This window comes from Salmo salar, chromosome 11 (assembly GCF_965601325.2).
Source record: "Salmo salar chromosome 11, fSalSal1, whole genome shotgun sequence".
In the NCBI taxonomy this organism is placed as follows: Eukaryota; Metazoa; Chordata; class Actinopteri; order Salmoniformes; family Salmonidae; genus Salmo; species Salmo salar.
The window spans coordinates 86,272,201-86,333,148 of NC_138301.1; the positions used below are offsets into that span (position 1 = coordinate 86,272,201).

At 43.7% G+C, this 60,948-nt stretch overlaps 5 protein-coding genes across 6 annotated transcripts; 4 read left to right on the forward strand and 1 right to left on the reverse strand.

The window, feature by feature from the left end:
* Positions 1–30,620: 30,620 nt before the first annotated feature.
* On the forward strand, positions 30,621–33,914 carry wdr45 (WD repeat domain 45). The gene is made up of 11 exons (XM_014128289.3): positions 30,621–30,747; positions 30,977–31,119; positions 31,244–31,318; positions 31,403–31,507; positions 31,813–31,918; positions 32,122–32,216; positions 32,303–32,382; positions 32,590–32,798; positions 32,883–32,984; positions 33,244–33,389; positions 33,591–33,914. Exons 2-11 carry the CDS (start codon positions 31,071–31,073, stop codon positions 33,698–33,700), a joined length of 1,077 nt encoding a protein of 358 aa, XP_013983764.1. The 5' UTR covers positions 30,621–30,747; positions 30,977–31,070; the 3' UTR covers positions 33,701–33,914.
* A 186-nt stretch (positions 33,915–34,100) lies between these two features.
* zgc:100918 (Rab7 domain-containing protein) lies at positions 34,101–41,589 on the forward strand. Of its 2 annotated transcripts, none has more exons than XM_014128290.3 (6): positions 34,101–34,302; positions 36,898–37,017; positions 37,267–37,393; positions 38,127–38,345; positions 39,619–39,747; positions 40,013–41,589. In XM_014128290.3, the coding sequence occupies exons 2-6, from the start codon at positions 36,965–36,967 to the stop codon at positions 40,100–40,102; spliced, it is 618 nt and encodes a 205-aa protein (XP_013983765.1). In that variant the 5' UTR covers positions 34,101–34,302; positions 36,898–36,964; the 3' UTR covers positions 40,103–41,589. The 2 variants fall into 2 exon arrangements, with proteins under 2 accessions (XP_013983765.1, XP_013983766.1); XM_014128291.3 differs by having other exon boundaries at positions 34,113–34,302; positions 36,942–37,017; positions 40,013–40,380.
* A 621-nt stretch (positions 41,590–42,210) lies between these two features.
* Positions 42,211–43,072, reverse strand: lage3 (L antigen family member 3). Its single transcript, NM_001140598.1, has one exon. The coding sequence runs from the start codon at positions 42,692–42,694 to the stop codon at positions 42,443–42,445; it is 252 nt and encodes an 83-aa protein (NP_001134070.1). The 5' UTR covers positions 42,695–43,072; the 3' UTR covers positions 42,211–42,442.
* Positions 43,073–43,338: 266 nt separating this feature from the next.
* On the forward strand, positions 43,339–56,100 carry LOC106563065 (cGMP-dependent protein kinase 1). The gene is made up of 21 exons (XM_045689903.2): positions 43,339–43,756; positions 44,065–44,264; positions 44,534–44,666; positions 44,845–44,911; positions 45,135–45,234; positions 48,057–48,170; positions 49,909–50,014; positions 50,904–50,967; positions 51,647–51,724; positions 51,919–52,013; positions 52,665–52,730; positions 53,029–53,103; positions 53,273–53,369; positions 53,519–53,658; positions 53,752–53,841; positions 54,230–54,371; positions 54,524–54,687; positions 54,824–54,946; positions 55,141–55,203; positions 55,432–55,498; positions 55,587–56,100. The coding sequence occupies exons 2-21, from the start codon at positions 44,069–44,071 to the stop codon at positions 55,683–55,685; spliced, it is 2,079 nt and encodes a 692-aa protein (XP_045545859.1). The 5' UTR covers positions 43,339–43,756; positions 44,065–44,068; the 3' UTR covers positions 55,686–56,100.
* Positions 56,101–56,997: 897 nt separating this feature from the next.
* Positions 56,998–59,934, forward strand: stc1l (stanniocalcin 1, like). The gene is made up of 5 exons (XM_014128284.3): positions 56,998–57,211; positions 57,482–57,624; positions 57,717–57,824; positions 57,988–58,091; positions 58,159–59,934. Exons 1-5 carry the CDS (start codon positions 57,097–57,099, stop codon positions 58,454–58,456), a joined length of 768 nt encoding a protein of 255 aa, XP_013983759.1. The 5' UTR covers positions 56,998–57,096; the 3' UTR covers positions 58,457–59,934.
* Positions 59,935–60,948: the final 1,014 nt, after the last annotated feature.

The following is a 60,948-nucleotide window of genomic DNA, read 5'->3' on the forward strand; positions in this document are numbered from 1 at the left end:
AAGTCTTTCCTTTCAAATGGTATCAAGAATATGCATATCCTTGCTTCAGGTCCTGAGCTACAGGCAGTTAGATTTGGGTATGTCATTTTAGGCGAAAATTGGAAAAAAAAAGGTGTGATCCTTAAGAGGGGGTTAAGTCTACTAGAACATCTATGGCAAGACCTTTTCTAGCAATGATCAACAACCAATTTGACAGAGCTTAAAGAATTCTGAAAAGAACAATGGGAAAATGTTGGCCACAATCCAGGTGTGGAAAGCTCTTAGCGATTTAACCAGAAAAACTCACAGCTGTAATCGCTGCCAAATGTGCTTCTATAAAGTATTGACTCAGGGGTGTGAATAGTTATGCAAATTAGATATTTCTGTATTTCATCGTCAATACATTCGCAAACATTTCTAAAAACATGTTTTCACCATGTCATTGTGGGGTATTGTGTGTAGATGAGTGAGAAAAAAAATATTGCATCCATTTTGAATTCAGACTGTAACACAAAAAAGTGTGGAATAAGTATGAATACTTTCTGAAGGCATTGTATATTATCCATGTCTTTGTTCAGCCTCGAGAAACATAGGATATTATAGTTCACGGTTTCCGCTGGCAGGATAGTCTCAAACAGAGCTCATCCAGTTTATTCTCTAGTGACTGTATGTTCACCAATAGAATGGAGGGTAGAGGCGGTTTATTTACTTGTCGACCTAATCTCGTCAGGGTGCCCGCTCGTATGCCTCTCTTGAGCCGTCTCTTCCTCTTTCGAGTCCCGGGGATTAGAGCCTGATTCAAGATGAGCAGTCCAACCACAGCTGCTGACTCATTGATGTAGAAATCTTCATCCGAATCACGGTTAGTGATCGCGGTTCTCTGCAGCACCCCCTTTCAAAAGGCACATTAGGGAAGCACCTTCTTATGTCTTTTTATGAAGGGAGTGTGTCGCTTACGTCCAGTCTCCATGCCTTTAGCCATGTCCTGGGACCTGTCTATTGTGCTCGAGGCTATTTCACAGCAGCATTTTGAGCCTCTGGAAAGCATGGAGATTAAATATCTCTCCTTTAAAATATCTTTGCTGGTTGCCCTTACCTCTGCAAAGCCAGTGAGTGAGCTGCATGCACTGTCAGTCCACCATTTGTCCACCCACCACCCTTCACTTCCACGGTAAAAGAATGTCTCCACCGTTTGTGTCCAGTATGTGCGTTACACATTTACGTAGCTAAAATGAGAGCATTACGCAAACGCAACCAACTCTTCAATTCTCTTGGGCGCCCCCTGCAAGGATGGGCTCATCTCTCGTCAACAGCTATCCCATTGGATAGTGGAGGCTATTATATTGGCTTACAATAGCAAGGGTTTAGAGCCCCCGGAGGCCCTGTAGGGCTCATTCCACCAGAGGTATGGCTACCTTCTGGGCACTATTCAAAGGCATCTGCTTACAAGAGATTTGTGATGTGATATGTTGGGCTACCCCTCAAACTTTGATGAGGTTTTACCAACTGGATGTTACTGCACCTTTGTTGGCACATACAGTCCTCAGTGTTGGGGTCTCTGAGGGATGATACTGTTGGAAGACTACCCTGGCTTTGGAGAGCGTATCTGTGATACCGGAGTTGGTCATATCCCATAAGTGATACAACGAAACGAGTATTTGAAGGAGAGCTAAAGGTTACTTTTGTAACCCTGGTTCTCTGATCCTGGTTCTCTGCATCTTTCTGTAGGCATTAACTTCGATTTGGCTCATTGGCCAAAGCCTATGGAAATGTATGTTTTCTTGGTATTTTTTGGGGGGACAAATGCTGAAAATAAGGTTTGTGGTAAACATAGGAGGTTTAGGAGATTATCATACGTTTTGAGATCATCTTCATCAGCTCAAATCTATTTTCACCGCATTTCTGTACCTGCAGGGAAGAGAGACATGCTTGAGAATAACCAGTGGGCGGGCGAGTGGATCCTTATAAGGAGGGCGGGGCTCACCTCACTCGCCACTTGGCCTGTCTGTCTCTGACAGATGTTGTGGGATTTATTCTTCCTGTAATGATGCGCCTATCGAAAATCCCATAAGTGATCTCACTCGTATTATCTGAGAACCGGTGGTTACAAAAGTAACCTTGAGTTCATAAGACGGGTGGAAGCAGAGTCTTAATGGGGTCTCTCTCTGTCTCTCTGTCTCTCTGTCTCTCTGTCTCTCTCTCTCTCTCTCTCTCTCTCTGTCTCTCTGTCTCTCTGTCTCTCTGTCTCTCTCTCTCTCTCTCTCTCTCTCTCTCTCTCTCTCTCTCTCTCTCTCTCTCTCTCTCTCTCTCTCTCTCTCTCTCTCTCTCTCTCTCTCTCTCTCTCTCTCTCTCTCTCTCTCTCTCTCTCTCTCTCTCTGTCTCTCTGTCTCTCTGATCATCAGTTTGATCTATAGGTCAGTGTTTCACTGCTCTCCTGTCCTCTTCAACCCCAATGATACTCATACCCTACATGCAAGCACGCACATGTAATGCACATAAACACACACCTTGCTAGCACAGGGGATCTCTGAGGGAGTTCCTGACTCGTTTACATACAGAAGAGGCAGTGATGAAATCCATCCGTTATCTTCATGTGTGTGTGTGTGGTTGGAAAAGTAAATATGCAGAAATAGGCAGTTACAGAGGATGACGTTTAGTGGGAGGGAGGTATGAAGTGTAAGCCAAAGAATAGGAAGGATTATGAGAATGAAAAAGACAAAGGAAGAAAGAGGAAATGGAGAGAGAGCGAGAGAGAAAGGAAAGGAAAGGGGGGATGCCTAGTCAGCTGTACAACTGAATGCATTCAACTGGAGTGTGTCTTCCGCATTTAACCCAACCCCTCTGAATCGGGAGAGAGAGAGAGAGAGAGAAAAAAAGGGGTTCAAACAAGAAAACGGGGTTGGAGTGAGAGAGAAAGTGGTTGGAGTTGATGAGAGAGAGAGAAGAGAGAAAGTGGTTGGAGTTGATGAGAGAGAGAGAGAGAGAGAGAGAGAGAGAGAGAGACTTGGGAGTTGGGTTTATTGTCTTTGCTGGAGTGGTGTGGTTGAGCAGTATAGAACACTGACAGGATACTGGAGGGCAGCTAGGGCCTTCAAACCTCCATTCAGCCTTCACTGAGAGAGCAGAACCACACGCAAACCCACACATAAGCACACGTACACACGCACACACTAGCAAACAATGCCACTACAATAATGTTTACATATCTTTGCATTACTCATCTCATATACATACTGTATTTTATACCATCTATTGCATCTTGCCTATGCCGCTCGGTCATTGCTCATCCATATATTTGTATGTAAAGTATATATTCTTATTCCATTCCTTTACTTAGATTTGTGTGTATTAGGTAGTTATTGTGGAATTGTTAGATTACTTGTTAGATATTGCTGCACTGTTGGTACTAGAGGCACAAGCATTTCGCTACACTCGCAATAACATCTGCTAACCATGTGTATGTGACCAATAAAATGTGATTTGATTTGAAACACACATGCGCACACACCAAAACAAACAAACAACCTGTGACTGTTCTCTCCCTCTCCTATCTCTGTGTCTTTCTCTTTCTGGCTTAATTTGCAACAAATACAAACACTCTATTGTTAATTGTCTCGCTCTACTAACTCAGCTGGTTTGTTTACTGCAAGCTGGGTGTCTGTCTGACAGACATTGTTGCTGTCTCACAGCAATGGTTCCCTTACAAACCCTGTCCTCATTGGCAGACAGTTTCACACTAAACAGGATATCAATTCCACAGCAGCCGGATGTAATCAGTGTTCAGTTCCAGAACCCCAGCTGCTAGAGGTGAAGGATCATGGGTAGAGAGGTCCACTCTGGGATCAAATTGCAGTGTAACGTGTCGGAAAATAATCTTCTCAAAAGATTCTTCCAAATGAGTCGTGATGTCATTACCAATTAACCTTCTGATCGGGCTAATCTGATTAAGGAATGACATGATATGGAATTATGAAAATGGGAGATAATTCTAAGTGGATAAAGCATCATTTCACAATGATCAACAACAGTCAATTCTAAACCACAGTTTTGTTCTGTGTACCCTTGTGCCTCTTAAAAGCTGCTTCACCACACACACACACACACACACACACACACACACACACACACACACACACACACACACACACACACACACACACACACACACACACACACACACACACACACACACACACACACACACACACACACACACACACACACACACACACACTGGTCGAGGTTCTCGTGGTGTCACTGCCAAGTCATCTCTACCGGCGCCGAAGTCTGCTGTTAATGAGTGGGCTGGCGGGACACACAGACTCCGAGGTGACATCCGTGTGTGTTCACGTGTGTAAGTGTGTGTGTCATAATGACTCTATTACAACTAAACATCCTGTATCCTTTGATGATCATTAAAGCACACTCTCTTTTCTATTTCTCTCCATCTAGATAAATGGAACTCAAGTATCTTCAGTGCGTCAGCCTCAGAACCCAATATTAGACCTGGCTTATACAACAATGTGATGTTTCTCTATATCTCAGGCTACCGCTGCTACTCCGAGGTCTTGCTATTGAAGAGCTGGATGTTGCACAATACCCTGACTCACGTCTAAAATAAGTAATCCAACAGGAAACAATCTATACGAGCTACTTCTAAAAGTTGCACCAAAATCCACTGGCCAAGGTCTCGTTAGGTAACCATACGCGTAGGTAGAGGTCAGAATACATTTCTATCCAGTTTCAGGTATATGAGTGGTCTGTAGAGTACAGTGGGTCTATATTTTTCATAATCCATGGAGGACATCTAAATGCATTGAAATTAGAACAAGCATTTCGTCTTCCAGCTTTGAAGTGGCCATGGTGTGAAATGTAGGTGTGGGCAATGTTCCCTCTAAGCTCCCCTTTAGTTAACAATATCAACGTTTCGTTCTACTGTGGGAATTGTGCTCGAATCAGCACTTTCAATGTAACATACCGAAACAAACTATGCAAGACTTAGTATGCAAAACAAACTTTGCAGACTCAGACAAGGAGACAGGGATAAGGTAGCTAAGGTATTTATTTAAAGGGGGGGAGGGGGTGCAGGCCAGGGGAAGCTCGGGCAGGTAGCAAGGAACCAGGAGCTGAAGCTGGGGCAAGGGGAGTAGGGGCAGGGTAAGCAGGCCTGGAGCGGAATCCAAGGAAGCAGTAGAGCGGGGGTCCAGGGCAGGGAAGCAGGACTGACGAGATGAGGGACTGGAGACAGGGACCAGAGTGAGAGCGGATGGAACTGTAGCGGAGAGACAAGCAGTGTCAGGCTAGGGAAAAACAGGCACAACAGGATAACAAGATCTATGCAGAAACAACTGGCGAGAACCGCGGACTGCCTGCACAGAGGCAACGAACTAGCAGCGTGGAAGTGGCAGGGCTGAGTATTTGTAGAGGCCTTGATTATGAAACAGGTTGCAGCTGGTGAGGATTTGCTCCACCTCCAGCACACCTGTCTCCACTCACACAATCACACACACACACAGAGACAGAGGGAGAGAGCAGTGGGGGAGTGGTGGCAGGTTAGGGAGAAACAGGATGAGAAGTAGAGGGTGTGGCAGGGGCAGATGTAACATGTACTGTGTTTACAACACGAGTGGTCGAGAGTAGATGTGGTTGTCCGGAGCTGCATCGAGCCATCTGTCTACATTTGTTCATATTCTTTGCTAGTTAGTGAGTTATTAGCCCAGTGAGAGCTAATTTCCAATTAACAATGGGAGAGTGGTTCCTTCCTACAAGAGCACACAATGTGTGCATGTCTAGGCCTTTGACAAGCAAGTCAGATAAAGAGCTTTTTTTATGTCTTAAAGTGTTTTAGACTGTCTTGAATAAGCTATGAAGCCAATAGGCAGAGGGTAGCATAATTTGTCTGAGCTGTCATCAAGGCAAAAGGTGGCTACTTTGAAGAATCTCAAATATAAAATATATGTTTCATACTTTTTGGGTTACTACATGATTCCATATGTGTTATTTCATAGTGTTGATGTCTTCATTATTATTATACAATGTAGAAAATAGTAAAAATAAAGAAAACACCTGGAATGAGTAGGTGTGTCCAAACTTTTGACTGGTACTGTATGGATCCTATTTAACTATTGCTGTACATATACTATTCTTCAGATATACTACATAGTCCATCCACATACTGTCCATATTGTCTATACATCCCATCAGTTAGATATATACAGTACCAGTCAAAGGTTTGGACACACCTACTCATTCCAGGGTTTTTCTTTATTTTGACAATTTTCTACATTGTAGAACAATAGTGTAGACATCAGCACCATGAAATAACACATATTGAATCATGTAGTAACCAGAAAAGTGTTAAACAAATCAAAATATATTTGAGATTCTTCAAAATAGCCACTCTTTGCCTTGATAGCAGCTTTGCACACTCTTGGCATTCTCTCAACCAGCTTAATGAGGTAGTCACCTGGAATGCATTCCAATTAACAGGTGTGCCTTCTTAAAAGTTAATTTGTGTAATTTCTTTCCTTATTAATGCATTTGAGCCAATCAGTTGTGTTGTGACAAGGTAGGGGTGGTATACAGAAGATAGCTCTATTTGGTAAAATACCAAGTCCATATTATGGCAAGAACAGCTCAAATAAGCAAAGAGAAATGACAGTCCATCATTACTTTAAGACATGAAGGTCAGTCAATGCGAGAAATGTCAAGAACTTTGAAAGTTTCTTCAAGTGCAGTCTCAAAAACCATCAAGCGCTATGATGAAACTGGCTCTCATGAGGACCGTCACAAGAAAGGAAGACCCAGCGTCATCTCTGCTGGATAAGTTCATTAGTGTTAACTGCACCTCAGATTGCAGCCCAAATAAATGCTTCACGGAGTTCAAGTAACAGACACATCTCAACATCAACTGTTCAATGGAGACTGTGTAAAATCAGGCCTTCATGATCGAATTTCTGCAAAGAAATGACTACTGAAGGACACCAATAAGAGGAAGAGACTTGCTTGGGCCAAGAAACACGAGCAATGGACATTAGAACAGTGGAAATCTGTCCTTTGGTCTGATTAGTCCAAATTTGAGATTTTTGGTTCCAACCGCCGTACTGTATATGTACCCCAAAACATAATATGGGGGATTGAAAATGATAGAGACAATTACATCTGCAATATTAAAGCCCTGCAAGTTTTTTCCAAAAGTCTCATGGAATGTAGGCCTACATTGAACACCACACGTGTTCTGCTACTGTAGGCTAAGAACAGCTAATTCCATGTTAATAATATTATAATTTTTTGATGGTAGAACAATCGGTTAGGCCTACATTATGATCAAATTGCCACAGTAGCCTACTGTTAAAACTGTAACTTAAAGCGGTACTGCCTCATTGTTCACAGTAAACGAGCATCGAAATTTGAGCCGAATTTTCATAACATTCATGTTTGCGCTCTGCAGACCTAAAATTTGCTCAGTGCAAATATTTGAGGGAACATTGGGTATGAGGATTTGATAATTAGATGCCCTACGTTTAAAATATGACTGTAATGTGCTTTTATCTTTTATTGTCATTGCGACATTGATTGTGTATTCATCTTGATAAGACGTTTTCAGCAGCATTCAAGCGCACGGATGCACACATTTGTTTTACTATCCTTTTGGGCACCAAGCAACTGATTCCCATTCCCAAAATTGTATTTTCCCTAACCCTTAACCTAACCAGAGCTATAAGCTTAACCCTAACATTAACCCCAAACCTTAACCGTAAATGTACCCCTAACCCTAAACCTAACTTAAGCGTAAAATAGCCTTTTTCCCTATGGGGACCACTTCCCAGAATTTTCCTTGTTTTATAATCATTATGAAACCCTTGGATCCCCACAAGGATAGCAAACCCAAAGACACACACACACCACACACACACACACACACACACACACACACACACACACACACACACACCACACACACACACACACACACACACACACACACACACACACACACACACCACACACACACACACACACACAGACACACACTCCCAGAGGACATCATTCACATCTTAATTAGCAGGTAATGGGACTGAGGGTGATATACTGGGCGTGTGTGTGTGTGTGTGTGTGTGTGTGTGTGTGTGTGTGTGTGTGTGTGTGTGTGTGTGTGTGTGTGTGTGTGTGTGTGTGTGTGTGTGTGTGTGTGTGTGTGTGTGTGTGTGTGTGTGTGTGTGAGTGATGTCCTAGGGGGAAGTATTCTACCTAACTGCCTTTCCACCAGCTCCCCATCCCACATACATTTTCCTCCCCAGGGGAACAGGAATATCGATTTGTGGTTCCCAGGACATCAATCTCGTTTGGAGGAGATGAACAAGATTAGAGAGAGATGAAAAGCAGGGGAGGGAGGTGTTAGTGTGCGTGTGTGTGTGTGTGTGTGTGTGTGTGTGTGTGTGTGTGTGTGTGTGTGTGTGTGTGTGTGTGTGTGTGTGTGTGTGTGTGTGTGTGTGTGTGTGTGTGTGTGTGTGTGTGTGTGTGTGTGTGTGTGTGTCAAATCAAAGTTTAAGGGTCACGTATACAGTTTAGCAGATTTATAGCAGGTGCAGTGAAATGCTTGTGTTACCAGCGCCTAACAGTATAGCAAACTGTCAAACAAGAACACAAATGATAATAAAAAACAAGAAATCACGAATGTCAGAATGAATCCAACGAACACGGATTCAGTAATCTAAATGCAATCTTTTAGCATATACACCAAAAAGATATACTTCGAATGATATGAGCGGTAGATAAATTAGAGTGAGCTATGTCGAGAATCCAGTGTATAAATAAACAGTGTAACAAAATGCAATAGAAAGTAGTAGATACAGTGCATTCGGAAAGTATTCAGACCCCTTAATTTTTTTCCACATTTGGATACATTACAGCCTTATACTAAAATTGACACAATTGCTTTTTTTCCCTCATCAATCTACACACAATACCCCATAATGCAAAGCGAAAACAGGTTTTTAGAAATTCTTGCAAATGTGTAGAAGTATCGAGAGAAAGATGAATGGCGCAAAGTACAGAGAGATCCTTGATGAAAATCTTCTCCAGAGTACTCAGGACCTTAGACTAGGGCGAAGGTTCACCTTCCAACAGAACAAAGACCCTAAGCACACAGCCAAGACAACGCAGGAGTGGCTTCGGGACAAGTCTCTGAATGTCTTTGAGTGGCCCAGCCAGAGCCCGGTCTTGAACCCAATCAAACATCTCTGGAGAGGCCTGAAAATAGCTGTGCAGCGACACTCCCCATCCAATCTGACAGAGCTTGAGAGGATCTGCAGAGAATAATAGGAGAAACTCCCCACTTCAAATCAAATGTTATTTGTCACAGGTGTAGACATTACGGTGAAATGCTTACAAGCATTTAACCAACAATGCCGTTTTAATAAAAATAAGCGTTAAGTAAAAAATTGAGAAGTAAACAATTAAATTAAAATAAAATATCAAATAATTAAAGAGCAGCAGTAGAACAGCAGTACGAGTGTGCCAAGCTTGTAGCGTCATACCCAAGAAGACTCAAAGCTGATATCGCTGCCAAAGGTGCTTCAACAAAGTACAGAGTAAAGGGTCTGAATACTTATGTAAATGTGATATTTTCATTTTTTATATTTTTTTAAATGTGCAAAAATGTCTAAAAACCTGTTTTTGCTTTGTCATTATGGGGTATTTGTAACGCCCTGGCCATAGAGAGGGGTTTTTTGTTCTTTATTTTGGTTAGGCCAGGGTGTTACATTGGATGGGCGTTCTATGTTCGTTTTCTAGGTTTTTTGTATTTCTTTGTTTTGGGCCGTTTGTTGCTCCCAATCAGGCACAGCTGAAGTTCGTTGTTGCTGATTGGGAGTCACACATAAGGAGCATGTTTTTCCTTTGGGTTTTGTGGGTAATTGTTTCTGTTGAGTGTTTTGCACCTGACAGGGCTGTTTGGCTGTCAGTTTTCTTGTTTTTGTATAGTGTTCACGTTGTTCAATTAAAATCATGATGAACACTAACTCCGCTGCGCCTTGGTCTACTCTCTCTCCCGACAGCCGTTACAGTATTGTGTGTTGATTTAACATTTAATCAATTTTAGAATAAGGCTGTAACGTAACAAAATGTGTAAAAAGTCAAGGGGTCTGAATACTTTCCGAATGCGCTGCATATTAGAATGAGTTATGTGAAGAATATTGTATGAATACACGGCGTCTAAAGCAGTATAAAAGAAACGGTCCAGTGTTTAATGTCTCTATATACTGTACATGGGATAGCAGCATTCTCTGTGTGCGAGTTTGTCTATGTGCGTGTGTTTGTGAGTATGGAGATATGCGTGTGTGTGAGTGTATATGTGATTACACGTGTCTGCATGTGTATGAGGTGTGTGTGTGCTTACAGTATGTGTGAGTGTATCTTTGTCTCTTACTACAGTAGATTGCGCGATCGCTGTTCAACAGTCTGATGGTCTGGAAATAGAAACAGTTTTTCAGCCTTTCATTCCTTTGATGCACCTTTACTGTCTCTGTCTGCTAGATGGTAGCAGAGTGAACAGACCGTGACTCAGATGGCTGAGGTCCTTGATGATCTTTGACACAGAGTGCTGTAAATGTCCTGGAGGGCAGGCAGCGTTTAGCCTCTGGGGAGCCATTCAGTTGAGGGCGGTGCAGTTACCATGCCAGGGCTTGATGCAGCCCGACAGAATGCTCTCAATGGTGCATCTGTAGAAGTTTGTGAGGGTCTTGAGGGCCATGCTGAATTTCTTCAGTGCTTGAGGTTGTAGAGGCGCTGTTGTTGTGTGTGTACTGTTGTTGTGTGTGTGCTTGTGTTTGTGTATGCATGTTTTTGTGTGTGTTTGTGCGTGTGTGTGTGTGTGTGTGTGTGTGTGTGTGTGTGTGTGTGTGTGTGTGTGTGTGTGTGTGTGTGTGTGTGTGTGTGTGTGTGTGTGTGTGTGTGTGTTTGTGTGTGTGTGTGTGTGTGTTGTTCTTCAATACCGGAGAGCTGCAGATTGTGTTTTACAGTTTTTTCCAACTGTTTACACACAAAATCTTTTCATGTCACACAATTTTTGAAACCTCTCACTCAATGTGCAAAACTACACACCAAATATCCAAAACCATAAGCTATTTCTCAGCCTTTGACTCAGTTGTCAATTGCATAAAACACTTTTTTCAAAACACTACACACAATTCTCTACCTAAAACACAAAAATCTAACAGGAAGTGACTTGCTTTCCTTTTCCAAACACAACCAATCAAAATGCTACACTTATTCACCAGGTCACACACACACTCCTCACATGTGCAAACACTAATTGCTTAACTGATCACTAACCAATCACTGCTTTACTGTAGTATAGGCCTATAAATAGGTCAAAGGTCAGATTACCTGTTTTGAACAATGGATGCCAACAATGGACAGAGATTTAGAGGAGTAGGAGGGAGAGGCAGGGGACAACAACGAGGACAAATTCGAGGAAGAGGACGAGGGCAAAGAAGAGAAGGAAGGAGCGCCATCTCTGATGAGATTAGGGCAACACTTGTTGATCATGTGATCAACCATGGTTTGACCATGAGAGAGGCTGGACTGAGAGTCCAGCCCAACTTGAGTCGATTTACAGTGGCGTCCATAATTCGAACCTTCAGAAATGAGAACAGGTATGCAACTATCTAATGACTATTTTAGCATTACAGTAATGTACTGTAAAATACGTATGACTGAATAGTATTGCATAAACATTTAACTCTAAGCCATCCATTTACTGCACTGCATTGAATGAATGAGGTTGGTTATCATGCTGTACTACCATTTTTTTGTACATTGTTTACAGTGCCTATGCTGAACACATACCGTGTTTGAATTCTGTACAGAGTGGAAAGGCAAAGACATCATGGAGGACGAGGACGCTTGTTTACACCGGCCATATGCTCACTTTTCTGGATGCAATTTACACAATGCTTGTCCCTGATCCAGATCAGGAGCCTGCTAGATTTGTGGTTTTATGGGACAATGTTAGTTTTCACCGGGCTGTTCTGGTCCAAAACTGGTTTGCCACCCATCCACAATTTGTAGTTTTGTACCTACCCCCATATTCACCTTTTCTAAATCCCATAGAGGAATTCTTCTCAGCCTGGCGCTGGAAAGTGTATGTTCGCCAACCCAATGACCGCATGCCGCTTCTCCAGGCAATGGAGGACGCATGTGGGGACATAGAGGTTGCCTCTGTCCAAGGTTGGATACGCCATGCTAGGAGATACTTCCCTCGATGTTTGGCAAGAGAAAACGTATCTTGTGATGTGGACGAAGTATTGTGGCCAGTCCCAGCCTGGAGAAGAAATTAAGCGTAGCTTAGCACTGGTGACTGCCCCCCCCCCTACCAATTCCTGGACTGCCCCCCCGGGACCCCACACACACAATTGTGTTCTTTACTGTATTCAGAAAGAATATATAAAGAATATACTTTTGGTTTACATATGTTTATGGTTTTGTTGTATGCTACTATATACAACAGTAATGTTTGGCCTAATAAATATTTTATGTTTCCACATTGCATTGGTGTTTACAGCGTACTTGTTACCCCTCTCAGCAGATTACTTTCACTGTAGAACATTGTATTGAAATGTAGATATAAGCCTATGAAAGAGCTTTAGATTTAGAACAACAGTGTTTACATGGTATATCCAAAAATGTACTATTATGAAAGCAGTGTTTACCATTTAATGCAAATGCTTCATTCTGACATGTTTATGGCATTTTGAATGCAGTGTTACATTTTGAAGGAGATGTGAGGCATTTTGCATTTTGTGTGCAGTTTTGGGAATTGTGTGTAGAGTTAAAAAAAAAAGGAGACAGTTTTGAAAACGTGTGTAAGCAGTTGGAAAAAACGGTAATATCAGCCCAGCACAGTCACCTTATTACACTTTGTATTTATTATGAATCCCCAGCTGGGCTGGAACTAAAGCCTGCATATCCTGAAGACTTACGTGCTGGATAGATTTCTTTTCGGCTCCCTCTTGAGCCACCCACGGCCCTCCTACAACGCAGCACAGGAGCAGAACCATCTGTGTGGTGTGTGTGTGTGTGCATTTGTGCAAGCAAATGTGCGTATGGCTGAAAGACGTAATCCATTAAAAGCCGCAGTTATACACAATACCACAGCCAAGCAATACCACAGCTACTGTGTAACCTCATCAATATCATAATATAAGATGGCGCCGTACTGTATGGCAGCCGTCTTGAGAGCTCCGACTCAACTTTGCTATTTTGGGATAATTTTGGCGTTTATCTCTACTTCTTTTGCACTACATGTATTTGCTATCATTTCTTATGATCGACAAAAACTTTAAAACATCAGATTGGCAGTTACTAACCTACATTTCAGCTGCAACTTCGACCCATCCGCCCTGGGCTCTTTATTTACCTCTGATCCAATCTTTGGGCTAGCCAAGAGGAATCGCTGGTGAAAAAGATGCAAAATATTGGGTGTTCTGTTGATACTAAGGCGAAGGGAATACCGGCAACCACTTCCCTCCATTCTATTGGCCAATGTACAGTCACTTAATAAGATGGATGGCCTCCCATCGCAGATTTGCTACCAACAGGACTCTCGTAACAGCAACATTCTCTGTTATTCTGAAACATGGCTTTCAGACAAGATACCCCCCATGGCTATCCAATTCGATGGATTCTCCATTCACTGAGCGGACAGGACATCGGATTCAAGGAAATCCAGAGGGGTATGGATATGTCTCTTCAACAATGGATGGTGTTCAGACTGAAGCGCAGTGGAAGTCTCTACCTATTGTTCACCTGTCTTGGAATACCTGATGGTCAAATGCCGACCCTTCTACCTCCCGAGAGAGTTTTCATCTGTTATCGTGAATGCTGTATATATTCCACCTCAGGGCACACTATATATTCCACAACAACAACAAGCTTGGCAAATCAGATCATGTCTCTATACTCCTGCTTCCTGTTTATGAACAGAAGCTTAAACATGAAGTACCTGTGACATACTCTATAGAAAAATGGTACTCCGAAACAGAGGCTAAGTTACAGGACTGTTTGTTAGCGCTGACTGGAATATGTTTTGGGGACTAACCACCTCGGGTTTCATCAGGAAAAGCATCGCTGACTTTGTCCCCACAGTGAAGATTCACTGCTTCCCCAATCAAAAGCCCTGGATTAACACTGAGGTACGCGTTAAGCTAAAGGACAGACACACATAGGGCCATTGCAGCCAACTCCGAGGTGACAGCTGCGGACATGAACACATACCAGAACTCCCGCTACGACCTCAGCAGATCCATCAAACGAGTAAAAGGACAATATAGGAACAAGGTGGAATCCTATTACACCGGCTCTGACGCTTGACACGTGGCAGGAGCTACAGTCCATTGTGGATTACAAAGGTAGCCGTGATCTATTCAACAATGGCTCTCTACTAGATGAACTCAATGCATTTTATGAACACTTCGACAAAAACAACACAGAGCCGTGCACGAGGGCCCTCGCCGTCTCAGAGGACTGAGTAATCTCGTTCTCCGGGGCCAACGTAAGGTCAACACTCACAAGGCCACAGGGCCAGACGATATTCCAGGGTGAATTCTCAGAGCATGCAGACCAGCTGGCAGGCATCTTCACAGTCATTTTCGGGGGTGCACACCCCTTTCCACATCGATAGGGCCACAGTGGAGAGGGTCAAGAGCTTCAAGTTCCTCGGTGTCCACATCACTGAAGACTTAACATGGTCCTCTCACACCCCAGAAAAGACCCCAGAAACCGAGACATGAACTATTCTCCAAGCTCCCATTCAACAGGCGGTACCGGTATATCAAGGCTCAGACAAACAGACTCCCAAACAGCTTCTATCTCCTGGCCATAAGACTGTTAAATGGCTAACAACCACTCCCTCTCCCACAGACTATCCACAGTGAATCTATGCCCATGCACAGGTCTCTACCCACTCAGACACAACCTACAATGCTGCTAAAATGATTATTGATTGCCATAACCGTTAGTATTTATCTATTTTTCCTGCTACTGGTGACTATTACTCCTGTTTACATGTAGATTTTACCATTAGTATATTACCATAGGTATTTATATATTCCAGCTACTAGTCTCTTTTCAGCCCTGTTTACATGTATATCCTACTACTAGTCAATTGTTAGTACCCCTGCACATTAAATAAGGTACTGGCACTGACTTGCATTCTCGTGTTCTCATCGTAGTTCTTCTCTGGTTTTATTCTTACTTTAAAAAAATATACACTACCGTTCAAAAGTTTGGGGTCACTTAGAAATGTCTTTATTTTTATAAGAAAATAACGTTTTTTTGTCCATTTATATAACATCAAATTGATCAGAAATACAGTGTAGACATTGTTAATGTTGTAAATTACTATTGTAGCTGGAAACAACTGATTTTTAAAGGAACATCTACATAGGCGTACAGAGGCCCATTATCAGCAACCGTCACTCCTGTGTTTCATTGGCACGTTGTGTTAGCTAATCCAAGTTTATCATTTTAAAAGGCTAATTGATCATTAGAAAACCCTTTTGCAATTATGTTAGCACATTAATTGATTAACCTGTTGGGGCTAGGGGGCAGTATTTGCACGGCCAGATAAAAAACGTACCCGATTTAAACTGGTTACTACTCTTGCCCAGAAACGAGAATATGCATATAATTAGTAGATTTGGATAGAAAACACTCTAACGTTTCTAAAACTGTTTGAATGGTGTCTGTGAGTATAACAGAACTCATATGGCAGGCCAAAACCTGAGAAGATTCCATACAGGAAGTGCCCTGTCTGACAATTTGTTGTCCTTCTGTAGCATCTCTATCGAAAATACAGCATCTCTGCTGTAACGTGACATTTTCTAATGTTTCCATTTGCTCTCAGAAGGTGCCAGAAAGTGTATTGGGGTGTCTGCTGTCTCTGGGTGAAGAACAGCAGGAGAATTTGTGAGTGGTCAGCCCGGGGACAGTGACACTGGAGATGCGCGTTCATGAGAATTCTCCATTTTTTTCTTTCACCCTTTTAATGAATACAACGTCGCCCGGTTGGAATATTATCGCTATTTTCCGAGAAAAATAGCATAAAAATGTATTTTAAACAGCGTTTGACATGCTTCGAAGTACGGTAATGGAATATTTTGACATTTTCTGTCACGAAATGCGCTTGCGCGTCACCCTTCGGATAGTGACCTGAACGCACGAACAAAACGGAGCTATTTGAATATAACTATGGATTATTTGGAACCAAAACAACATTTGTTGTTGAAGTAGAAGTCATGGGAGTGCATTCTGACAAAGAACAGCAAAGGTAATCCAATTTTTCTTATAGTAATTCTGAGTTTAGTGAGCACCAAACTTGGTGGGTGTCAAATTAGCTAGCCTGTGATGGCCGAGCTATCTACTCAGAATATTGCAAAATGTGCTTTCGCCGAAAAGCTATTTTAAAATCTGACACCGCGATTGCATAAAGGAGTTCTGTATCTATAATTCTTAAAATAATTGTTATGTATTTTGTGAACGTTTATCGTGAGTAATTTAGTAAATTCACTGGAAGTTTGCGGTGGGTATGCTAGTTCTGAACATCACATGCTAATGTAAAAAGCTGTTTTTTGATATAAATATGAACTTGATTGAACAAAACATGCATGTATTGTATAACATAATGTCCTAGGAGTGTCATCTGATGAAGATCATCAAAGGTTAGTGCTGCATTTAGCTGTGTTTTTGGTTTTTGTGACATATATGCTTGCTTTGAAAATGGCTGTGTGATTATTTTTGGCAGGGTACTCTCCTGACATAATCTAATGTTTTGCTTTCACTGTAAAGCCTTTTTGAAATCGGACAATGTGGTTAGATTAACGAGAGTCTTGTCTTTTAAATGGTGTAAAATAGTCATATATTTGAGAAATTGAAGTTCTAGCATTTTTGAGGTATTTGTATTTCGCGCCACGCGATTCCGCTGGCTGTTGACTAGGGTGGGACGCTAGCCCATAGAAGTTAAAGAAGCAATAAAACTGGCCTTCTTTAGACTACTTCAGTATCTGGAGCATCAGCATTTGTGGGTTCGATTACAGGCTCAAAATGGGCAGAAACAAACACTTTCTTCTGAAACTCGTTAGTCAATTCTTGTTCTGAGAAATGAAGGCTATTCCATGCGAGAAATTGCCAAGAAACTAAAGATCTCGTACAACGCTGTGTACTACTCCCTTCACAGAACAGCGCAAACTGGCTCTAACCAGAATAGAAAGAGGACTGGGAGGCCCCGGTGCACAACTGAGCAAGAGGACAAGTACATTAGAGTGTCTAGTTTGAGAAACAGATGCCTCACAAGTCCTAAACTAGCAGTTTCGTTAAATAGTACCCGCAAAACACCAGTCTCAACATCAACAGTGTAGAGGCGACTCCGGGATGCTGGCCTTCTAGGTAGAGTTGCGAATAAAGAGCCATATCTCAGACTGGCCAATAAAAATAAAAGATTAAGATGGGCAAAAGAACACAGACACTGGACAGAGGAACTCTCTATATTTATGTATTCATAAATATATAAATAAATACATGAAACAGAAAACAAACAGCAAATGCTGTTTCCAACTTGACCGTGGTTTATCTCCTCCACACTTTTCTCTTGTTCCCATTGATTTGTCCTCTTGGCCCCTCTCTCTGCTTTGCCGGTAGTGGGTGAATGAGTGCACGTGTGTACATGAGCATGCGTACGTGTCAGGGCCTTAGCTTATCTCCCTGCTTGGCCAGTGGTGTATCTGCTCCAGCTTCTTCACACAGATCTGTGCAGAATTATCCTCATTAAACTGGATCTATCCACATTAAACCTATTGATCTGCCTGCACCGTCTCCCAGCTCAAGACTTCCACCTCTCTCACTCTCTCTCTCTCTCTCTCTCTCTCTCTCTCCTCTCTCTCTCTCTCTCTCTCTCTCTCTCTCTCTCGCTCTGTGAAGTTAAGAGCCCACCTCACCTCCGCTCTGTGTTGTTTGCTCATTTTTAGTCACTGTTCCCAAAATGCAATATCAATGCCCTCTACTCTGAACTGCGTGGTGCTAGCATCCCACAAGCTATAATTACGCACACACACATGCATTCAAACACACACACACACACAAATGTACTCAGACACACAGGGGGACGGGAGGCATGTTTTAGATTCCATTCAATTCCAGGAAAACATTTTAATCACAGACCTTTAATTGTGGTGATGAGTGTGATCACTGAACCAGAGGAGGGAAACACAGACCTGATTGTTGAGTGTGACAACTTCAGTCTCTCTTACAGGCAAACAAATGGCATCCTATTCCCTATATAGTGCACTACTTTTGACCAGAGCGCTGGTCCCTGCATTTGGGAAGCATCCTATGAGTGGCCCCTGCGGCAATCCTTAATCTGAATAACTGCTGTTATTCTAATGAAGCATAATTACAGCAGACACTGTTAATTAACAGGATCATCATGTGGGCACATTGTATCTGTTCATTAGCATTATCCACAGACAGACACAAAGTGGAGGAGACACTCTGGAAAATTAAACTCAATCAGCAACCCTTAGAAGGTGCTTAGTTTTCTCGGAAAACCAAGCAATTTTCTTGGACAACCACAGAAACATTAATAAAAACAAATTACCTTAACCTCTTTCGAGGAACAACACCTTGTGACCCCTACTCTCCCTCGTTATGTAGTTATAGAGAGAGAGAGAGAAAAGAGAGAAAGCAGGGAGAGAGAAAGAGAGAGGAAGAGAGGAAGTGAGTGGAAAAAAAAGAGAAAGAGAGAGAGAGACTCATTAGTATCATTATATCATTAGCATCAGTCTCAGGCACAGGAGGTTGGGGAGAAGGGCTTGTGGTAATGGCTGGAGCGGAATGAGTGGAATGGTATCAAATACATCAAACACATAGCTTGACGCTATTCCATTTGTGCCGTTCCAGACATTATTATGAGCTGTCCTCCCCTCAGCAGCCTCCACTGGTCCCAGAGCACCATCAGCCTATAGCCCAAAGGCCGGCAGATGGGGATATTGAGTCTTTTAATATTACCGTCCAAAGGGAATGCATGCAGCCGGCTATAAACTTGTATTCCCCGTGGACCAATTTCTACATTCAGGCTGCAAAGGTGCCAATTTCCTCCTTAACTCGATTTAATGGTGAGAAGGCAGAAACAAACGGAACGCTAGTCCCGGATGTTGCGTATCACGTTCAGCCAATCAGGCGGCAGCATATGGGGCGCAACATCACGAAGTAGCATTAGCCACGCTAGCATGGTGATGGGAAATGTTGTTTTCCCTGTTTATTTCCATACCTTCTCACCATGAATTACTGTTAAGGAGGAAATCGATGCCTTTGCAGCCTGAATGGACAAATGTTTTATGTATGAACCGGTCCACGGGGGATACGGGTGTGTACAGCCAGCTGCATACATTCCCTTTTAACGGTAAGATGAAACGACTCAATATGGCAATCTGTCGGCCTTTGGGCTACATCAACCTGCTAGCGGCAGTGCCAATTAGCTGTTAGCCCTGGCTAATCGCTAGATGGCTAAAGACGACCACAACAGCTAAGTGTGTGTGTTCGTGCATGTGAATGTGCGTGTATGCATACATGTGTACGTGTGTGTGCAACACGGAGTGAGTTAGTTTATCCCAGCTTATTGTCATGTATGAATGATTGTAGATAATGTTTTATTATTACTATATTATCCTCTGAAGTTGTGAAGTAGTTGAGTAGGCGAAGCAGTTTAATGCAGTTTAATGCACGCACACACACACACACACACGTCTGGAAACCAGGAGGGGAAAAGAGATTGGAAAGAGGGGAGGCGGCATGATGTTTCAGAGACAGTTTGCGTGTGTGTTTTTCTGTGTATAGAGAGGCAGTGTTAGAGAGGGTTGGTGACTCAGTGAGGGCTACCGAGTGGTTGTTAGGTGGAAAGAGGAGCCGAGGTTTGGCCTTGTTTAGATGCGCTGGCTGAGGCAGGCTGCCGTTTTCTGTCTCTGATTATTTCTGTTTCTTTCTCTCCTCTTGTGGACTGCCCTCTCACTCCCTCTTTAGAAAAGGGTAATTTGATAGCATGATATAATCCAAAATAGTATTATGATGTGATGTAATCTCCCAGTCTCCAACCTACAGTACAGTACCTGTCCCTCCAGTGCAGCTCACCACGTGTCTACAGCGCCCTCTACAGCATGGCTTTGGCAACACACGTGTCACGTGCGCCAATGGCTCTATTGAGTCCTTTTTCTTTCTCCCCTTGTGTGCTTTATTTTGAATGTATTACAGTTTTTTTCGTAATGCTGAAACACTAACAGGGATTCTTGAAGCACTATCTCTGAAACCATTAACACTTGTTACCAATGCATTTACCAAGTGTGCCAAACTGAATGCACATCCTCTGCTTTACACTCAGGTTGTAAACTGTAAACACAACTCACTGCTTTACAGTCAGTTTGCAATTTAATAACACACTTCTAGCAAAACTGTAAACATTGGTCTCTACGTTGCTACGCTATTTCACCAATTGCCTTTCCACATTGACACATGGGGCGGCAGGTAGCCTAGTGGTTAGAGTGTTGGACTAGTAACTGAAAGGTTGCAAGATTGAATCCCCGAGCTGACAAGGTAAAAATCTGTTGTTCTGCCCTGAACACTGTTCCTAACCAGTCATTGAAAATAAGAATTTGTTCTTAACTGACTTGCCTAGTTAAATAAAGGTAAAAAAAACGTGGGAACACTTTTAGATAATGAGTTCACTTACAAATCAGAGCTTGAGCACCATCAATAGTCCACATGAAAACATTTGGTTTGGACAACAATGGAGGCCAATATTGGACGGATAAGGAAGAGGTGAAGTAGGATGGGGGAGAGGACGAGGAGTCAGGAACACAATAATAGGTGTTGTAGTCTTACTGGTACTGTACTTTCATAATGAGCTGGATCGATCACTAAAGCCATTCAAATGTTTTTACAGAATTGCAAGAAAACCAGTATCTGGTGGAAGAGGTCAACTGTTCACCCCAGAGCAGGAGACCCACATTGTAAATATGGTCATTGCAAATAACTGCATCAGACTCAGAGAACTGCAGGACCACATAATGGCAGATAACACCATATTCCAAAATGTCAACAGAGTGAGTCTCTCTGCACTGTCTCATCTACTGAAACGCAATAGAATTAGGATGAAGCAGCTGTACAGAGTTCCTTTTGGAAAAAAACTCAGACCGTGTAAAACAACTGAGATATGAATATGTGCAGGTAAGCTATACTATCCTATCATTGGTACTGGATCTGGAAGTGTATGGTGCTACATCATATTGACTGATCCCTGTCTTTTCGTTCTGTGCTACATTGTTTTGTCTTGTCTCTTTCAGAGTCATGGAGCTAGAAGCAGATGCAGTGCATCATGAGCTAATATATGTGGACGAGGCAGGTTTCAACATTGCAAAAGCAAAGGGATACAATCGGACACCGTGTCAACGCCCCCGGACAACGTAGTGGCAACATAACAATGTGTGCGGCTATTAGTCAAAAAGGCGTCCTTCACCATCATGCAATACCAGGCCCATATAACACTGCACACATTATCACATTTCTGGACACCCTCCACAACAGACTATTCCCTAATGACCAAGGGTCAGAGCAGCCCAGGTACGTTATCATCTGGGACAATGTTAGTTTCTACCGGGATGCCCTGGTCCGCAATTGGTTCACAGGTCACCCACTTTTTATCGCACTCAATCTCCCCCATACTCTCTGTTCTCGAATCCCATTGAAGAATTCTTCTCTGCATGGCGTTGGAAGTTGTATGATCGCCAGCTCCACCAACGCATACCCGTTCTACAGGCAATGGAGGAGGCTTTTGCAAGACATGTATAACGTTTTGCTGGTTTGGTGTAAGGTTTTGTGGTTAGTGTGTAGCGTTTTGTAAAAATAGCCTATATTTTCAAAGATGGTGCCTAAGCAATCAGAAAAAACAACAACTTAGGAGAAAAAAGAATAAACCTGCACACTGCTCTTGATAGTATCACTGCTCTTTAATAAGCTTTACGTATCAGCCTCACGGCTAATTAAAGAGCGGTGATACTATCAAGAGCAATGGGCAGGTTTCTTTTTTTCTAATTTTATTCAACTGTTACCATGCACTTGCAAAAAAGATGCAGTGGGGGAAAAAAGTATTTGATCCCCTGCTGATTTTGTACGTTTGCCCACTGACAAAGAAAGGATCAGTCTATAATTTTAATGATAGGTTTATTTGAACAGTGAGAGACAGAATAACAACAAAAATATACAGAAAAACGCATGTCAGAAATGTTATAAATTGATTTGCATTTTAATGAGGGAAATAAGTATTTGACCCCCTCTCAATCAGAAAGATTTCTGGCTCCCAGGTGTCTTTTATACAGGTAACAAGCTGAGATTAGGAGCACACTCTTAAAGGGAGTGCTCCTAACCGCAGCTTGTTACCTGTAAAAAAAGACACCTGTCCACAGAATCAATCAATCAATCAAACAGATTCCAAACTCTCCACCATGGCCAAGACCAAAGAGCTCTCCAAGGATGTCAGGGACAAGAATGTAGACCTACACAAGGCTGGAATGGGCTACAAGACCATCGCCAAGCAGCTTGGTGAGAAGGTGACAACATTTGGTGTGATTATTCGCAAATGGAAGAAACACAAAAGAACTGTCAATATCCCTCGGCCTGGGGCTCCATGCAAGATCTCACCTCGTGGAGTTGCAATGATCATGAGAACGGTGAGGAATCAGCCCAGAACTACACGGGAGGATCTTGTCAATGATCTCAAGGCAGCTGGGACCATAGTCACCAAGAAAACAATTGGTAACACACCACGCCATGAAGGACTGAAATCCTGCAGCCCCCGCAAGGTCCCCCTGCTCAAGAATGCATATACATGCCCGTCTGAAGTTTGCCAATGAACATCTGAATGACTCAGAGGACAACTGGTGAAAGTGTTGCGGTCAGATGAGACCAAAATGGAGCTCTTTGACATCAACTCAACTCGCCGTGTTTGGAGGAGGAGGAATGCTGCCTATGACTCCAAGAACACCATCTCCACCGTCAAACATGGAGGTGGAAACATTATGCTTTGGGGGTGTTTTTCTGCTAAGGGGACAGGACAATTTCACCGTATCAAAGGGACGATGGACGGGGCCATGTACCGTCAAATCTTGGGTGAGAACCTCCTTCCCTCAGCCAGGGCATTGAAAATGGGTCGTGGATGGGTATTCCAGCATGACAATGACCCAAAACACACAGCCAAGGCACCAAAGGAGTGGCTCAAGAAGAAGCACATTAAGGTCCTGGAGTGGCCTAGCCAGTCTCCAGACCTTAATTCCATAGAAAATCTGTGGAGGGAGCTGAAGGTTCAAGTTGCCAAACGTCAGCCTCGAAACCTTAATGACTTGGAGAAGATCTGCAAAGAGGAGTGGGACAAAATCCCTCCTGAGATGTGTGCAAACCTGGTGGCCAACTACAAGAAACATCTGACCTCTGTGATTGCCAACAAGGGTTTTGCCACCAAGTACTAAGTCATGTTTTGCAGAGGGGTCAAATACTTATTTCCCTCATTAAAATGCAAATCATTTTATAATATTTTTGACATGCGTTTTTCTGGATTTTTTTGTTGTTACTCTGTCTCTCACTGTTCAAATAAACCTACCATTAAAATTATAGACTGATACATTTCTTTGTCAGTGGGCAAACGTACAAAATCAGCAGGGGATCAAATACTTTTTTCCCCCACTGTAACTTAGATGTGCGAGGGCCTTTTGAATTTTGACTGTACTAAATTTAAATGTTTTCCTATCGTGTGCTGTGTTTTGGTTTATTTCTTGTCTACTTGAGTGACTTCCTTTACTTTGAATTGGTTAACCGCCTTTTCAGTGTTTGGCTCATTTTGTGAATGAGGGTGTTAATCAGGGACCTGAGCCATGCCTGCCTGCCCCCCCCCCCCCCCCCCCCCAGGGGACTAGATGTGGCTAGATATTGAGTCCAAGACAGCCCCAGAACAACATTAATGACATCTCATTTTATATCGCTGATATAAAAACCTGTTTTCATTCTCATAATGAGAACCATGAACACTTGCTGTTCTCTTATTCTCCCCAGCCTCAGACCGGTAGGGGAGAATACAAGAGTAGAACCTGCAAAAGGACACATTAAGCTAGATGAGATTCAAGCTGACCTGATCCCAGATGGCTGTCTTCTAAATTCATTACCTACAGCTGTTGGAATTGCAAGTACATCTTTCTAAAGTTTCTCTCCTATAATGTGGAAGGAGGTACAGCAGAGCAGCCAACAGTATGGGATATTAGCAAAATGGTACAGTAGCTATTTGGCACATTGCAGTGGAACTGCAGTACAATAATACTAGGCAGAGAGGAGGCAAGCAGTTCATTTACATACCGCCCACCTTATATCCTTCATACTGTGTGCACAGCTAGGGAACAGAAGGGACTGCATACAACACACACTTGGCTGGGTGTATTGTTCCTGAGGCTTTGCTTTGTCATCAAATTAGCTGTAATTACTAGACTGTACAGTATATTCTCACAGATCTAGGCACACTGCCTGCCAATGTTAGTTTCACCTTTTCAATATGGCCACTGCTGCCTGTGGTGGTGTTTATGGGGCTTATTGTAAATACCTCACACATACCACAATAGTCAACTTTTCATTGCTGCATTGGTTGAGAAGGTTTTCAAAAACAAGACAAAACAACAGAGCAATAAAACTAGAATCTCATTTCGATTGGATTCCGTCAATGCCACGACCAGCTCAGTATGTGTGTGTGTGTGTGTATCTTCTAGTGCATTATGAAAACCTCATATTGAAGCTGTTTTGATTTGATGGCAGCCATAAAGACAGAGGCTTCATGAAACGAGGCGATAGGCTTTTTGAAACGAGGAGATATGCAGCAGCGATTTGGCCGTAACTCAGGGATTTGTTAACGTATTAATTCACCATGACTGACCATGTTGCACTGATGTGGATTTGGTGGAATGATAAGCTATGACAGTAGAGATGAACAATATCAACTTCGGGCCTATGGGTGATTCCTCACAAAACTAGAACAAAATAGGACAGTTTTTTTGATTTTCACAACAAGTCATCTATAGACGGGTCCTTCGGAGGAAGGATTGTTGGAACATTGTTGTCACGTTCGCTGTCTTCAAACTCCCTATCGTAAATAAGCCAAGGCGCAGCGTGCATGGAATTCCACATCCTTTAATGAAGTGAATCCAAAAAAAAACAATACAGATGGAAACGTGACGTTCTGGACTGCTCACCGGCAGCCACACAAAAACAAGATCCCACAATCACAGGTGGGAAAAGTGCTGCCTAAGTATGATCCCCAATCAGAGACAACGATAGACAGTTGCCTCTGATTGGGGACCATACCCGGCCAAACAAAGAAATCAGAAAACTAGATTGCCCACCCAAATCACACCCTGACCTGACCAAATAGAGAAATAGAAAGGCTCTCTATGGTCAGGGCGTGACAATTGTTGACATTTTAGTATTACCCAAACCTTTAAGACTCCATAATGTTCAATCTGTATGTGCTCTGTAGTATTTGGATTTCAATAAACATTTTCTTACATTAATATATTGGTATTGAAAAATATAAACATGAATATTGAAAATACAATTTTATATTTGGCTAATATTTCTATATATTGGCACAAATGTTCCAACTTCAATAAATTATTTCTGAATTATGCTTTAAGACAACAATCCTTCCTCCAAACGACCCTTCTATGGATACAATTTTGTGAAAATAAAAAAGAATCATTGTTGCATGAGGAATCACCCATATCTAAGGCTATAGATCCCTGTAGTAGACACTTCTCTAATTCATAAGTGTGTGTAACAACATCTCAAGTCAGTTCTTTTTTATAATGACGGCCTACACCGGCCAAACCCGGACGACGCTGGATCAGTGGCGGTTCTAGACCATTTCAACTGGGGGGGCCAAGCTGGGGCCAGTTGTACTGTTAGAGGGGCCAGTTACATTAGATGTTATTGTTGTCATATTGTTTTATTCACTGCATTGCAGGCATTAGTAGGCAAAAGACCATGTTCATAATCATTAGTGTTCCGCGTTGCCACTGTCTAATAACGAATGTAAAAAAAGAACGATAGCAAAAATGTGTTATGTAAAAGTTATTTCATACTCCACATTTAGGGGGGCCACAAGGGGGTCCAATTGTTGTCACAGGGGCACTGCCCCCCCCCCCCCCCACCACCAGAACCGCCCGGAACCGCCCACCAGAACCGCCTGCGCTGGACCAATTGTGCGACGCCCTATGGGACTCCCAATCACAGCCGGTTGTAAAACAGCCTGGATTCGAACCAGGGTGTCTGTAGTGACGCCTCTAGCACTGAGATGCAGTGCCTTAGACTGCTGCACCAAATGCGGCTGGTTAGGTTTCGGTAATAATTCTGAATAGAGTCAAGGTTTCGGGATAGGGTTAAAACATAAAAAATAATACTAGTGACTATCACTAGGATTGAACACAAGACCCTTGGAGCCGCCCCTGTCCACAACACATTAGTAAACCCAAGCCTACTTGATGGTAATAGCGCTCACTGTTGCCCCTAGCGGCCCGACATCTCCCAACGTCCTGGGTACCTGAACAGACAGCAGATTTCGAAGTGGATCTTGAGCTACCTGAGCGGTGTGTGTGTGTGTGTGTGTGTGTCTTTGATCTGTGTGGTCTATTGCTGCCCTTTCTCAGTGGGTCATCATAACAGGAGAGAGTGAGGGAGAGAAGGATAGGAAGGGAACTTCAAGGGACACGTGTCTATTCCTTTCCTCCTCTACTCAGACACACTGGGAGAATCCCAAATGGTTTTGCTCTTTTCCTTTCTCCAGTCCTCTCCTTGCCTCTTTTTGAAAAAGGTCTAAAGGTAATCGAGGAGCGGAGGCGAGGAGAGGAAACGTGGAAATAAATCCTCTTGAAATGAGACTCGCCTTCTACACTCGCACGTCAGACAAATTACGTTTACAGGGGTTGGAATCCCCAAGTAAATGTGTAAAGTGATCAAAACAAATACAGCTAGTTGTGGCAGACAACAGCATATGTTTTTAAAGGTGTGCATGCTTTGTCGAAGTAGGTAATCGAGGAGGGGATCAGACTCTCCTAGACCACTTATCAGTTTCCGGTTCAAGGAGGAGAGAGGACGGAGGAGTTGAGGAGAGAACAGACATTTGCCCAAATCTCCATTTGTCACATGACAGGATCAGGCAGGAACTACCTGCAGGCATATCTCATTTAGCTCTTTAACACATATTTTGGTCATTTTTCACTCGGGGGTCCCCCTTCCAGCATTGGGGAACATCCCGCTCCCCCCACCTGCGCACACGCGCCGCGTCTATTTCTGTGGGCACAAGCACTGTTCATGACACAAACACCCCTCTTGTTGGTGGACAGATTTTTGTTGGTTTAAAATGTATCTCCTGCAATTCTACACATTTTGTCATGGGTTGCAAAGAAAATGGGGCCGTTTTAAAGCAAATGTTCTGGCAATTCTATATATTTTGCCATGTCTAATGTGTATCCATGTGATATTTGAGTGACAAAAAATTACAACAATATCTATGGGCTAAAAAATACGTTAGCTGACATGGGCTAGCTGTTCTGGACATGTTATAAATAGCTCTCTAATGTATGCAATGACTAACATGACAAGAGGAACTGATGATGCACTACCCAATTTACAAAGTGCACCTTGTGCATTCTACTATTACAACTTTCAAGAGTAAATGGATCTGCATGGTCAATCTGACGTCTGCATTGGCCGTGCTGCATTTAAGGAGATACCGTCTCTGCAGAAGTCAGGTCATTCATACCTCTTGCGCTTCGCAGAGCAACACAGAGCTGTTGTCAAGGAAGAGAGTTTGTGTTTATACAGGACCTCTAGCAACCCACCTATCGTCAACCAAACATGTCATTGCGGAGCTACAGTGCATTCGGAAAGTATTCAGACCCCTTCCCTTTTTCCAAATGTTGCTTTATTCTAAAATTGATTAAATCCACTTTTCTACATTCATCTACACACAATAATGTAATGACAAAGCAAAAACAGTTTTCTTTTTTTTTGCAAATGTATGAAAAATAAAAAACAGAAAGAACTTTTTTACATAAGTATTCAGACCTTTTGCTATGAGACTCAAAATTGAGCTCAGGTACATCCTCTTTCAATTGATCATCCTTGAGATGTTTCTTCAACTTGATTGGAGTCCACCTGTGGTAAATGTAATTGATTGGACATGATTTGGAAAGGCACACACCTGTCTATATAAAGGTCCCACGGTTGACAGTGCATGTCAGAGCAAAAACCAAGCCATGAGGTCGAAGGAATTGTCTGTAGAGCTCCAAGACAGGATTGTGTCGAGGCACACACTGAGCAATCAGGGGAGAAGTGCCTTGGTCAGGGAGGTGACCAAGAACCCGATGGTCACTCTGACAGAGCTCCAGAATTCTGTGGAGATGGAAGAACCTTCCAGAAGGACAACCATCTCTGCAGCACTCCATCAATCAGGCCTTTATGGTAGAGTAGCCAGGCGGAGGCCACTCCTCAGTAAAAGGCACATGACAGCTTGCTTGTAGTTTGCCAAAAAAGCACCTAAAGGACTCAGACCATGAGAAACAAGATTCTCTGGTCTGATGAAACCCAGATTGAACTCTTTGGCCTGAATGCCAAGAGTCACGTCTGGAGGAAACCTGGCACCATCCCGTTGGTGAAGCATGGTAGTGGCAGCATCATGCTGTGGGGATGTTTTTCAGCGGCAGGGACTGGGAGACTAGTCAGGAGTGAGGGAACGATGAATGGAGCAAAGTACAGAGAGATCCTTGATAAAAACCTGCTCCAGAACACTCAGGACCTCAGACTGGGGCGAAGGTTCACCTTCCTACAGGACAACGACCCTAAGCACACAGCCAAGACAATGCAGGAGTGGCTTCGGGACAAGTCTCTGAATGTCCTTGAGTGGTTCAGCCAGAGCCCGGACTTGAATCCGATTGAACATCACTGGAATTACATGATAATAACTGTGCAACAACGCTCCCCAACCAACCTGACAGAGCTTGAGTGGATCTGCAGAGAAGAATGGGAGAAACCCCCCAAATACAGGTGTGCCAAGCTTGTAGCGTCATACCCAAGAAGACCCGAGGGGGGGGGGGGGTTATACATTTTCAAAAATGTCAACAAATCTGTTTTTGCTTCATCAATAGGGGGTATTGTGTGTAAATTGATGAGGGAAAAAAACATTTAATCAATTTTAAAATAAGGCTGTAACGTAACAAAATGTGGAAAAGATCAAGGAGTGTGAATACTTTCTGAAGGCACTGCAGATTCCATGTCACAATAAGTTGACAAATTAGGTTGAAACAACGTTGATCAATCAGTTTGTGCCCAGTGGGTCCCTTCGGTCCAAAATTGTCTCTGGTTTGATCATCAGGGCAAGACTTGGAAGTCTCCGCCCACCTGTCGCCACAAGTACCTCATTCTGGTCAGGCTCAACTTCAGAGCAATCACTACTGCCGAACAACTCCATTTCGAAATTCTCAAGGTTCTCAAGAGAGGAATTAGATTCATAAGTAAGTTTACTTGGTTTGTACTCAGGAGACAATGGTTTGTAGTTAGTGCCATTGTTTCACCTTTGTGTCGTCACACTTCTGTCTCCACAATACCTGTCAACCAGAGCTTCTTCTTCTTCTATGACATATTGGCGATTGCACATTTTAATGTGCTTCCTGCCACCTACTGTACGGGATGAAAACAGGATTTCCCCCAAGAAACTGAACAAACTACATAAAATAAAATAAATCAAACAACTTTACTGTTAAAAAAAATCCCTACACAGGCTCAAGGGGAGCTTGGGAGGGTGGGCCGTTTTCCAGCACCAGTACCCCTTGCAAGTCTTCAGATTTAAAATCCTTAAGTTCCAAAAACTTTTCTACAGAAGCCCCAATTTTCAGTTTCTTAGACTTCTTTGACACTTGAGCTGTACAGTTTATAACTGTGGCAATGAATGCCACAAAATCCAACTTTTTAACACACCTGGTATCTTTTGACTGGCAGCAAACATTTACTACTGCCTGTGGTGCTTCCACTATCATATCTTCACTAGGGTCACTTGTTTTCTCAATTCTTTTAATCGCCTTCGCCTCAGAGATTAGATTGGTCGCTCTAACGTTTGCCACCTCAATCTCCTTCACAGGGCACTCCAGGAACTCAGCATTATGATCCCCACCACAATTGCAACACCGTCGTCCTTCTACACACTGATCTTTAGTATACTCCGTCCTTCTACACACTGTTCTTTAGTATACTCTGAGCAGACAGGCCTAAGCTGGAGCCTAGTGGCACCTACTATATAAGTCTATGGCTGGCTGGCTGGCTGACGCACACACACACACACACACACACACACACACACACACACACACACACACACACACACACACACACACACACACACACACACACACACACACACACACTTTTATCCACAGTTCTATTTTACTTCAGCACGCTAGGTGGCGGTATGATTCGTTTGTGGCGTGGAGACACGAAATCAGAAACCGGAAACACGCGACCATCGTCATCTGCAGGAAAAAATAACAACAAAACATTTCGTCACTGTGTAGCTTTGTTGGCGACATTTTGACAGTGTCAAGCGCTTTTAATCTTTAACTCGTGTTCTGCCCTCGCTTCATGGTAAGCTTTTAAACACCATATTCGTTGTTCAATAACATGATACAGCTGTTACGATGAAAAATAACTGCAGCAGATAGAGATAGCAACATTTGCTTGAGTTTTTCACTGGCTGGGTTTGTTTACCAGGCTAGCTAACTTATTTTCGCTTGGGGGAAGAAAAAAAACACGTTGACGGTGCCCCTTCTAAACCGTGGTCGGTGATGTTTCCTTTCTCTTTTGTTTCAATCAGGATGCCTAGCCCTGTCCATAAGGCAGAAACAAGCCTGGGTTTTCTTCTAAGTTATATCTACCTGGTAACATCAGCCTAACGTCACTCCTCCAACATGGCCCAACCGAGAGGAGTCAACAGCCTGCAGTTCAACCAGGACCAGAGTAAGACAAGAGTGCCCTACTCTGTGAAGCCAGACAGAGATCTGTAGAGTACATTACTTTTAACAATCTTACTCTTGTTTCAGACAGTGTACATTTATCAGTGTACCTACCCCTCCATCCCCAGGTTGTTTCTGTTGTGCCATGGAAACCGGTGTCAGGATCTACAATGTGGAGCCTCTTATAGAGAAGGGACACCTTGGTGAGTGGAATTCAGACCTGTGGTACGAGCGATCTGTGTGTTCGCATACTGTGTGTGTGATCATCCTGTGCTTGTCTGTGTCAGACCATGAGCAGGTGGGTAGTGTGGCCCAGTGTTCAATGCTGCATCGCTCCAACCTGCTGGCTGTAGTAGGAGGTGGAGTAAACCCCAAGTTCTCTGAGATCTCAGGTGAGTGGATGAGCGGACCACATATTTTATTGAATTACTGATTAGACTTGATTTTCCAAAGTACTAAGGGTGATAAACTTTACACATGCGCAGATACTCTGTATGACTGAGAGCAAATTCCTGCATTGCGCTCATCTCAATGTCTGCAGTGCTGGTCATGGCAATGTCAAATAGCTGGGTCTCAGTTTAAATTGTGGCAATGACTGGGACTGATTATATTTAGATTTTAGAACTTTTTTTGATAATGATTCTCATTTATTGTTTTAATTTAATTCAAAACTGAATGTGTTTTTTTTTTATCCTAGTGTTGATCTGGGATGATGCTCGGGAGGGGAGGGACCCCAAGGACAAGCTGGTGTTGGAGTTTACCTTTACCAAGCCTGTTCTGGCCGTACGCATGAGACACGACAAGTGAGTTACTGTCTGAATGTTTAGTAACATTCTCCTGAACAAGCCCCAACACCCCATAGAACACCCTGTAGTGTGTTGTTTTACTAACCCTTCTCTCCCTCTGCTTTCTCACACTCCAACCTCTCCTCTCCCCTCGCTTTCTCTCTCTCTCTCTCTCTCTCTCTCTCTCTCTCACTCTCTCTCTCTCTCTCTCTCTCTCTCAGGATCATCATTGTGTTAAAGAACAGGATCTATGTCTACAGTTTCCCTGACAACCCTGTGAAACTGTTTGAGTTTGACACCAGAGACAACCCTAAAGGTACAAACACACATACACATATACATACATGCACCTGGTTATGTTTATCTGATACACGTGTGGATACTCCCCTCTCTCTCTGTCAGGACTGTGTGACCTGTGCCCCAGTCTGGAGAAACAGCTGCTGGTCTTCCCTGGACATAAGTGTGGAAGTCTACAGCTTGTGGTAATTGATCCATTTCATTTAAAAGTGTATTGCATGGTACTATACTAACTATGTTGGTTTATAAGCTGTTCATAAAGCACACCTTCACATGTCATTCCATCGACTATCTGCCCTTTCGAAACTGCTCTGTGTGTGTTGATCATTTTTCACATTACCTATGAGGTCCCAGTCAGTCAGTGTTGAACTCTCTCCCTCTCTCCGCTCCAGGACCTTTCCAACACCAAGCCTGGCACATCGTCCGCCCCCTTTACCATCAACGCCCACCAGAGTGAGATCGCCTGCCTGGCGCTCAACCAGCCTGGCAGCGTTGCGGCCTCGGCCTCCCGCAAGGGCACCCTCATCAGACTGTTTGATACTACCACCAGAGACAAACTAGTGGAGCTACGCAGAGGAACAGACCCTGCTACACTCTACTGGTACTGGGGGGGAGAGAGAGGGGGGGGGGGGGGATGGAAGTGATGCTGTGTCTCATCGCTTCTCTTTCTCGCTCTCTCTTCCAGCATCAACTTCAGTCATGACTCTTCGTTCCTGTGTGCCTCCAGTGACAAGGGCACTGTTCACATCTTCGCTCTCAAAGATACTAAACTCAACAGACGCTCAGCGTAAGATGCACGCATGTGTGTGTTTGCGTGTGTTTGCGAGTTTCGCAGTGTGTTTTTAGCATTCCATTTGAGCTAATATTCCAATCCTTGCACTCCGTGTCATATGCCAATGACAGATGACACGGAATACAAGAACTGGAATTTTAGCTAAAAAGACTGGCAAGCAGGCTATTGTTTGTGCGTACCTCAAATCCAAATTTGACAATTTACTGTTCATGGCTTGTTTATGCCACTATCACCCCTCTTCCCCTCTCTACAGATTGGCTCGTGTGGGGAAGGTGGGCCCAGTGATTGGTCAGTATGTGGACAGCCAGTGGTCATTGGCCAGTTTCACTGTTCCGGCAGAGTGTGCCTGTATCTGTGCGTTTGGGAAGAACACCTCTAAAAACGTCAACTCTGTCATCGGTCAGTCCTCTAAGCAACTAGAACAGCAATGTTTCATATCTATCAATCAATATAGTTATCGTCCTACATGTAGCCGGAACATTAATTGTACTGTGGAAATGAACAATATATTTATTTAATTTATACAATAAAGCTGTGCCGTGTGAAATTGTAATGATAGTTTTATACATGTCCTTTTCTCTGCATTCCTCCCCTTTCTAGCTATCTGTGTTGACGGGACGTTCCATAAATACGTGTTCACCCCTGATGGCAACTGTAACCGAGAAGCCTTCGACGTTTACCTGGACATCTGTGATGATGACGACTTCTAAGAGGATGGAGAGAGGGAGGGAGGGCAGGGGAGAAGAGACCTGGTGATAATGTGATAATGGTAGGTTGGATCTAGAATCAGACAGAGGTGAAGGCAGATGTTGTACAGAACAAAATACAGGTGTCTGAAAAGGTCTGTTTAACATGATTGCCTCGTTTTTATTGTAACCAAGTGTATTTAAAAATGTATGAAGATTAAAAACATTTTTACGATGACTGCTGGCTTGTCTGTGGTCCCTTTTGAGTTAATAAATCAAACCTGTTCAAATGTAGTGTAGTCACTTCCAGGACACGCACAGATACAGGGTGCAATTCATATTATAGGAAAAGAATAAACAATTGATGCGAATATTTAAAGGGCGTTCATTGGTTTCGACCTGGGGACACGTCAACCCCTCGTGACTGCCATATTGAGCAACGGCGTAACAAAAGGCGGATGTTCTTAGCTAGGACAAGATTTTATCAAGCTGGTTAACGTCAGTTGGTCAGGCTTTTCACTTTCACTTCTTGAAAAATAGCAAGTAATCCCGGCAAAACTGACATCAAGGGGCTAAGTTGTTAAATTGTCCCTGTGTCGTAACATCGTCGCTTGACTATTGAACAGGTAACGTTAACTGGTCCACATTTTTTTGTATTTATTCTTACACTAGCTAGCTCGCTAACGTTAGAACATCGTTTTCTGTGACAGTGCATATAACGTTAGCTAGCTAGTATTTCGATGATGAATGAGTAAAGTTAGCTAACGATTTGTCGTATATCTGCGTACTTGGTTGGGATCAATCAGCATGAGCCGTTAGCCTAGCTGTTTGACAGTTCTTGATAGTCGGCAGTGCAGCGTGACCAGTCAGCAGATGGCTAGTTAGCATACACTGCCTGCTAGACAGAATAGACCCCGACCCTATTTTTGCTTACACTTGTACTGGGGTCTGACAGTCTTCCTGTTTAGATTAAGACACAGCAGAGCCGGTGCGAGATAAGGCTCAGAAAATGTACCTCAATCCAGGGATGAGAAATGCATTATCCTCCGAATTGTCTCATTGTCCCAACCATTACACTGAGAAGATTGAACTACTGATAGTTTTCTCGGAAAACTGCCCTTGTCATCATGCTAAGTAGCAGAAGCCATTTTGGAATGTCAATGTAAGCCAATCAGCTCCTTTTGTTGTTAAATGCAACGTGCCATCCCATAATGGCTGCTGTGGCTACTGCTAGTTAGCATGAAGAAAAACAGCAGTTTACTAAAAACTAGCAGTCTTTCGGGTGTAACAGTTGGCATAATGGGACAATTGAGAAAAAGGCATTTCTCATCCCTGGATTTCCGAGCCATATATTGTGCCCGCTCAGCTGTCTCTCTAATGAGGAAGTCTGTCTGACCCTAGCCCAATTGTGGACTAAAAGAGGATTACCTTACTCCTTATACTCCAAAGACCTTACAATTTCTGTTTAGATGTGTATTGGCTTTGGCAGCCAAATACTCCATCTAAATGTGAATTAATTCTCAATTGCGGTACGGTTCTGGAAACATAAAACCCTCTACTTTCATATCACATAAAAAAAATTAAAAAAAAAATGCAAAATATACACTCTACTGTACACTGTTTTAACTGGATTTAACGCAGTTGTCGCCAACAGTATTTTTCAGTGACAACACATTTGTGGTTTCAGTCTTATATTTAAACACAGGTGTTCGGAGACGCAGATGGCTAATTAGCACAGGTACGCCTCTGTCTTCAGGCTGTTTTCCATAAACAAATGCTGTAACATGGAAGTATGGCTGTGTAGGAACCATAACCCTAGATGGGTTGGTTGTTTAGCAACAAAACCCACGTGTGTGGAACTATGGGGCAAAACAGACGGGCTTAGATTAACATGTAAACTACATTTTTTTTCTCCAGCGTTTATTGAAAACATAAATACATTTGCACAATGAGCACTTGTCTCTCAAATACCTCGTTACAGTTGTTGGTTAGCTGGCTAGTGAATATTTGCCGTATTGGCATAGGTGTGACATCCGTCAAAACGACCCCAAAACGAACAAGATAAAACTATCTCAAACGTGCCACCTACGATTCCCCACATGGCAGCTTCTTGCCATTTTTGTTTCTCCCTGATGAGACATGTTTCATATGTTTTTAACGTTCAGAACGAGCATTGGGGCTCTTAACAAAAATCCCCCAGCTAGAAGATACTATCATCAATAGGTGCTAAAGGCAAAGATTTGTATAACTTACCCAAGATGGACCACAGCCTGTCGTTTCCAATGGAAGCAAATTCATTATAGTGGGCAGAACAAGCAAGGAGGTGGACAGAGCCATGCATGAGCTAGCGAGATCCATTCTAGCATGTATTTGCATATTTCTGTTAGGCAACGCCAACTCTGAAGTGTGCGGGTGCAATAACTCAATTCGTCCTTGCACTCCTAAACAACGCAATTTTTTTAAAACTTTGGCAAAGGGTAAAGTCGACAAAACTTGGTCCAGTCTGTTCGTAACAGATTCTAGTACAGAAAACTGTATTGAGATCAAATGTTTCATCAATGACAAAATTAGCAGAATGACAGACAAAATCCACCTCTCTCCATCTGCTTCCACAGCTGGCAACTGGGCTTCCTCTCATCACTATATTTGGTGATTAGTGGTCATGCTAACCGGATGCTTCAGATTTATACATCCGGTGAAACATCATAAAGGTAGTTAGCATCAATGAATGGGTTAATCTGACCCCAGTGCAGCTGTAAGCGAGAGTAGGGTCAGAATCTATTCTGGCTACAGTGCCAGTCTGGTAACATCAAGGTCACGTTTTTTGTTATTTGCTACAGTTAATAAGATCACAATTTTAGTTGGGCCTACTTAATTAGATTTTAACTAGCTATTCCGTTTAAAGGTTTTACAGATGGACAGTCTATTGCATTTCAAGTTAGCCAGCTACATATTTAGCTAGATGGTATGCTAATTTACTAACGGTTCTTAGCAAAGGGGAAGGGGTGATGGGTTTTGTATTTCTGAACTTAAAACGTTATTAATCATTAGTTATAATAGAGACCTGAGGGGTGCCATACCTAGTCAGTTCTCCAACTGAATGTATTCAACTGAAATGTCTTCCGCATTTAACCCAACGAACAAGTCTGTGTCACGTGTAAATAAGGGTGTTATCACAATTAACCCAAAAGCCGGCTGTTTCTTGACGACTGACTTCCCAGTTCCAGATCCAGCTAGTTGACTGTCGTCCTGTCCCGTTTGTCAGAAGAGTAACATCCCCAGGGAAGGATGGCCTCCCGTAAGAAGGTGCTGCTGAAGGTGATCATCCTCGGAGACTCTGGGTGAGTTACCAGAAGATGATCATGGTGTTTACACAACCAGATGTCACTCATTTTGGATATTCCCAACAGACGTGTATAGGTTCTGTAGCACCCTTGCATTTGAGTGTACCACGGCCTCTGTCAAGAAGTCAGGATCTTTCTGGCACATGTAGCTGTGCAGGTCGTCAGTGGTTCGAAGCCCTTCTCTGGCTGTTACTCTTAATCGCTACAGTTCTATATGTGCAGCTAAGTGTGTGTGTTCCTTCCCAGGGTAGGGAAGACTTCTCTGATGAACCAGTATGTAAATAAGAAGTTCAGTAACCAGTACAAGGCCACTATAGGAGCTGACTTCCTCACCAAGGAGGTGATGGTGGACGACAGGCTGGTCACCATGCAGGTGCGTCTTGTGTGTGTGTGTGTGTGCTGGTATATTTAAGCAATAAGGCATGAGGGAGTGTGGTAATGTCCAATATACCACAGCTAAGGGCTGTTCTTAGGCACAACGCAAAGTGGAGTGGCTGGATACAGCCCTTAGCCGTGGTATATTTGTCATATACCACAAACCCCCAAGGTGCCTTATTGCTATTATAAACTGGTTAGAAAGTGTAATTACAGAAGTAAAAAGACCGGTTTTGTCATACCCGTGGTATACTGTCTGATATACCATGGCTGTCAGCCAATCAGCATCCAGGGCTCGAGCCACCCAGTTTATGATATTAGCCTAGTCATGAGTGCTTACCTCCGCTGGCTTGTCATAGTGTGTTTAAGTCAGAGATTGTGCAACTCATTCTGTGACGAGTCATATGGTGTCAATCCCTCTTTCCCTCTCTTTATTACCTCTTACGCATCTCTCTCACCCTTTCCCTCTCTCTCTTTCCTCCCTCTCTCCCACCCCCATGTCCTGTAAAGAGTTTTTGATGCAAGGCACATTTCTGTGAAAACAGACAATTAAATGCTATTTTCTTAATCGCTGTTCCCCCCTTTCTCACCCTTTCTCTTTTTCCTCCTCACTCCGATCCTCTCCCTCTCGCTCTCCTTTTCTCTCCCTCTCTGTGTAATCACCTTTAAAAATGATCCAACAAAGTACTAAAATGCCAGAAACATGGTTATCAACATGTCTCTTCTGTCAGATCTGGGACACGGCGGGGCAGGAGCGGTTCCAGTCTCTGGGCGTGGCGTTCTACCGCGGCGCTGACTGCTGTGTGCTCGTCTACGATGTCACGGCGCCCAACACCTTCAAGACACTGGACAGCTGGAGGGATGAGTTCCTGATCCAGGCCAGCCCCAGAGACCCAGACAACTTCCCCTTTGTGGTGCTAGGCAACAAGATTGACCTCGAGAACAGACAGGTTGGTGTCTCTGTGTCCGTCCATTGGAGAGCCAGAACAGGCAGGTGGTGGGGCGTAGGCAGTACAGAGTCAGACTTGGTCAAATGTTTGTTGTGATTGCTACATCCCTTAACCTTTTCATGCATGAGTTCCAAATATCTCTAACGGTCACCCTAGCGTGAGTTTAAAAAAAAACATTTATTAAATGTTTATGTGCAGTGATGTCAGAATGCACTCACTGTTCCAAAATGTGATTGTTATGCAACAGGACCGGTCAAACCAAGGCACTCAGCCTATAGATAATTATCAGGCAAAGTTTTGTCAATTTTAAAGTTATTTTCTAGCTAGTTTTTTTTTTCTAATAACATTTTGAATTGAGGCGTGTTCTGCCTGCTCATTAATTCACACAGAAGTCGACCCTTTCACTGTATATCGCGTTGTCGTTTCTACTGTAGCACGCCGTATGTATGGAGCGTAATGTAGTTAACTGTTATTCAGTTTCAAGCACTGGTGACAAATAATGCATTCCTATTCTTGCATAGATTATAATGGACACATAATGTGTGTCAAATACTTTTTTCAAGGTTGTACTGATTTATGGTGAGCTAATGCTAAGCTAATTGCCAGCTATATGTGGCACCATGTTTGTTGACATGCAATGCATTCTGGTTGTCACACAAACGTCTGTCAGACCAAAGATGTTATAATGAGTTAAAGAGATGGTTCACTCGTCTTTTGAGTAAACATCCAGAAGTGAACGATGGAAGTGGATGATGGGTAAACTGACGCAACTCATCTTGTAACCTTTTTTGAAACCGTAATTCATATTACGGTGTCTGTCAGCTGAGAGTTGGCTAAATATGACCGCTTGTGTTAGGTCACTCTTTTCTCAGTTAGCACTGACTAATGTAGCCAAAATGTTCCCGTTTTGGATGAGAATTGTTTTATGCTGTCACTACTTCTGTGAATGTCTGAAAATTGCATCCAAAAATAAGCTGCTCACATTGAGGACATAACGCTGTAAAGACAAAATGCTAAATGTTTCTGTGAAAAAAAAATATATATATTTAAAAAAATGTGGCCAGCTCAAACGCTGACTGTTGCGTCAATCGTAACTGGGCGTTCTAAATAAGTGTTCTAGTTTGAGCGCACGCTGCAGGGACCACTGTAGAACGATCACACCGTGTTCGTACGTGTCAAAGGGTTAAAAGGATGAGTATGCGCCACAGGTAGTTCCATGTAAAATGAGGAAGAATGTATGACACAATGGCGTTAATAATCTTATGTTGTGTAGGTGACGACAAAACGTGCCCAGGCCTGGTGTGCCAGTAAGAGCAGCATCCCCTACTTTGAGACCAGCGCCAAGGAGGCCATCAACGTAGACCAAGCATTCCAGACCATTGCCCGCAATGCCCTTAAACAGGTACACACACAAAATATAGACTCAAGCAGCCACAGGTAAACCTGTAGCCAGAGTGCCTCCAGCTGTTCAGAAACTCCCTTTCTCTCCCTGGCTGGAAAACACCTGTTAGACTGGTTCACTGAGGTTGCTGTGGACCTCATGATGTCATAGTCAAACACTGTGTCATCAAAGAGGAATATTTTTTTGGGGGGGTAGAATTCTTGTACTTCTGATTTGTGCACACTGTTTGTGGCTGTGTGTAATCCCATGCTTTGTGTGTCTGTAGGAGTCTGAGGTGGAGACGTATGACTTCCCAGACCAAATCAAACTGAGAGACGACCGGCCCGCCGCCTCCAGCGACAGCTGCTCCTGTTGAGACCAACCGACGCCGGATGGATAGAGGGGGACCAGGAAGACATGGGTTGCATCTCAACAATTGTCCTTGTCTCCTTTACCTCCTCTGCACTGGTGTGAAAGACTGGGACAGGCGAGGCTAATTCGGAGGCCGTCTCCCACACAGCCTTCCCGTGTTCTCACATCAGTGCAGATGAAGATGAGTCGAGGGGAGATTGAGATGCACCCCATGGAGAGAGCCAGGGCCCCCCCCCCCCCAGTCGATGCCCCCAATCCTCTCCCCTCAGTCAGCTACAGAAGATTCCAGATGAAAAAAAAGAAAACACTTATTTTTCTTAACTCCCTGTCTCCAGTGGTGACCTGACCGACAGGAAGGAGAAAGCCCCTCTTGCACAGCATCACTTTTTAATAAGGTAGAATCGTCGATACTATGGAAAATACAATCATGATGCTCCTATTATAATGATTTCTAATAATGTTTTCGTGTCTTTTGTTCTGGTTTTAATTGTTCCTTTCTATAATACTGAGGTGCAGACTGCTCATCTGTCTGTTTGTGATCCAGGTAGACATTCTCCTTAACTACAGATCTAGGATCAGATTCCTATTTTCCACAGAACCTAACCTTAACCATTGGAGGGATTAAAAATGGATCCTGTGTCAGTGTTAAGGAGAAATTTGTACCTACTCGACTCGCTCTGTGCCTTTCATCTCATGACAAGTATTACTGTGGCAGATTTCGTATGTATGTGTTATTTTTCTGCAGTTCTTATGTTGCCAAACTTTGTCAACCCTAGACCTTTTCTTTGGTGTGTTTCTCGTTGAACCAGTTCTCTTCAATTATTTTGTGTTTTAAACCGTAGTGTAGAGAGTGATAAGCTAATCAGATACATTGAAAGTAAATCTGCAATTAGAATACGAAGGTGTGCACCGAAATTCGGTCAACCCAACAGCATCCCTCTGCAGTATCAGTTCTGCATTTAGGTTCTGTTCTCCTTTTTATATTGTATTAAGTTCTGTACATTTCTTGTTTTTGTTGCCTTATCCATACTACTCATTACTATGTCCCTGTACATTGGCTGTAAATTCTCGAGTCCAAAGTCAAACCTAACCTCAAGGCCTCTAATAAATCTAAACATATCTGATTTGTGTAAGCAGTATGGTACTACAATAGTTTCTGTCATATTATTTTAACACCACTTGTCAGGTCTAGAAGGCTATCTCGAAGTGTCTAGTGAAAGAAGGGTCTTTGTGTTGGTTTGGGATGTCCTCTGCTCTAACAGTAGTCCCAGGCCAGACTTTCATTCCACTGTATCTTAAATCTGCCTATCTACACCATCAACTAGTGTTGCTCTATAGTCATGTAACAGAAAAGAACATGTTCTTAAACCAATTAACATAAATCCTTAGTCCTATGTGATGATTTTTAGCACAACTCCTACTTCAACTGTCATCTTTTATTGAATATGCTCTTTCTCCACCGTAAACAAATAAATGTTTACTTTATGGAAATATGTCAGTTGTCTTTCTTTAGTCATATTATTGGACCTGCAGGGCCCACTGCTCTAAATGTAATTCTAATCTGTGACAATGTTTGCATTGAACTATACTGAATGTACAAAACATTAGGAACTGCTTCCTACTATTGAGTTGCACCACATTTTGCCCTCAGAACAGCCTTAATTAGTTGGTGTGGACTCTACAAAGTGTCAAGTATTCCACAGGGTTGCTGGCCCATGTTGACTCCAATGCTTCCCACAGATGTCCTTTGGGTGGTGGACCATTCTTGATACAGATACAGGAAACTGTTGAGTGTGAAAAACCCAACAGCGTTGCAGTTCTTGACACTCAAGCCAGTGCACCTGGCACCTACTCCCATACCCAATTCAAAGGCACATATATTTTGTCTTGCCAATTCACCCTCTGAATGGCACACATTCAAAATCCATATCTCAGTTGTCTCAAGGCTTAGAAATCCTTTAACCGGTCTCCTCCCCTTCATCTACACTGATTTTAAGTGGCTTTAACAAGTGACATCAATAAAGGATCATATCTTTCACCTGGTTAGTCTCATGGAAATAGCAAGTGTTCCTAATGTTTTGTGCAATCACTGATGTAAAACAAATTAATTTTGAAAAATAGAAAGTTTATTCCACAATACAACCAAAATACAACCTAATTAATACAGACAAATCTAAACAAAGAAATAGTCTATCCATCTGTCACTGAAATAAGGCAATTCCCATCTGTCTAAAATAGCACTTGTACTTTGTTTTTTGTTCCAGGTCCCTTATTTGAATAGGATAACCGAAATTGGGACACGTGTGTCCATCTGTACTGGGATTCTCTTCTTTCCCTCTGGTCATCATGTCATTGTAGAGCAGCTGTGTGTTTGTGTGGTCACAGAGACAGGGGGTCCAAAGGCCTCCATGGTCTCCATCACAAGGGAGAGGTGGTCCATAAACGACCCCACAGAGACACGCAGAATACGGGCCTCATCGGCTCTCCACCTCCTGATGGAAAGAGAGACGGAAGAGACAGGAGATGAAGGAGAAAGCATCACATGGACGGTCAGAATGATACAACTCAACAACCTCGTATACAGTAGTACCACCATACACACTTACACCATTGATTACACTTGGTGGTAGTACACGCGAACACACAGCAGACACTCACACAGACAGCGTGCTGCCGGACACCGTGAGCTCCTTGCTGATGCCTCCTTTCCGGGGCTCGCGGTCTGGGGAGAGGGACTGGAGCGCGATGGACGCCTCGCGACTTGATGGGAACGGGACGTCTAGTGCACTGCGGGACTGTCAAGGAAGTTTTCACTCTGTTTCATGCTAAATGATCAAAATATGCATACAATGTTAAAGAGGCAATTTACGACCAAGCGTTAATGTCAATAACCGTTATATTGACGTCTTATGTGGAGTACATAGGATACAATTCCAATTTGCCTTGCTTGTGATTGTTTTCCGTGCAGGGCGCCGCCATGATGGTTTTTCTTCTAAGTAAATCTAGATGTTGGCGACCGCAGATTCGCCCGAATGCAACAAATATAGATTTACATTCTGATATGGAGATTCGCCACGGTTGATGAATAAAGTTGTTTTTATATACACAAAAAGATGTAACGTGGATTTGTCTACATAAAAAAAGTTTTAAAAAGTTGTTAACAATCTTATTAGCAATAAACATATTGAGCTGACACATCTCAGGCAAAACATGTGAATCCAATATGGATGTTGATAAGGATATTATTTAATTGATGTAAACTAATCACCCATACATTTATGTAAAAATATATGTACATTTGTATGCCAATGGACGCGCGCGCACCGCTCCGCGTATGGCTATATTGGATACTCTAGAAATTGTCATTTGAGTGATCGGTTCTTCACTCGAGCGCAACCGGCAAAGGGCGAGAATGTGTCTGGTTGGTATGTCTATCTATCTTCATGATCTGAAGTGTCTTTATACACCTTTAAAACTTCCGTTTTAATTAACATTCGTCGCAGTCTCATTTCGATTAGCCTATCCTGTTTGCTTTTCACATCAGCTATAAATCAATTTACACATGATGAGATTGGAGATCGGCACATAACTGTGAATGCAGCATTAGCAGTCGGTAGGAGCTTCTTCTTCACTTACACCCAGACAAGCGCTTGGACAGGTAAGACAAAATGTTTTACTTTTTCAAATGTATTTTTACTGCATAAACTCGACATTCCCAAAGTATCAGTAAGTGGTTTATGTGTGTTAGATATTTCCGTTTTATTGTAACCTGTATGTGCATATATATGGTTATTGTATTTCACTGTGTTTGTGGGATTAAGCAGGCAATAATTAATTTAGCATGTGGTGGAGTCCCCAAAACCCACTAGCGAAACTCTTTATTCCTCATGCCTGTGTGTGTGTGTGCCTCTGTCTGCCTGCCTTTCCTCCTGCATGTAATGTGCATGCTTTATATGTGCATATCAGGGTTATGGGTACTCTGAGGGACTTGCAGTTTGCACTGCAGCTGAAGATCGAGGAGCTCCGTCAGAGAGACAGTCTGATAGATGAGCTGGAGTTGGAGCTGGACACCAAGGATGATCTCATCCGACAGCTGCAGACAGAACTGGACCGCCATCGCAACGCTCCACAACACACAGGGACCACTGGGAGCACAGAGAACACAGGTAGGTACTACTCGTTACACCTTAAATAACATTAACATGCACCTCTAATACATCACAGCCCTCGGGGAAACGCAAAACAACACAGGGTACCAAACCAGTCCTAACTCTCCTGGAGGTGTTCAGTGAATTCAAGGGTAGTTATGCATGAACCTGGGAGCCATCACTCTCAAGGCTAATGTGACAGATTGGGGTTGAACGCGGTCTCCTACTTGCCACGAGACTGTGTTAGCTCGCTGAGGTAAAGCCTAACCAAAATGGGTGTCTGTCAGGACCCGGGCTGTCCCCACCAGTGCCTGATGAGCCGCAGAGGACTAAGAGACAGGCAATATCAGCAGAACCCACAGCCCTGGACCCTGCCCAACTCACACATGTCACACTCACCAACTACAGCAAGAGTGAAGAGTGAGTACACGCACGCATACAAACGCACGCACGCACGCACGCACGCACGCACGCACGCACGCACGCCACACACACACACACACACACACACACACACACACACACACACACACACACACACACACACACACACACACACACACACACACACTGATCCTGTCTCTGTACATGTGTACAGGTCTAGAGAGCTGATCCATAGAGCTCTGTTGGAGAATGAATTCATGAAACACCTGGAGCAGGGACAGGTACTAGTATTACTACGACTGTATAGTATTACTGTGGTACTACTGCTACTCTCACTGTCTATTCTTAGATATCCATTTATTTATCTCCTCCCCCCTCTCTCTCACATACTCTCTCTTTTGCTCTCAATTTAATTAAACAAATGCTATATTTTTATAAACAGGTCTCTTGCTTTGTCTCTCTCTCTTTGTCTTTTTCTCTATGTCTCTCACTCTCACCCTGTAGATTCAGACCATAGTTGACTGTATGCATCCCACTCGTCTGGCCCGGGGCTGCTGTGTCATACAGGAGGGAGACGACGGATCTCTGGTCTATGTACTGGAGGGTGAGAGGCATGAAGGGAGGTGGAGGGATGGGGTGGAGGGAGGGAGGGAGGGAGGGGAGGGAGGGAGGGAGGGAGGGAGGGATGAAATGAAAGAGAGGAAGGGGGAAAATAGGGCAATGAAGAGGGATAGAGAGAAGGGGGGAGGGAGGGTGAGCGAGAAGGGGAGAGAGGGTGAGAGATGGAGGGCGGGAGGGAGGGTGAGAGATGGAGGGAGGGTGAGAGATGGAGGGAGGGAGGGAGGGAGGGTGAAAGAGGAGGGCGAGACTGTGAGAGAGGAAGGGGGAGGGAAGTAGATAGGTGAGAAGTTATGATAGTCTAGGCGAAAGGGGAGGCAAGGGAGGGACAGATAATACCACAATGAGACAGATATTTCACAGAATGTATAAATGTGAAGCATCCGGTTGGCGTTTCACTACCAAGTATGGTAGTGAGAGGAAGTCCAGTGGCCGGCAGTGGGAGATGATGGAACGAGATGGATTTTGGCAGACATTCTGCTAATTTACTCATCAAACATTTGATCTCAATACAGTTTTCTGTTCCCAAAACTACAATTTGTTACGAACAGAGTGGACTACGTTCTTTAGACTTTACCCTTTGCCAAGATTTTTAAAAATAGAAGGCGTGGAAAGGTGAATTGAGTTACTGCACACGTGCACTTCAGAGTAGGCGTTCCCCAAATGCTAGAACACGCCAATAGGATCTCACTAGCTCGTGCTTGGCTCTGCCCACCTCCTTGCTTGTTCTGCCATCTATGGCTCATTTGTTCCCATTTGAAACAACAGGCTGTGGTCTATCTTGGTTAAGTTATAAAAATCTTTGAATATACTGTATATATCAGGTGATATCATACAGTGAGCTCACTGTAGCAGAGGCAGACAGGTCACACACACACACACACACACACACACACACACACACACACACACACACACACACACACACACACACACTTCTTGCTCTCTCAGGCGCTCTGAAACATCTGTTCTTGACACCTCGACTCCTCTCCTCTTAAAAATATCTAATCTGTCCTCTCTTTTTACCACAGTCTCTTTGTCTCTCTCTGTTTCTCATTCACACACACACAGACACACCCAATTAGGCCATGTTGATTATACAGTCCGTTCACTTTGGTAAACATCCATCTAGAGAGTGTGGGTGTATTACCATGAAGAGATGATTAATATTAATGCAGTCCTTTACAGTTAAAGTCGGAAGTTTACATACACCGTAGCCAAATACATTTAAACTCAGTTTTTCACAATTCCTGACATTTAATCCTAGTAAAAATGCCCTGTCTTAGGTCAGTTAGGATCACCACTTTATTTTAAGAATGTGAAATGTCAGAATAATATTAAAGAGAATGATTTATTTCAGCTTTTATTTCTTTCATCGCATTCCTAGTGTGTCAGAAGTTTACATACACTCAATTAGTATTTGGTAGCATTGCCTTTAAATTGTTTAACTTGAGCCAAACGTTTCGGGTAGCCTTCCACAAGCTTCCCACAGTAAGTTGGGTGAATTTTGGCCCATTCCTCCTTAAAGAGCTGGTGTAACTGAGTCAGGTTTGTAGACCTCCTTACTCGCACATGCTTTTCAGTTCTGCCCACAAATTTTCTGTAGGGTTGAGGTCAGGGCTTTGGGATGGCCACTCCAATAACTTGACTTTGTTTTCCTTAAGCCATTTTTCCACAACTTTGGAAGTATGCTTGGGGTCATTGTCCATTTGGAAGACCAATTTGCGACCAAGCTTTAACTTCCTGACTGATGTTTTGAGATGTTGCTTCAATATATCCACATAATTTCCCCTCCTCATGATGCCATCGATTTTGTGAAGCGCACCAGTCCCTCCTGCAGCAAAGCACCCACACAACATGATGCTGCCACCCCCGTGCTTCACGGTTGGGATGGTGTTCTTCGGCTTGCAAGCCTCCCCCTTTTTCCTCCAAACATAACAATGGTCATTAAGGCCAAACAGTTCTATTTTTGTTTCGTCAGACCAGAGGACATTTCTCCAAAAAGTACGATCTTTGTCCCCATGTGCAGTTGCGAACTGATACTTTTGTACCTGTTTCCTCCACCATCTTCACAAGGTCCTTTGCTGTTGTTCTGGGATTGATTTGCACTTTTCGCACCAAAGAACGTTCATCTCTAGGAGACAGAACGCATCTCCTTCCTGAGCGGTATGACGGCTGCGTGGTCCCATGGTGTTTATACTTGCGTATTATTGTTTGTAAAGATAAACGTGGTACCTTCAGGCATTCGGACATTGCTCCATGGATGAACCAGACTTGTGGAGGTCTACAATTTTTTTTCTGAGGTCTTGGCTGATTTCTTTTCATTTTCCCATGATGTCAAGCAAAGAGGGACTGAGTTTGAAGGTAGGCCTTGAAATACATCCACAGGTGTATCAGAAGCTTCTAAAGCCATGACATCATTTTCTGGAATTTTCCAAGCTGTTTAAAGGCACAGTCAATTTAGTGTATGTAAACTTCTGACCCACTGGAATTGTGATACAGTGAATTATAGTGAAATAATCTGTAAACAATTGTTGGAAAAATTACTTCTGTCATGCACGAAGTAGATGTCCTAACCGACTTGCCAAAACTATAGTTCGTTAACATGAAATGTGTGGAGTGGTTAAAAAACGAGTTTTAATGACTCCAACCTGTGTATGTAAACTTCCGACTTCAACTGTGTGAATGAGTGGGGAGTTGGGGAGTTCTGTTCATTTCAGGCAGGTTTGATAATGTAATGTTGTTTATGTGGGTGCCTGAGTGTGTGCGTGTGCGTGTGCGTGTGTGTGTGCGGTTGTGTGTGTGTAGAGGGAAAGGTGGAGGTGACTAAAGGGGAACAGAAGCTGTGCACCATCGATCCCGGGAAGGTCTTTGGAGAACTGGCCATCCTCTACAACTGTACCAGGACTGCTACTGTTACAGGTAACACTCTCACACACACACACACACACACACACACACACACACACACACACACACACACACACACACACTCTCATCACTGCTATTTTAGGTAGGACACACACACACTTATTTGATTGAGTTCAGGATTAGGAATTGTTTTTGTAGTTTTTGTAATTTCTTCATCCTCCTCTCCGCCACTGACGTTTAGTCTGATGGATTGAGGTGAGATTTGGTGTCAGACGTGTGTGTGTGTGTGTGTGTGTGTGTGTGTGTGTGTGTGTGTGTGTGTGTGTGTGTGTGTGTGTGTGTGTGTGTGTGTGTGTGTGTGTGTGTGTGTGTGTGTGTGTGTGTTGAGGCTAAGTGATTGGGGTGAGGCGTGGTGTCAGATCTACGCTGTGCTAAAAGTATTTATTTAATTTCAGCAGAGAGATACAGTAATAATTGAAAATCCTCCCACGGGTCATTTTCACACACACACACACACACACTGTAGGCGGTGACTGTCTGATTTGCGCTGTAATATGCTGTCAGAAGGCTGCCTGCCTGTGTGTGTGTGTGCGTGTGCGTGTGTGTGTGTGTGTATGTGTCTGCGTGAGTATGTGACAACCTCCGCAGTTCACAAATCGTCCTCTGACATCTTCTACTCTTTCTTCTTTTTTGTCTCTCACTCTCCCTCTCTCTCTGAGTGGTGAAGTGTTTACTGTACAATGCTATTCAGGGTCGGGCAGTTATTGGTCTGCTGAGCGAGAGGGGGAGAGAGAGGTGAATAGGAAAAGAAACAACTCCTCTTGCTGCTCTCTCAGTCCCTCTCCTTTAGCATCACTCCCCCATCCTTTCCCCTCCTCTGTCCTCTCCTCTTTCCACACCTGTAAGACCTTTGATTTGACCATGTGTCGACAGCGTTCGATTTTGCCCCTTCATTCGTCCTCATCCTTGTCTCTGTCTCTCTCCATCACCGGAGTTGACTGACAGGTAGTGAACATGTGTGGTGGGGGGTGGGGGGTGGGAGGGGTCTGTGAGGGGTGGAAGGAAGAGGTGAGAGATATATATATATATATAATCTATATAATTACCCTCTTATTAGAATAGAGAGAAACAACGTGTGTGTGTGTGTTATAGCAGATAATTAGAGTGGGATGTGAAGGCTCTCATCTCTAGAAGGAGAACTGTTGAGATAATGGCATTTCCTATCAACTGCTATGTGTACTGTGCTGACACATGTTGTTGCACATGTGACTGCGTGTGTACTTTTGTCCGTGTATTATTGTGTGGGTATGTTTTTGCATAAAGTGTGTATTAATACAGTATGTGTGGTTGTACATGTGTGTGAGAGAGAGAGAGCGAGAAAGAGAGAGACCTTGAAACTGTGCCCTGTTCATTCCTTTAGCAACCACGCACACACACGCATGCAGGGCCTGCATCTCTCTGATTGTTTGTGTATGTAAGGCTTTCATTGAGATTCCCTCTACTGGTTACTTGCTAAAGGATTGAATCATATTATCATCTTTTTGTCGCGTTGAATGGGATGGAGAGTGTTCCTGTGAGCATAGGTGTGAATATGGAGGCTTTGAAATTCATTGGAATTACTCTTCTTTCACCCCTCTCCACTTCCTCATATCTCTCTCTGAACCCTTCTCTCTACCTTTCTATCCCCTATCTTCTCTCGTTCGTTCTCTCTCTCTCTCCCCTCTCTTTCTCCTCTCCCTCTTTCTTCCTCTGTGTTTCTCGCTCTCCATTTCTCCATCTCTCCCTTCAGCTCTGACTGACATTAAGCTGTGGGCAATAGACAGACAGGGTTTCCAGACCATCATGATGAGGACTGGACTCATTAAACACTCCCAGTATATGGAGTTCCTCCGCAGGTAACACACACACACACAGCTAACACACACACACACAAACACAGGCACGCACGCACGCACCCACACACACACAAGCACGGTTCGCTTCTGCTTGGAACACACTCTTTATTATGCAGCTATGCAGACTTCTGTGAGCCTAGTTGGATAGACAGATGATTAAGATTCAGTAGCCACAGAACACAGAACGTTCGCTAGCTTCTGTCACGTCTAGGGTTGCAAAGCTACAAGTCATTTACCAAAGTTACCGGAATCTTCTGTCATTTTGGTAATTAACAGGTAATCTATGGCAATCTATGGTAATTTTGGTAATTTATACTCAAATAACTTACTTTATTTAATTTTTTTAAGTATTTATATATATATGATTCATTTTTTATATGATTCATTTTTTATATCTGTGTCCATATCGCGTGTGACTACCATATGAGCGGATGGACGGACAGAGACAGATACACATTCCTCTCCACCATTTCATCTGAGGGACAATAAAGTGCTGAAACCCTCATATTAAATGGTATTCACTAAGTTGATGGTTTATATTTAGAATAATGTGTTACAGCTTCATTCTATTTTTATTTTAAAATCATCTTATTTGATATATTTTGCATGTGATAATCCACGCAGAGGGCCAGAGATAATTACAAACACTTGTGATAATCTGAAGTACCCAAAATGGCCACTGGATGTTTTGTAATAAATTACATAAAATTCTTGAAAGTTACCAAAATTCTAGTAGTTTACTGGTAAACTTAGAAAGTTTCAAGTAATATATCCTCTCTTTGCAACCCTAGTCACGTATTTTCAAATTATTATTCACACAATTGATTTTGGCAAGAATGTTGTTGTTGTTCTCTCTCTCTCTCTCTCTTTCTCTTTCTCTCTCTGTTAGTGTTCCCTCCTTTCAGTCATTGCCTGAGGACGTTCTTAGTAAGGTAGCTGATGTTCTGGAGGAGGTGAGGAGTGCACATACACGCGCGCGCACACACGCACACACACACACACACACACACACACACACACACACACACACACACACACAGGCATGGTCAGATGGAGAGCAGCTGGTGGTGACAGTCAGTGTGGATTTGTTTTAAGAGTTTGTGTGTTCGTGTGTGTGCGTGAGGGCACTTGTGTGTGTGTGTGTGTTAACTGCATACTGCCATAGACACCAGTCACATGCCTTCCAGCTTTTAGAGACACGCAGACTGTTTCTCCTTTCTGTGGTAAAGTGCGTCTGTCTGAGAGCCATGCCCCTCTCTCTCTTCTCCCTTGCTGTCCTCTCTCTCCATCTCTTCCTCCATCTTTCACCCTCTCCCTTTGTATCTCTGCCCACCTCTCTCTCATCCTCTCTCTACTCCCACCACTGTGGGAGCTCTCCTCCTCTCTCCTGCTCTCCTCTCTCTCTCTCGCTCCCTCTGTCTCTCACCCTCTCCCTTTGTCTCTCTGCACACCTCTCTCTCTCCTATTCTGCTGTTCTGTCTCTTTCCCTCTCCCTTGTCCTCGCCTGCTCCCCACCTCTCTCTCTCCTCCTCTGCTGTCCTCTATCTCTCTCCCTCTCCCTTATCCTCTCCCAATCCCTTTCCTCATCTCTCTTGCTCTCTTTCTCCCTCTCTCTATCTCTCTCTCGCTCAGACTCACTACAGTGAAGGTGATTACATCATCAGGCAGGGCGCCACAGGAGACACCTTCTTCATCATCAGCGAAGGACAGGTGAGGAAGAGGAGGTCGAGGAGAGAAGTGTATAAAATCACAATCATACTGCCACCATGTGGACATAATCAGTAATGCAATTAAAACATACCAGTAATAATCATAATTTAAATTCAGACTTCCTCCCAATAACTTCCTCTCTCTTCCCCCCTCCTCTCCCCCCTTTTTTTCTCATCTCTCCTGTCTGCACTCAGGTAAAGGTCACGCAACAGAAATCATCCAATGAGGAGCCAGAGTTTCTGACCACACTCTCTAGGGGGGACTGGTTTGGAGAGCAGGCGCTAAAAGGGTGAGACAACAGCACCTCTAACAACCAAACAACACTCTAACAACCAAAGTCACCTCTAACAACCAAACAACAACAAGCAGCTTTAGAGAACAACCAAACACACCCCTCTAACAACCAAACACACCCCTCTAACAACCAAACAACACCTCTAACCACCAAACAACACCTCTAACCACCAAACAACACCTCTAACCACCAAACAACACCTCTAACCGCCAAAAAACACCTCTAACCGCCAAACAACACCTCTAACCGCCAAACAACACCTCTAACCACCAAACAACACCTCTAACCACCAAATAACACCTCTAACGACCAAACAACACCTCTAACCATCAAACAACACCTCTAACCGCCAAACAACACCTCTAACCGCCAAACAACACCTCTAACCACCAAACAACACCTCTAACCACCAAACAACACCTCTAACGACCAAACAACACCTCTAACCACCAAACAACACCTCTAACGACCAAACAACAACCAGCAGCTTTAGAAAACAACCAAACACACCAACCAATTGCCTAAGTAAACATATACTCTCATAGGATTAGAGTAGAGTTGTGTTTTGCAAAGGAAGATAATAAAGATGACTGCTTATTTCTGTTTATAATGAACTAATTTCTAAATATTTCTCTCTCTACCCAGGGAGGATGTTCGCACAGCCAGTGTCACAGCTGTAGGAGGAGTGACCTGTCTGGTCGTGGACAGAGAGTGAGAGACCCCTGGGGGAGAGAGAGAGAGAGAGAGCATGAGTGCATGCCACAGGAGGCTGCTGAGGGGAGGATGGCTCAAAATAATGGCTGGAATGGAGTAAATGAGACGGTGTCAAACCCATGGAAACGACGTGTTTGATGAGTTCAATTACCATTCCCCTCCGGCCATTACTATGAGCCCGTCCTCCCCAATTAAGGCGCCACCAACATCCTGTGGTGCGTGCGTGTGTGTAACTGAACCCTTCTTCATTGGTAGATGCGGGGTTGCGTAACCCTAACCCCTCCCCTTGTTCCAGGTCATTCATGCAGCTGATAGGAGGGCTTGATGACGACAGCAGCAGACACAACGAGAGTGACGAGCTCAAGGCCAAGTAAGTGTCGCTACACCTCCGAATACTCTTCTTTCCCTCCTCCTTTCTCTTGTTTCACCAAACTAAGTTCAGTACATTTAGTTTGTGATATATCCAACCACACAGACTCAGCCAGTTTCAGTGAAAAGATATTGGGCAATTGATTGACCCCCACCCCCCCCGTCTCCAGGTTGGAGGCAGAGGCAGTGTTTTTCTCCAGTGTGTCTCTCAACGATTTCCACGTCATCTGCACCCTCGGAGTTGGAGGCTTCAGTCGCGTCGAACTGGTGAGTGTGTGTATAACGTGCGCGCGCTAACAGGACTGTGCATGCGCAACTACTGTGTGTGTGTGTGTGTGTGTGTGTGTGTGTGTGTGTGTGTGTGTGTGTGTGTGTGTGTGTGTGTGTTTTAATATGTATAATGTGTGTGTGTTCAGGTGCAGTTGAAGAGTGACCCCAGCAGGTCGTTTGCTATGAAGGTTCTGAAGAAGCGTCACATTCTGGACACCAGTCAGCAGGGTCACATCCTCTCAGAGAGACGCATCATGATGGACGCACACGGCCCCTTCACCGTCCGGTACACACACACAAACACACACACACACACCACACAGCCACTTCACTGACAATTACGCACACACACACACTGACGCTGTGTGTCCTTGTCCAGGTTGTATCGTACGTTTAGGGACTCTAAGTATCTGTACATGCTGCAGGAGGCCTGTCTGGGAGGAGAGCTGTGGACTCTACTGAGTACCAGGTGTGTGTGTGTGTAGGTCTAGAACGACTGCAAATGAAACCTGACTATACACAAACTGCTCAGCCAGCTATCCACTAACCCTAGCTTCATGCCCACATCTCGGTTCAACTCTAACCCTCAACCACAACCCACAACCTAACCCTAGCTTCATGCCCACATCTCGGTTCAACCCTGAATCTAGCCTCAACCACAACCCCTAATCCCAGCTTCACGTCCACCTCCTAGTTCAACCCTAACCAGAATCCTAGCTTCAATGTCCACCTCCCAGTTCAACTCTACCCAGAACCCTTACCCTGGCAAATTGTTACATATCAATAGAGGCGCAGTTGATAGTCTGAGCACCCCTAGATCATCTATGGGACGAAACATGTTGATCTGACTCTTCTAGGGGTTCGTTTGAGGACGGCACCACACGGTTCTATACAGGCTGTGTTGTAGAGGCTCTGGCCTTCCTCCATGTTAGAGGCATCATCTACAGAGACCTCAAACCTGAGAACATCATACTGGACCACCGAGGATACGCCAAACTGGTACTAGTACACACACAAACACTTCCGACGCAGCCTAGAGTTTCGGAATAAGCAGGCAGTGTGGTTTTCATTCGTCTTCAGTTGATTGAATCTCGGGGCACAGACTCACAGAACAAAAAGCACCATATTTAGTGTGCGTGTTTATCTATCAGGTGGACTTTGGCTTTGCTAAGAAGGTGGGTCTGGGTCAGAAGACGTGGACGTTCTGTGGGACTCCAGAATACGTGGCCCCAGAGATCATCCTGAACAAGGGACATGACATCTCTGCTGACTGCTGGTCCCTGGGGATACTCATCTATGAACTGCTCAGCGGCAGGTACACCGTGTGTGTGTGGGTGTGTGTGTGTGTACATGCGTGCGTGTGTGCATGCGCAGAGATGGGATCTTCTTATTGGTCTCAATGCCGAGATTGTCTTTCTCTCTCTCTCTCTCCCTCCCCACCTCTTCTCCAGTCCTCCGTTCTCTGGTTCTGACCCTATGAACACCTATAACATCATCCTGAGAGGAATCGACATGGTGGAGTTCCCCAAGAAGATCTCCAAGAGTGCTGCCAACCTCATCAAACGCCTCTGCAGGTTACACACACACACACACACACACACACACACACACACACACACACACACACACACACACACACACACACACACACACACACACACACACACACACACACACCACACACAAACATAGAGCATAGAGACCTCATCAAATGGTGCTTGCGCAGAGTGTGTATATGTGACAGTGTGTGTGTGTGTCTGTTGCCCAGGGACAACCCATCTGAGAGGGTGGGGAACCAGAAGAATGGTGTGAAGGACATCCAGAAACACAAGTAAGAGTTACCATGGTGATGAGGACTACTAGACCTACCAGCCAATAGGACTGCATGGAACAGAAATAGCTACATTCTCTGAAAGGACGTTTTGTTCTTCAGCTCCCATACAGATTATTTTGCCTCAATTAGGGAATAGGGTGGCATTTTGGACACAGCCAAGGTCATCTTGATACAACAAGGAGAGCTGAGTTTAGTTGTCCTAGCTCTTTTTCTATTTGTCTTCAGGTGGTTTGAAGGTTTCAATTGGGAGGGACTCCGACAGACAACTCTGGCCCCTCCTTTCACTCCTACTGTGAGCATACACGTTAATACACACACCCATATACACACACACAGACACACACACACACACACACTCAGCCGTGTCTCCTCTTTCCCAGGTGGAGGGTCCACTGGACACCAGAAACTTTGACTGCTTCCCCGATGACAGCGAGGCCCCGCCCCCAGACGAGGAGTCCGGCTGGGACCTGGAGTTCTGATTTGGACAACATACATTAATGTAGAACAGACATGCCTTTCTGACATATAGATTAAGGCATCACGTCAGCTCTGGTGATGATATTTCTGACAGCGCCCTCCCGAATGCGACCCTGGTTGTGCTAGATTTAACTGGTGGGTTTACCAGGTGAGTTAGGAGTATCTGGCGGGTTTACCAGGTAAGCTAGCTACATCAGGTCGTGGCTCTGCCAAAGTGAGCTGGGGGAATCATAGAACCCCCAGGTAGCAGCGGCCAATCAGCTGCTGTTGTCACCTGCTCCTCCTCATGACAGTTTTCTACAATACAATAAGAATTTTTGGAGATTTGTTTGTGTTCATCTGTTTTGACTGGGGTGATTGTTAGTTTCTGCAGTATTTGGTCATAAAATATATAACCAAAATAAAAACATCTATCAAAAAAAACATAAAACTCTGTATCAAATGTCTGAATAACTCAGCAGAGCAGTGTCACCGAGAAGCACCCAGAGGGAGAGAGATGTGTGACTGTGCATGTAAAAGGAAGAATAAGGGGGAAGAGTGTGAGAATGAATGAGGGGAAAGTTAATGAAAGTTGAAACACAACCATTTCCTTTCTCGGATGTCACAGCTTTGAGACCCTTAGCAGCTATTTGAACCTCGTATGAGCTGTGACAGGTTATCAGATCCAAATAGGTCGTCCTGGGTCACCAGGGACTGTTAATCCATGGCAACACAGATCATCATGGAAACCCTGCCACCTCCACTAACAACCTCCCCCCCCCCCCCCCCCCCCCCCCCCCGATAACACACACACTAACACGCATGCCTTTCACAATGATTGATCTGCCTTTCTACGTGACTGAACCACTGCACATGAAACATGACTGGAATTTTTTAAAACAACTCATTTCAGTTTCCAAGGCCTAATTTAACTATGGAAGTAGCCTATTCTAAATCAAACTTCAGCTAATCGTAGTCATATTACAATACTGAAAGGTTTCTGGTTTTGCAGACAAGTAATTTTTCCTACAACCACACCTGAACAGCTGCTTCTCACATTAGCAGACCCATTGTAACCTTGCCCTATGCATTTTAGAACAAAATAATCACTTTTGTTTCAATTTCCACAATGAACGTTCTTTCATGAATAAATATAAGCACACGCACGGAAAGTTCCAAAGCGCTCAGTGGAAACATTTTACAAATTGGCCTAACGCACGCACCGCGACCCCCCACTGGAGATGCCGGTCGCTGATTGGACAAACCCGCTGGGGGGTCCAGTGATTTGTGTAACAAACGGCTATAAAAACAGCTCGTCAACGTAACACTAACCAGGGAACTAATAGAGAGCTACATCCCAACTGTTCTACACCAAAAATCAAGCCGACCTCTTCTACCTCTTGCACCCGATGAACATCACCATATTTCAACAAGATGCTAGCTAAATTTGGCCTGTTCGCAATCTTCCTAGTCCTGGGGACCTCCGCCTTCGATGCCGAACCGGAGGAATCCTCTCCTCGCCGTGCACGCTACTCCTCCAATAGCCCCTGTGAGTACCGTTGGTTAGCCTAAAGTGCAAAAAAACAATGCAAACTGCAGTTCTTTATCCAAATAAGGCTGTAGATACAGAGTGCGTTGGGTTCATGCACAAGAGTTGGGTATGAAAGTTGCCTCGTGTAGTCAAACCTTCCTAAAATAGTTGCATTAACATGAATAGAGACATAGGCACTTTGTTAAATGTATGTGAGTGTAGCCCACTATAGCCTCTGTCAATTGCTGAAGTTTGATGATTTCCCCCCCCCCCCCCCTCTCTCTCCAGCGGATGTGGCTGGGTGTTTGAATGGTGCTCTAGCTGTGGGATGTGGAACATTTGCCTGCCTGGAGAATTCTACCTGTGACACGGATGGCATGCACGATATCTGCCAACTGTTCCTCCGCACCACAGCTACCTTCAACACACAGGTAATCTATACACCACACACACACATACACTTTTTTGACGACCCACCGCAGTCTCTCTAACCGTGTGTGCGTGTGTGTGTGTGTGAGCGCAGGGTAAGACATTTGTAAAGGAGAGTCTGAGGTGTATTGCCAACGGCGTCACATCTAAAGTGTTCCAGACCATCAGGCGCTGTGGAATCTTCCAGAGGATGATCTCTGAGGTCAGTCGCTGGCTTTATTAGAGATTCACTCCATGTCAGCCGTCATATCTTCCTATCAGCGCCAAAATGATCCCAAATAACCTCTACTGTGTGGTAGGATGAAGTGCAAGTTTCTGAGAGTTAAAAGGATTGTGTGTGTGTGTGTGTGTGTGTGTGTGTGTAGGTCCAGGAGGAGTGTTATAGTAGACTGGACATCTGTGGTGTGGCTCGCTCCAACCCTGAGGCCATTGGAGAGGTGGTACAGGTACCTGCACACTTCCCCAACAGGTGAGCCAAACTGTGTTTGCGCGTGACTAACCCGGTGTATTTGTCTAATGCGACGTGTGTATTCCAGGTACTACAGCACTCTGCTTCAGTCCCTTCTGGCCTGTGATCAGGAAACAGTGGCGGTTGTCAGGACGGAGTTTGTTTCTAGGCTGGGTCCAGACATGGAGACCCTCTTCCAGCTGCTGCAGAACAAGCCTTGCCCCCAGGATTCTAACCAAGGTGCTATCTCCGCCCCCGCCGGCTGGCACTGGCCAATGGGGTCTCCCCCCGCCTTCAAGGTCCAGCCCAGCATGAGAGGAAGAGACCCCACCCACCTGTTCGCTAGGAAACGCTCTCTGGAGGAGTCGGATAGAGAGATTGAGTAAAGAGGAGACATACACTACTGGTCAATTGTTTTGGAACACCTACCCATTCAAGGGCATTTCTTTTTTTGTACTATTTTCTACATTGTAGAATAATATTGAATACATCAAAACTAGGAAATAGCACATGGAATCATGGAGTAAACAAGAAAGTGTTATATTTTTATTTGAGATTCTTCGAAGTAGCCACCCTTTGCCTTCATGACAGCTTTGCACACTCTTGGCATTCTCTCAACCAGATTCATGAGGTAGTCACCTGGAATGCATTTCAATTAACAGGTGTGCCTTAAATGTTAATTTGTAGAATTTCTTTCCTTAATGTGTTTGAGCCAATCTGTTGTGTTGTGACATGGTGGGGGGTATACAGAAGATAGCCCTATTTGTCAAAAGACCCATATTATGGCAAGAACAGCTCAAATAAGCAAAGAGAAACGACAGTCCATCATTACTTTAAGACATGAAGGTCAGTCAATACAGAAAATGTGAAGGACTTTGAAAGTTTCTTCAAGTGCAGTTGCAAAAACCATCAAGCGCTATGATGAAACTGGCTCTCATGAAGACTGCCACAGGAATGGAAGACCCAGAATTAACTCTGCTGCAGAGGATAAGTTCATTAGTTACCAGCCTCAGAAATTGTAGACCAAATAAATGCTTCACAGAGTTCAAGTAACAGACACATCTCAACATCAACTGTGCAGAGGAGACTGCGTGAATCAGGCCTTCATGGTCAAATTGCTGTAAAGAAACCACTACTAAAGGACACCAATAATAAGAAGAGACTTGCTTGGGCCAAGAAACACGAGTAATGGACATTAGACCTGTAGAAATTATGAGATTTTTGGTTCCAACAGCCTTGTCTTTGTGAGAAACGGTGTGGGTGAACGGATGATCTCCGCATGTGTATTTCCCACCGTAAAGTGTGGAGGAGGAGGTGTTATGGTGTGGGGGTGCTTTGCTGGTGACACTGTCTGATTTATTTAGAATTCAAGGCACACAACCACTATGGCTACCACAGCATTCTGCAGTGATACACCATCCCATCTGGTTTGGGCTTAGTGGGACTATCATTTCTTTTTCAAAAGGACAATGACCTAACACACCTCCACACTGTGTAAGGGCTATTTTACCAAGAAAGAGAGTGATGGAGTGCTGCATCAGATGACCTGGCCTCCACAATCCCCCAACCTCAACCAAATTGAGATGGTTTGGGATGAGTCGGACCGCAGAGTGAAGGAAAAGCAGCCAACAAATGCTCAGCATATGTGGGAACTCCTTCAAGAATGTTGGAAAAGCATTCCAGGTGAAGCTGGTTGAGAGTGTGCAAAGCTGTTATCAAGGCAAAGGGTGGCTATTTGAAGAATTTTAATTTGTTTAACCCTTTTTTGCTTACTACATGATTCCATGTGTAATTTCATAGTTTTGATGTATTCACTATTATTCTACAATGTAGAAAATAGTAAAAATAAAGAAAAACCCTTGAATGAGTAGGCGTGTCCAAACTTTTGACCGGTAGTGTACATTCACACCGCTCATACCTTAAACACACACTCACATATACACACAAACACACCACAGGTACCTTAAACACACAAACACACATTCATGAATGCTTCAACTCTATGCATGCTGACACACACATATTTGCACATGCATGCACACACACACAGCTGTCTCCTCACATGATTAAGGCTAAATGATTAAGGGAAGTTTGGAGCTGCTGTAATGTCGTAGTTGATTTGGCGAAGCGTCTATCTCTAGCTGCTGTTGAAAGTATTTCTGTGTTGGCTGATGCTTGATGAGAGGGGGATGAAACTTGTTAGCTGGACGTTGAATGTGGAGGATTATATCTGCTCAGAATAGACTCAACTTAACCTGGGGAGCTGATGAAAAGTCTGATCATTTAATGTTAATCAATTGAAACATGTCAAAGGCTATCTAAGAAAATGAACCATCATTGTAGTTCCATCTGATTTCAACATGGCACAGCAGCCATAACGTCCCAGTTTTGACCAGTGATTACCAAGAGAAGCCTATTTAAAAAGACCTTTGGATATATTACTATAATATTATTATTGATATGTATTTTCTTACTAAATGTTTATTTATGATGTTGTATTACGTCGTTAGTTGTAACTTGTGTGATTGGTTTGAGTTCTTCTCTGTCACTGTCTGTGTTAATGCAAGATCCTATACTGTGTACGAACACGACAATAGTATGCTGTGGAAGATGTGGTTAAATCGTGTGTGTGTGTGTGTGTGTGTGTGTGTGTGTGTGTGTGTGTGTGTGTGTGTGTGTGTGTGTGTGTGTGTGTGATAGTGTAGTCGAGTCTGGTACTCTACACTATGGGGGCTTGGGGTAATTCTCTCTGCTACAAATAAATGTTGTGATCTGCATCATATTGACTACAGTGATTTCAAATCAAATGTTATTTGTCACATGCGCTGATTGCAACAGGTGTACAGTAGACCTTACAGTGAAATGCTTACTTACAAGC

What these genes read in the sequence shown, in the direction of transcription:
- wdr45 (XM_014128289.3), top strand. Translation starts at nt 31,071, where the DNA reads ATGGCCCAACCGAGAGGAGTCAACAGCCTGCAGTTCAACCAGGACCAG. An exon ending in GACCCTGCTACACTCTACTG is followed by an intron (nt 32,799 to 32,882) that starts GTACTGGGGGGG and finishes TCTCTCTTCCAG; the next exon opens with CATCAACTTCAGTCATGACT. An exon ending in AAACTCAACAGACGCTCAGC is followed by an intron (nt 32,985 to 33,243) that starts GTAAGATGCACG and finishes CCCTCTCTACAG; the next exon opens with ATTGGCTCGTGTGGGGAAGG.
- lage3 (NM_001140598.1), bottom strand. Translation starts at nt 42,694, where the DNA reads ATGGTGGTACTACTGTATACGAGGTTGTTGAGTTGTATCATTCTGACC.
- LOC106563065 (XM_045689903.2), top strand. Translation starts at nt 44,069, where the DNA reads ATGGGTACTCTGAGGGACTTGCAGTTTGCACTGCAGCTGAAGATCGAG. An exon ending in AACACCTGGAGCAGGGACAG is followed by an intron (nt 44,912 to 45,134) that starts GTACTAGTATTA and finishes CTCACCCTGTAG; the next exon opens with ATTCAGACCATAGTTGACTG. An exon ending in ACCGAGGATACGCCAAACTG is followed by an intron (nt 54,372 to 54,523) that starts GTACTAGTACAC and finishes TTTATCTATCAG; the next exon opens with GTGGACTTTGGCTTTGCTAA.
- stc1l (XM_014128284.3), top strand. Translation starts at nt 57,097, where the DNA reads ATGCTAGCTAAATTTGGCCTGTTCGCAATCTTCCTAGTCCTGGGGACC. An exon ending in CAGCTACCTTCAACACACAG is followed by an intron (nt 57,625 to 57,716) that starts GTAATCTATACA and finishes GTGTGAGCGCAG; the next exon opens with GGTAAGACATTTGTAAAGGA. An exon ending in CCTGCACACTTCCCCAACAG is followed by an intron (nt 58,092 to 58,158) that starts GTGAGCCAAACT and finishes TGTGTATTCCAG; the next exon opens with GTACTACAGCACTCTGCTTC.
- zgc:100918 (XM_014128290.3), top strand. Translation starts at nt 36,965, where the DNA reads ATGGCCTCCCGTAAGAAGGTGCTGCTGAAGGTGATCATCCTCGGAGAC. An exon ending in TTGACCTCGAGAACAGACAG is followed by an intron (nt 38,346 to 39,618) that starts GTTGGTGTCTCT and finishes TATGTTGTGTAG; the next exon opens with GTGACGACAAAACGTGCCCA. An exon ending in CCCGCAATGCCCTTAAACAG is followed by an intron (nt 39,748 to 40,012) that starts GTACACACACAA and finishes GTGTGTCTGTAG; the next exon opens with GAGTCTGAGGTGGAGACGTA.